The sequence below is a fragment of the Erpetoichthys calabaricus genome, chromosome 16 (genome assembly GCF_900747795.2).
Source record: "Erpetoichthys calabaricus chromosome 16, fErpCal1.3, whole genome shotgun sequence".
Classification (NCBI taxonomy): domain Eukaryota; kingdom Metazoa; phylum Chordata; class Cladistia; order Polypteriformes; family Polypteridae; genus Erpetoichthys; species Erpetoichthys calabaricus.
In genome coordinates, this window is record NC_041409.2 from 65,928,666 (window position 1) to 65,982,567 (window position 53,902).

At 38.8% G+C, this 53,902-nt stretch overlaps 1 protein-coding gene across 1 annotated transcript; it reads left to right on the plus strand.

The window, feature by feature from the left end:
• Nucleotides 1-7,613: 7,613 nt before the first annotated feature.
• Nucleotides 7,614-44,523, plus strand: angel1 (angel homolog 1 (Drosophila)). The gene is made up of 10 exons (XM_051919977.1): nt 7,614-7,706; nt 11,236-11,664; nt 12,081-12,292; nt 18,085-18,154; nt 18,609-19,060; nt 25,632-25,755; nt 34,001-34,111; nt 34,540-34,603; nt 35,075-35,238; nt 43,612-44,523. The coding sequence occupies exons 1-10, from the start codon at nt 7,643-7,645 to the stop codon at nt 43,770-43,772; spliced, it is 1,851 nt and encodes a 616-aa protein (XP_051775937.1). The 5' UTR covers nt 7,614-7,642; the 3' UTR covers nt 43,773-44,523.
• The last annotated feature ends 9,379 nt before the right edge of the window (nt 44,524-53,902 follow it).

The window sequence follows — 53,902 nt, forward strand, 5'->3', positions numbered from 1 at the left end:
CTTAGTGCCTATAATAAATGTAACAAAACTTCCCCAAGGTACCATTTGCCATCCCTTAGAGCAGTTTTCAAGTCCTGTCCTGGGGGCTCACTGCGGCTGCAGGTTTTTGTTCCAGCCATTTTTGCAATCATTCAGTCATTCTACCTTTAATTGATCTTATTGATTAATTAGCTGGCCTTTCTTCTTTTCATATTCTGTACTCTCAAAAGCACAATAATGTGAGAGTGGCATGGTGGCGCAGTGGTAGTCCTGCTGCCTTGCAATAAGGAGACCAGGGTTCATGTCCCTGGTCCTCCTTGCATGGAGTCTGCATGTTCTCCCCGTGTCTACACGTTTCCTCTGGGTGCTCTGGCTTGTTCCCAAGTTCAAAGACATGCAAGTTAGGTGAATTGGCAATGCTAAACTGGCCTTAGAGTCCATCTGGTGTGTGGATGTGTGTGAGTATGTATTCACCCTGCAATGGACGGGTGCCCTGTCCAGAGTTTGTCCCTGTCATGCACCCTATGGTCTGGCACCCCCCAAAGTTTACTCCTCTTCACACTGTATCCCAATAACAAATGACAAGTAAATTGGCAAAAGGGCAGATGACACTGGATGTTGAAAGGCTGCACTTAAGGCACTTCAGTATCATACATAGTAAATAACAGCATAACTGACCAGACGACCAGGACAAGAAAAATGAAATTATGAGGACAGTGATGGAAAATCTTAAAGACAATGATAAAAAACACTCATTATTCTCCATGTAATAGACATAAATGCTTTCTACTTTTCAATAAAAATTTAGTAAGCCCAGTTCTCTCAAAAATAGAAACTGGAATATTACATTTTGCTTAATTAACCCTAGGTAGCATACAATATTTATGATACAATTAGTTACATTTCTTTTGGTCTTATTGTTGGAGCACAGGCAGGTCAAGTATCTTGCTCAGGGGTCGCCAACTCCAGTCCTGGAGGACCACTGTGGCTGCAGGTTTTCATTCTAACCCTTTTCTTAATGAGTGACCTGTTTTTGCTGCTAATTAACTTCTTTTGAACTAATTTTAGTTGACTTGCTCTTGAAGACTCAGGCCCTTTAATTGTTTCTTTCCTTAATTAGCAGCCAAACAACAATGATATACAAAATGTGCCAAAACAACTGGTGTCCATCACTCAATATCTTAATACATAATTCACCTGCCTCCTCACTCACGTCCATCCGAAGCTGAATGCGCAGTTCCCCTTCCCTTCTGCGCACATCCGAAGCCGAATGCGCAGTCGCCTTCTGCGCAGCTGGCAGAGAAACCTTACGAGACCGACATCCAACCCCAACATCGCGGCAGGCGGCGGATTTACGGCCGCAGAAATTCAAAGAGAAAGGCGACTTCGATTAAAGCTCTAGAGGCCTGAAAGGCAATTTCGACTACAGCTCAAGGCCTAATTATGGATTCTCATTCAATTACGCATTCATCCAATACACCTATATCAGGTTTGTGGTGCTTATACTTATTACTATTCCATATTGTACTGGAACATTCATCATTCAATATTATACTATAGGCCTGGAAAATTCAACAACTAACAGTACAAACCTGTACAGTAATGAGTACAGTGGACTACAATCATTACAAAACAACTTCTTCGTTACTTATCATTTGTTCTTCATACACTGCTGACACAAACTCGTGCCCGTTTCATCTTACATTGTCGAAACGGGCTCTTTGTCTAGTCTGAAAATAAAGAAAGGTGAAGGTCTCAGGAATGTCGATCTGCTCAGGTCCACAAAACATTTTAACAATGCTCTTAGAAAAGAGAAAATCAATAGTTTCTGAAATGTATGCCATTGCACAATGAGAGCAGCAACAAGCCATGGAATTAAAGAACGGGTTTAATTAACAACAAGAATCAACACCTCATTAAGCAGCTGGTTGGAGTGAAATTGGTTGGAGTTTGAGGCCCTGACTTAGTTGGTCTTCTCTTGGCTCACTCATTTTACGTTTCATTTCTGTTTATGGAAAGAAATGAAGAAATTCAGAGGAACAATGAAATTCAGGGGAACAAATCTTAAAAGAGAAGTTAATTAAAATGAATTCACAAGAAGTTAAATAGCAGCAAAAACAGGGAACTCATTAAAAAAGGGTTAGTATGAAAACCTGCAGCCACAGAAGTCCTCCAGGACCACAGTTGGCAACCCCTGGATCTTGCTCATGGTCACACAGTGTCAGTAGTGGGATTTGAACTTACAGCCTCAGGGATTGAAGTCCAGGAGCCTCATGCCTAATGCCGTGCATAGAATTCACACTATAACATGGCATACAGACAAAAGCGGAAATGTTCGTATGCACAAAAAAATCCAGATGCATAAATCTGTGCGAACGCCAAGTTCCACGTTCTTCTGCTATATAAATCCCGTGAAGAGTAATGCACGTGCACGCGCCTGCTGTCCCACCCCAACTCCTCCCTGAATTATGCCTCTTTGAATATGCAAATCAATATAAATAGCCCTTAAGCTCAGCCTTCTGTGAAAAGACAATGTCAAAAACACGGGGGAAAATAGAAGAATTTCAGCGAATACCAAGTGGAGGCAAGGAAAAACATGCTATTTGTTGGTTTAAACAGTGATATAATCAACAAAAGGAAGTTGATCGAGTGACATAGAGTGTCGGAGAAACTCAAAAGTTCAAGTTCACAAAGTCGCACAGTGCCCGGAATAAAAAATAAGCGGTCAGATATCAAAGTCGCCGTGAAAAGGTGAGTTGTAGCCCACCGTCTGAGTGTCATATGAAAGCTTATTAGGGTACAGAGAAAAGAAAAAAAAAATTGGGATACAGTGAGAAAAAAGCTCAAAATGCTAACTTTAATCTTGAAATTTCCACTTCAATCACGTAGTTTATTTTGTCATTAAAGTAGAACATCATAAACTTCATCTTTAAATCGTTTAAATTTACTAGTTTCTCAAATACCATCGTAACTAAAGTAGCACGTTAAATGCATTTTTTTGTATGTGTTCTTCTACAGTATGTGCTCTATGTGTGTGAATCACTACATGCTTCTTAAACGGGCTTTCTCTTCCTCCATTAGGACACAGAATCCATTACATTCGTGATATTACAGCTCTCTGAATAATTAAAATACTGAGATGTATACTTGATATCATTTTCATGATGATAGGAATTAAAGCATGTTATTAAACAATGGAACATGGTGGCGCAGTGATAGTGATGAGCTGGCGCCTCGTCCATAGATTGTTCCTGCCTCCCGCAAGATGGTTACTGTGCTGTGCGCGACCTTCGATGAAATAATTTATTGCAGCAGTACTGTCTCTTTCAAACGTACTAACCCAAAATTCCTGTCCTGTCTTTTCTTTCTCCAAGTAACCAATCACCACACAATCTGCTCTGTAATAGATGATAAGCAAAATGCAGATTCTTCAAAATTTTTAAACAACATTGAAATATCTTCGTAGTACATGTTTAATTATTCTATCCATCTACTGTATCTTTCCAGTGTCGCGCCAGCCCCAGCAAGAATACAGTGCGAGGCAGGAATAATCAGGGCACCAGCTCGTTGCTACCGCTGCGACACCGTGTCCTCACATGTTTAATTATTGACAAGATAGATAGATAGATACTTTATTAATCCCAAGGGGAAATTCACATACTCCAGCTGCAGCATACTGATAAATAAACAATATTAAATTAAAGATTGATAACAAAAATGATGTTAATATTTTATCTGTATAATTTAATAAACATATTTTGCTGCATTTCATCTTAAAAATGATATCTTCATCATATGTAAATATGCACTTTATAAAGTGGCTCAGGTTGTGCAATATTATAACTGTATCACACGTTTACAGTGAGGGAATTGTACTTGTAAGTACAAACAGTTCTATAAGGAGCACTTGATGGATTGAGTGCGTTTATAGTTCTTGGGATGAAACTGTTTCTGAACCGTGAGGTCCGTACAGGAAAGGCTTTGAAGCATTTGTCGTATGAGAGCAGTTCAAATAGGCAGCATGGCTGAGGCAGCGTGTGCTTAATGCTGTATACCGATAATTCTCCTTCCGATCAGCTGCTCAGAGTGGTGCAGTGAGAGTAATATGGAAAAAGGTGATCTGCTGTGGCAACCCTTAACGGGAGCTGCTGAAAGTAGAAGAAGAAGGTGCAGTGAGAGTAACAACGCAAAAGCAGCTATGGTATTTGGAATAGTTTGGCCATTCCGTGGACCATTATATTGTTGCAGGTTAATTACAATTACATGCTTTAAACTAATAAACAATATGCGGTGTGAGCTCGGGTCCGAACACCATCAGGCTAACACCAGCACTTTACACAAAACACACGTTTATTATTACAAATAAGTCCCACACAGCACACAGTGCTCCCAGCCCCAATCACCCTCCTCACGGGCTTCTTGCTCAGTCTCCGTGGGCCGCCTTTCCTCTCCTCATGGGAGCTTTGTCCTGCTACTGCTCCCAACTCTAGCTCTCTGATGGGAGTGAGATGGCCCCTTTTATTCCCACCAGAATGTGCTCCAGGTGCCTGATGACACTCTTCCGGCAGCACTTCCTGGTGTGGCAGAAGTGCTGCACTTGCACCGGAAGCACTCCAGTTGTCCCTGGAAGGTCCTTTCTCCACCCTCCCAGGTGTGGCGGAAGTGTCGATGTCCCGGGCTCCACAACGCTCGGGGCACCCCCTGGCAGTGGCCACGGGCTCCATTGGGCTTGAGCCTCCTTGCTCCTTCCCCGTGGTCCCCTCAACATCCAGGGCGGTTGCTCCCTCGTGGATATTTTTGTGCATACGCACCGTTTATATATGAAGCCCCAGATCCTTAACCACTACACCACACTGCCTGCAGCAGTTGTTATTTGCAAAACCAGTGGCACTGGATAGAGAACTCATAAAGACTATTGTACTAATCATACAGTCATTCATTTATCCTTCAGTACAACCTCATTAGCTGCCTGAAGCTAAAGAACCCTTTGGTACATTATTTGCTGATTTTATTTCTTTACAGAGGTATGGCAGAGGATGGGAAGATATAGAAATAGATGATCTGCTGTGGCAACCCCTAACAGGAACAGCCCCAAGAAGAAGAAGAAGAAGATAGTGGTGTAGTCAACAAGAAATACTTTGGATATGACAGGTCAGATAACCTGTTAAGAATCGATGCAACAGCTTGGTAGACAAGTACAACAAATTATCGATACCAGTCTCTATCTATGACTCACTGGTCTAGATGCTTAATGTCGTCATGCTCCAAATTAAAAAAAGAAGAGGAACAATTGTATATTTTTCATCTGTCTATCCGTTTTCCTAACCCACTTATTCAGATCAGGCAGCTGCAGCCTATCCCAGCAATTATCGGGGTCAACACACAAATACTGTGCTGTAAAGAATTTACTGTGTTAATAACAGCCAACTTGTGACTTGTTTGGCTACAATATTGTACGTCTGGCCAGTACTTTACTCTAATACGTTGCAACCTGTACAAGTAATTTTCCTATCGAATAAAAAATGCAGTGTCTTACTACGTGAAAAATAACAATAATAAATGTTTTTCTGAAACACCCAAAAACACAGGGGGTATTTTTCGTACGTGGATTACTCGTTTTTCAAACGCAGCCATGTAGTAGATTAGTCTACCTGGATCTAATCATCCAAGATGAATGCACGCGCCCACGCTGATTGAAAAGCCCATATATATTGAGTCTAGAAAACATGATCAGCAAGTCTTTGATAGGCTGTAACAAAATGACGAAAAAACGGGCGCATTTTTTTTTCCCCACACACGCGGCGCAATACCTTTTATTCGAAGGACAAGAAGAATTTCAAGATTTAATATGCACAAGGGTTAACACTGCAAAAGCAGCCCAGACCAGAAAAGATGGCTGGCAAAAAGTGGCCGACAAATTAAACGCTAAGTGGTGTGCATTGTACTTACTGAATGCAGCGTTTCATTTCCGATGTGTCAGATTAATTATTATTTACTCTGTCATAATTCCAGATCAAACGTGAACACAAGGAGAACATGGGAACAGGTTAAAGTGAAGTACAAGAATATACTTCAAACTGGTAAATATTGGTATATAACTATTTAAAGAATTTTTAATATAATCATATATAATATAAAAAACATTCATTTTAAAGCTAATAAGAAGGCAGACAAGCAAAAAACAGCTGGAGGTCCACGCGGTCCAGACCTAACCCCTGCAGAAGAGTTGGCTCTCCAGCAAAATGCCCATCAACCTGTTTCTGAGGGCATTCCAGGGGGAAGCTCCTCCTCAGAACCATTGGCAGGATGCAGTGGTCACTTCATTTCAGGTAAAGGATGGTCATTGCATATATTTGTCCTCCATGTTAGCCATAGGTATGTTCCATATAGCCCTCTTTTTTATTGGGTCATTGCATGGAATGTCATATCCCTAGAAGCTGTGTCTGACCAACGAGATATTGACGAAGGTCAAATATTTGATGAAGACACTGTGTCTGATTATTCATCAGGAGGAGAGGTATATTTTCCAAATAATGTTTGATCAGACTCCACTCTGATCAGTCCCATGTGCCCCAATCACATTTGGAAATCCTGGTAATGAGAATGTTAGGCTGATTGAGATTCTTCATGGAACTGTGGGTGTTTTAGCTTGTGTATTACCTACCTGCAATGGCATGAAACGCCTCTTTTATTGTTTTCACACGCAGGTGTCCAGGAAACACTATGAAAACCCGAAGGAAATATTTCAGAGCCAAACAGACTTTACGAATTGCCTGGAAAATTGCACTTTTAGTTAGATTTTCCGCATCGCCTACAGTATATAAAAAAAGTGCCGCTTGTAAAAAACCTCAAAGCTATGCATACTGTCTGTCTGGTTGTGAGAGCCCGACTTCGCCTAGTTTGACTTTGAATGTAAAGTGCTAATAAATCTTTGAGGTACAATATTCCCCCTAGGCTAAAGCGGTATCTTTCGAAAAGAATTTCCTCCGGGAGCAATAAAGGATCTTGCCGATCACGCAAACCCCTCTCTATATGAAATTCTCGTCTTATAATTTGCGCACCAATATCAATTGGTCGCTCATTCATGAACAGCGAAGCCATGACTGAATGAATTCTACGTACGGACACTGATTACGTGTGTGAGCTAATCCTCACGTAGAACAAACCTGCTCCGAGCAGGTTTGAGGATTAGGATGTGTTGCTATGACAACATTTCCAGCAAGAGTTTCGAAAAACCGACAGATCCAGGACCATGCCAAATTGTCAACAATTACATCTGGCTAAACGACTAATCCGCGTACGAAAAATACCCCCCTGATCTCGGATGATTTAAGCGACGTACGAAAAATACCCCCAAAGTCTCAAACTATGCTATATTTTGATGCGTAAGCGATTTGTTTATACATAGCCTACTACGCACTATAATCTCAGGGCTCACACGATACCAGTCCTTCAAGCACACTAAACGTGTTACTTTGAATAAAAAATATAATTTGCGCGACAGATATTTCCCAAATGCATAAACGTTTGACTGAAAACTCAACAAGTCGCTTGCCCTTGCCGAGCTGCGTCTCCTTGACGTTATCTATGCGCATCTCCGCTATGCTCGCGGGAGCGTGTGCGCATGCGCGCGTGTACGACCGGAACCACGTGTAGTCTAGGGATGATCGCGAGTTTGCTGGCTTTTGTGCTGTTTCCTTTGTCGCAGTTTCTCCACAGTATAGCAGGTAAATGCGACGTAATAAGTGTCGAGCATGAGAGAGTCACTTCCGTAATGTAGTTTCGGCGGCAGGGTTTAAGGGAAAGACAGAGAGAGAGAGCTTTGTGATTCGCACTGGCCTATTGCAAACGCGTGCTGTTCTCGTTAAGTTTGCAACATCGACTTTGGGAAAGAAACTGCAGTTTTAATGTGGCAAAACGCCTATGCTTTCCCTATTTCCAGTAACACATCAGTGACCACACAACGTGGGCCTTGTGGAGTGGGAGAATTATTACAAGTGTAGCGAGCTCGTCCGCGTCTCACTTTACATGTCAGCAGGTGTTCTGCAGTTTGGGGGGTGGGGGTTGGCATTCTGTTTGGGTATTCTGTATTTACATGGGTATTCTGTGTTTACATCGTGTCCCTTATGATTTTGCAGTAAAAGCAGATGGGTGAGTTGTTTATAGTTATTAGCTCCAAACCTTACATCTTTATTTAAGTATAAGGTATGTGGTACGCGTGTGTTAACGTGTAGTAGCGAAACTGTTCTGTTAAAAACAGTTTTTATCTTAGAAACATTCGATTGATGTTCTATTCCTTTTTTGTTCGAATACCTCAGATGTTTTATACCTAACGGCATAGCTTTTATACAGGAAAGTGGGACACTGGCGGGGGCAATTAGAGCTTTACGACAATAACATAATATACAAAGCCCGAGATTTGCTGAAAACAAGCGTAAACTGTTGATCACAAGCCCAGTAAGTTTAAAGACTTTTGTGTCATAGGAGTCGGGAACAAGCTACAGCGTCATGAAGATGAAGCAGAAATCTTGACATATTCTAAAAGTATCTGGAATGAGGTAGCTAACTCCAAATGAGCTTGGGTTGCAATAGTGAAATCTCACATGCTCTTGCGTGTAGGAGGACCTAGGTTTCTCCCTTCAGCAGCAGAGTTAATGCTGTACAGCATACAAAAATAACCTTGAGTTTCCCATCTGAATGTTACATGACTACTGTTGGGCAGCTGAAACCCCCTCCCCAAACATTTAAAGGTTTAAATCAACCATATGTGCAGTTTTTGGAAAACTTGGATCAAATCTGGACCTCTGACATTTTGTGATGGATGCCAGTCTGTCACGATTATTGTATTACTGTCAACTTGGCAGCCTCTATATTTTTTAGTGGTTGTCCTTTTTTTTAGGGAATTTGCTAAAGGCCTCAGGGATCATCTTCAGTGATGCTGTGCACAGCTTAAAGGTTATAAATATACAAATAGATGCCTCATTTTGTTTCCAAAGGCTGAAGATGGCTTGTATTTTTGTAGTATAATGGAAATATTTTTTTTTTAATGACAGGAAAGCTGGATTAGAAGACAAATTGATAGAAGGAACAGTGCTGGATGCATACCCTCGTGTAGCCTCTTTGTACAATATACAAGTCAAATTAATATTGAGTTGGTCCCTTTCAGAAGACCCAGAGTTTATTCCAATATTCACCTAGGCAAAATGTCAAAAGTGCAACACAAAGATGCCAGCCAATGTGTACTTCAAATTTTCCCACAACACAAGAGATGCCTGTCAATGCCTACTTCACATTTTGTCACAGTTATTGCAGATTTGCTGGTGTTGGATCACAACTCATAATAGTTTATTCCATTTTATTATATAAATAGTTGTCTAAATTGAGATCTAGTGTATTTGAGTCCGTTTCAGGGTTCTAATAGCTATTTGAAATGAACAGAAAAAGGACATTGAAAGCTGAGTGTATAGTTATTAAAAAGGGTGCACCTCGTTGTGATGTTTTGATAGCCCATGATATTCAAATGTGTCATTACTCATATCGGGTGCCAGTGTGAGTGTCAAACGTATTCCCAACTTGATTATATTGCCATGCCAAGTCTGCATTATTGATACCTGCTGGGATGGAGCTTTCACCATATCCCACTGTGCTTGTGAACCAAATTTCTTCAGACTGTGCAGTGTATTGTAAAGTCTAAAATTGTTAGTGATTCTCAGCCTACTAGTGCAGGCTGTACGTTTTGCTTAACTGGGATATTGACTTAAATGCCCTGCGTAGGCTAAGGTATAAGAAGTTATTCGTTTTGATATACTTCCTCTGACATTGGAACTTTTACCTGATTGATTACTTTTGTTACTCTGCCCAAAGCATGTCGGCTTTCATCTTCTGCTTTGATAAATTGTTTCCAACCACAGGACCACTGTTGGCTGGATGTTTTAGTACTGTGGATTTGCTGTGTACGCCTGAGGTGCTATTGCATTAACTCTTAAGAAGAACTGTTGTTTCTACATTCTTACCTTTCATGTGACACTCACTATGTTGCTGCAATTAAAATATTTAAGGAAGTAAGTTTCGTTCTTCTATTTGAATTGCACACATGCACAATCCAATAGTACTGAGCTATGTCCCATTATGATGCTTTTCTTGATTGAGCAGTGGACACTTAATATGCTTGTGTACATTATGTATGCACTGCCCTCCTGAGTGTGTCATTATGTGGCTGGCACATTTTTGCTTCTGTTCTAAGATGTGCAGTAAAACATGGGCATAAGTATTGTTATTTAGTTAATATACTTTCCAGTGTTTCAAATTGTCCCGCACAGCAAATTGCTGTGATAATGCAGCTTATTAGGTTCCACTACAGCTCATTTATATAGAATTTTCAAATGACTGTCCTCTAAAGCTAGAAATATGCATGTCTGCAGTTTACTTATTTCCATGTTTCAAAACTGGGCTGGTCATAAAAGTCTCATCCATTCCGTATCCTATGATCCACTTTATCGGAGCTCTTGCAGTTGTCGAGTAGGCCAAACTGTAAAATCAAACAAATACTTACAAGAAATTGGAATACAAGTTAATTTAACTTCAGAGCTCTGTTCATAATTATTTTGTACAACAGTGTTTGGTGGAACTTTAAACACACAGGGAAAGCAAGTAATGTTTCAGTAATGCAAAAATAAAACATTTGTATTTTCATGGGAAATTATACAGTACCACTGGTTAGAAGTGCATCCATCCTGCTGCATTTTGTTTCCTTATGATTTTTAAACAGTCACTGACTTCAGTGATTTGTTGAAATGTTTATACATTCACTGACTGGGAATTTAAGTGTGTTAAATTATTTAACATAAAGTTGTAACTTCATTTAACCGAGGCCCTTGTGGTTGTACATTTCAGGAAATTAATAAGAAACAGTAAAGCTTTTTTGAAAAAAAGTTTTTAATTTGTAATTAACCACATTTTATGGTTGTTTGTGAATTTTCCCCTACTTGTAGTACTCTGACCCTCTCTGAGTTTAAAACAGTAACAATTTTCATATATACAGACTGTCTCTGAAACATTTTGGTAAACTGCTGAATTAAGATAATTTGTGAATAAAAACTGGAGTTCATGCAATAATGAATGAATATATAAAATAGCTGGTTTAAGCATGCATAATGTTATGACATCCATAGAAATACTGTTGCTGGTGTGAATAAACAAATACTGTTTTAATGAAAGAATACTGCCTATGCTAAATAAACGTTTTCTAATCAACAGATAAGACACGTGAGAATGACCACTCACAGGAGAGAAAGTCCATTGCTGTAGGAGGAAGCAGTGAGATGAGTGATGCCAACGAAGCCCACTCAGACAAAAATAATGAAAATGCTGGTAAAGAAGTTGTGTCACATAAGCCAGTGTATTTACAGTACACAATGAGTGGAGATGGATTTCATCTGCTGAGTGCTGATGTGCCCCAAGCCCTTGAGGGAAAAGATAAGGAAAAGAAGTCTAATACTACTGAACAGCAGAACGAGAGAGATCTGACGCAGAAGAGTCTGCAGCTATTTGAGAATTCTGCCGAGAACCTTCAAGATGATATGCCACTTGATTGGTCATTTGGCACCCAAAACAGAGAAGAGCTAGTTGACAGCTTGTTCTGGCAGATCCCCAGTTTGACATCTTTCCATCTCCCAGAGCAAGAGGGTAACTACATGTTTTACTGTCTACGCTTAAAGACACATTAAGGAATCACTAAAGTTGTGTAATGCTTCTACTGTAATTTTAATAGAATTATTCAGTATATAGGGGAAGTACTTCAAAATGCTTTAATTGTAAAAACAGAATGCAAAACTCTATATATACTGCTGTAAATGAATTAATAGAGCATAAACTGTTTTTAGCTACCTTGTGCAATCTATGGGTGTAGAGAGCTTTAGTTTAACCAGTGTGTAATCCTTCTGCAACATTTCCTTTATTCTGGAAACTTGTGTTCACATGGTGGTTGTTGGGATAGTTTCTGACTATGCAATATGCTTGTTACACTTTAGATATTTACTATTCATCATGTCACTTTACTGTATATTTAAAACAGATTTTTTTCTTTTCTTTTTTTATTGCAGTAAAGGAAAGGCAATGGGAAGATTTGACAAAAACCCAGAAGTCAAGTAACAATGGATGCCAGATTGAATTCACTGTCATGAGCTACAATATTTTGTCTCAGAATCTCCTAGAAGCAAACCCGACTCTTTATGCGCACTGCCCCACAGACGTCCTCTCTTGGAACATTCGTCTTCACAACCTTCTTCAGGAGTTCCGCATGTGGGACCCAGATGTGAGTCTGGACAACCTCTTTACTAGCAGTCACTAATTTCCCTTTTCTTTACCTTTAATCAGGGCAAGCAGCATAATTTGACTTCTTTCAAAAGCATGTATGGGCCGTTTAATAAGTCCTGGTAACAGGCAGATGCTACTGCAGATTTGAATTAAAAGTAGCTTGAGTTCTTTGTTCTTTTACATTGATTTATTGGTGAAAAGATTAAATCAAATTTTGCAATTAAAACTACATTGAAATTCTGGGTTTTACTTAATACAGTTAGCCATTTATGCATGACTGGCTGTCCCTAGCTGCTCCACTCGTGTACTAGTGAAACGGGACTAACTAAATTTAAAAATCAGCAAACAAACAGGTATCAGTAGCTAAGTGGAGGCAAGTTACTCTCCAAAATGCGTGAGCGAGGAGGGCCCTTCCCGGCTCCCTACTCCTGACGTCACGCTTCCCCCTCCTCTTGGCCTGCAGCCTCTGTCTTGGAATAGCGTGAATATTTCACTCCTGCAAGTGAACTATGATTCACAGTGTGATGAGAGAGGTTGCAAAATCAACTGGAATGTCCAAGCAAATTGTAGAAAACAAATTAGATCTAAATCTGTTAGTTAGTTCTCTCATTCGCTAGCTAAGTGGAGGTAAGGTGCACGCCCCGAGGCTGGAGCATGAGTGAGGAGGGCTCTGCCCCCCTCCCCTCAGTCTGCTGCGTGTCTCTAGGATTCCCACAAATAAATCAGTACTGCAAGTAAACTATGATACTTAGCGCGATGAGAGAAGTCGCAAAATAAACCGGAGTGTTCAAGCAAATTATAGAAAAAAACCTGATCTAAATCCATTAAGTAGTTCTCTCGTGAAAGTGAACTGACAGACTTTGGATTTTATATATAGAGATGGATATATAAAAATCTGGAAAGGGAGAAAATGTAAACCGTATCACAGACCTGCACTTACAGATGTATATATATTAATACAATTAAAACTTGAAATGCTTTTCAACAGTAAAACCAAGCACCAGATTAAAAAGCAAGAGTGGAACATAATAGTTTTGAATTAATTTTTATTTTCCCTCTTTATATTTTAACATATAACCAAACAAAACACTTGCAAGCATATACAGTAATCCCTCCTCCATCGTGGGGGTTGCGTTCCAGAGCCACCCCCGAAATAAGAAAATCCGCGAAGTAGAAACCATATGTTTATATGGTTATTTTTATATATTTTAAGCCCTTATAAACTCTCCCACACTATTTTAAACATTTCACGCACAATTATACAGCATAAACCCTTTGTATTCTCATAGATATTAGGTAAGATTCGTTGAAATTACATACAGTAAAACCTAAATATTATTTTAAAGATAGCGAGCGTCTCCGATATCACATATGTTACAGCCATTACGACAGACAGGCCACCAGCAATAAATACGTACAATGCAAGAAAAATTGTATAAGTAAAATGTGTGTACAGTGACACTAAACTATGTACATGTAATAAGTACTGTACGTAAATAATTAATTATGGTTACTCACCAACAATGACACGACGACTTGTCCGATAATGATGAGTTTAATTTTACTGCACTACAAAGGATAGCGTTACAGCTCTTCTAAAGGAGCCTCTTCAGGCGACTGTGTAGCACCGCCGTTGTACTTCTTCCATCACTCTTCAATCCAAATCCCTAAAGCAGATTCCATCCAGACTACTGCCTTATCACGTCCACTTGCAACTCGTTTTGCACCCTGGTTAAAGGACACTGCGGCCGTAGATCTTATATGCTTTTCCTCCTTTTTAAATAAAAAGAATCGTGGACTCATTGATGCTGTAATGGTGTCCTGCAGCGGTGTAGCTGTTTCCTTCCTTCAACATATCCAAAACTTTTACCTTTTCTGCAGTCATTTGCATCTTCTGTTGGCGCTTGGACACGGCTCCTGCAGCAGTAGCAGTAACGTGCGTTAATGATGAATGAGTGAGATTAGACTTCCTGGTTAATGCAGCATTCCGTCGCTGAGCCAATCAGCAGCACACAGGAACTTAACCGAAGGCTCTGATTGGGTAGCTTCTCAGTCATCCACCAATAGCGTCCCTTGTTTGAATTCAAAGGCGTCCCTTGTTTGAATTCAAATGGGCAAATCAACTGAGGAAGCACACGTACTGTAGACCGCAGACATCCGCGAAGCAGTGAAAAATCCGCGATATATATTCACATATGCTTACATTTAAAATCCGCGATGGAGTGAAGCCGCGAAAGACGAAGCGCGATATAGCGAGGGATCACTGTAATCGTAAAAATGAGAAAAAACAAGAAATGTAAAAATAACACATTACCATGACCTAAAAGTAATTTAAAAAATAATAATAATAATGATTTATTTGTATAGCACATTTTCTTTCAAAAAAGTAGCTCAAAGTGCTTTACATAATGAAGAACAGTAAAAAAAATAAATAAATAAAAAAAATGTATGTTTTTAATTAAAATATGAAGTTCTTAATCACAGGAGCTGATGATATTGTGAGGAGCTGACTGTTTCAGAGCCTAGGACTCACAATAGCAGAGGTATAGTCCCCCTAACCTCAAGTGTATCTGCAGAACAAACAGGAAATATTTGGTTAGAGGAACGGAGAAACTTGGAAAATGATTAAAGGCATACGTAGAGGATTAATAAGATAAGATGGAAATGTCGTGGAAAGCTTTAAAAACAGTAAAATACTAAAATCCAACCTGTAACTCACATGGAGCCAATAGAGAGAAGCCAACACAAGTGAAATGTGATCTCTTTTTTTTGATGCGATTCAAAACTCTGGTAGCAGCATTTTGGATTAACAGTATTCAAGGCAAAGATGAATGGCAAACACCAGCGTAGAAGAATAGACAGAAATGGCTTCATCTTAGTGATGATCCTGACCTGAAAAAAATATTTCAAGCCACAACATTTATTTCTTTATCAAATTTGAAATCCGAGTCAAAATTTATACCAAGGTTTCAGATGTGCAGTTTTAAGGAAATGTATGCTTAGTGCGAAGTGGCAACATATACAAAGATAAGAGAAGTGATCCCAAAACAAACACTTGCAATACCCTGCCGGTAAGAGGGGCTGTACAAGATGACAAGCTACCAATATTGACACTAAAGGTCTTGCAATTAAAATATTTTGTACACTTTAATTGCCAACCCATTGCTCAAGCTGATCAGTAACAATGCCACGATCAAGTAAAGCAGCACTCACATCCAACAGGATCAACATAGTACACCTCTCACAGCTGGCTGCTAGCAGCAGATCATGTGTCACTCTCGGGGGATCATTCAGTTCTATGAATTTTTCTGAATCCAAACTGAAACTTACCAAAAGAACTATCTTGATTTAAAGAGTGTTGCAGCTGGGACAAAGCAAAATTCTTGAGGATTTTGGGAAAAATTGATTTTTGGAGATAAGATGAAAACTATGATATGTGAGGGGTCAAGATCAGCCTGCTGAACTACTGCATCTTTAAAATAAAATTGAACAGAATTTGCCATTAAAAAACTATTTATAGTAAACAAAACACTAGTCCCAATTTCTTTAGACATCACCTTAAGGAATGGAGCAGGCAAAAATCAAGAGAGCAAGAAGTTGACTTTGTGTGAAAGACAAGTATGTGAGAGGTGCAGTCTGAAACTGAGTAAAGACAGCAATGTGTATGACAAAGACGTTAGTCATTAATTTATCAGCTTTAGTAACGGGAAAGAAATGTATCACCGATCAGAACAGACATAACACTGTTGAGGCTCAATGATTGATTGAATATAGCATTAACAATACTGATAGAACTCGAGGTCTTTGACAGTTAATTGGAAATAATGTCAAAAAAATATTTTGTTCTTGCTGTCTTGACAGCCTTCTGATATTTGGCCAGACATTCTCTTGGAATGTTTTAAAATAATCTGATGCCTGTCTTTCTTACACTTCCTCCCTGCCTTACGCTTGAGAGAATGCGTGTCATTGTTAAGCCATGGCTGTGTTTTTCTCCTTTTGAGGAGCTACTGAATTCACAATGTCTAGTTGAGGTTCAGTAAGCTGCAAGATGGTGGTGGAGTGTAAAGGAGGACAGCAGAAATAGCATCCATCAAAATTTAATTGAATGATCCACAGAAGTATTAATGTCAATAAGAGTGTGACTGTCAAAATGTACTATGTACGCATAATGGAAATCATCCCAAAAATATACACAAAGTAACAACATATAGTAGATGCAGATCTTTCCATTGCTTATTATAGTTGATAGTAAATGGCATTGTGACAAACATTGATCCTAGAAGGAACAAAACAATCATTGTTAAATGCCTTTGGGTGGACAAAGAATGTCCTTTAAATAGTGTGTGCAGCCTTATGGGTAGAATGCATTTACTGGCCACAGGGTGTTATCATTGGCTAGATTTCTGCCTCTCAAATCTCTATGAAATTTCATTGGTGAGAAATAGGGCTTGAGTTAAGGATGGAGAGTATTTGTGCTCAAATGCATAAGAACAAGCAGAGATTTTGTCCCACTTATTAATTAGGGTTCTCTTAAATATATGGAATGATGGAACAGTAGATCTTGCTGCTCCCTCATAGGACCAATGTTCTGTGTTCAAATTCCAAGTCCAGTCGTTGCTTGTATGAAGTTTGTGTGTTCTCACTATGTCTGTGCAGGCTTTCCTCAGGAGTGCTCTGGTGTTGCATCCCCTAAAACACTGGCAATTCCTAATTGTTACTTTGTGAATGTGTGTGTGTGTGTGTGTGTGTGTGAGTGAGTGTGCCGTGCAATTCAATGTTGCCCTGTCTATAACCGTTACTTGTTTTACATCCATTGACCTATTACTGTCGGGGTAGGCGGTGGCTCTATGATTCTGAGTTGGATTGGTTGGTTAAATTCCCTTTGGGTTAGTTATGTGTTACTTTTTTCTTGATGTTTCTCTTACCCCTCACTCATGATTTGAAATACAAATAAATTGTGGCCCTTGGCAGTCATTGTATGATGCTCTGTGTCATAGCACAGTGGATCCATTATTACTACTAACCCAGGACTTGTATATACATGTAATATGCCCAGTAAAACAAGACCTAAACTTAATTCTTATAGATGTTGTCACTGACAACTAGTAAAGCATTAATTTCTTGGGTAACTATTGTAAATCTTTTTTCCCCTGTCATCACTGGACAATTAATAGTAGTCACATTTTTTACACACATCTAAAAAAATGCAGAAGTATAAAATGTGTAAAGGATCAGCAGCAGGAGTATCATTTGAAATGTTCAATAATTATAGTAAGTTTTGCAATGCACAAACATGAAAATTTCGAAATACTACTTTTCCTTCAAAACACATGCATACTGTGTTTTAAAAAGTACAAGATGATCAGTCTTTCGAAAGATTTATTTAATAAAATACATTCATCAAAGGAAAAATGTGAACCTGATGGCCTGGCTGAGTAAAAATATCACACAGTATTAACCTTTTGAAGATGTAACCGTATTAGTTAAAAAAATGCCTGAATAAGAATGAACACAGCCAAAAGCAAGAACTCGTGCATTGGGATTATTCACTACCGCTATAAAATGTCATCATTATATTTGTGAGGCACTGAAAACTTGAAATGTGAATATTTTTACCAAACATTTAATATTAGTATAAGGGTGGTTGGTGGCTTTTAGACTGGATCTAACATTCATAATTGTATGTTATTTTTCTTTTGTTTTTATTAATTCAAGTAATTGTGATCGCAGGCAGGTGTATATATAATTATTATTTTATGCTTATAACACATTTACCTTCTGTTATGACAGATTCTTTGTCTTCAAGAAGCTCAAGAAGACCATTACCAGGAACAGATAGAGCCAACCCTAGTGCAGATGGGTATGAACAATCATCTTCCTGAACTGTCAGTTACAGTTGTAAAATATATTAAATACAGTATACTGTAAAAGGCTGTAGTGATGAAAGCATACAAATTATCTCTGTTAATTAATCTTTTGAGATGTGTTACTTTTTTTTTTAACACTGTTTCATAGTAATAAGTAATAGCGTAATGCCAGATGAATCAAGCCTGCATTTGAAACTGCTAATTACATTAATTTAATGCTACTTAGAGTGAGGTGGAACAACTCCCAATGGATAATGGGCTCAGGGATTAGATCACAGCTGGTGACAGGGTATTTACATATTTAGGTCATTGGACAGAGAAGTTTATCATACGACAGATTGATGCATTAGATCTACTGTATGTGTTTAGTAGAAAATAAGAAAACGATTGCCTACTATAAGAAAACTCAATTATTCTAAAAGTATGCACTCTTTTCTCTTTCTAAAGGCTACAAGTGCATGTATAAACGACGGACGGGTAACAAGAAGGATGGCTGTGCTTTGTGTTATAAGACTTCAAAGTTTGATCTCATTTCATTTGAGCTGGTGGAATTTCTTCAGCCCAGTGTGGAGGTGTTGGATAGAGACAATGTAGGAATAGTGGCTCTTTTTCTGGGTGTTATACCTTCTGATCTGAAACCAGAGGGAAGGCCCTCAAAAGCATCACCAATTTGTGTTGCAAACACTCACCTCCTTTTCAGTCCAAGAAGGGGAGATATCAAACTTGCTCAAGTGGCACTGCTGATGGCTGAAATTGACTTGATGATAAGGCCTTGGCGAGAGAAGGGAGCATCCTGTCCAGTGATAGTTTGTGGAGACTTCAACTGTATTCCCCGCATGCCACTATACCAGTTCATTGTGACAGGGCAGCTGTATTACCATGGATTGCCAGCATGGATGGTAAAGTTCTGTTACTCTTTTAATGTGCTACTCTGTCTTTCCAGTGAAAAACAAATATTTTGGAAAAAGCGATTTTAGGTATCATTGGCAAAGAATCCATATGTCTTTATTTAAATACACACTGTTTTTCTCCTATTGTTTAAGTATATGGGAGACATTACCCGTTTCAAATGGGTGTGTTGTTCTGTTTATGCATTATTTACTAGTAATTCAAATGTACTTGATTTAAAATGGGTGTAAAATAGGAAAAGCTTCCAGAAAATGAGTTATTGAATATGAGAACTAGAACTTGAGCAACTATGAAAACAGTCAATCTTTGGAATATTTTTTTGTAAAAACAATCTTAAAAAAGATTGATATGTGTCCTACTGTAAGATATTGGCAAGTCAATTTCAGGTTGCACATATACGTTTTGATACAAAGTAGATTTCATAGAGTGGAATGTCAGTGTACCCAATCTCATCCCAATGCAATAGATCTCTCAGTTAACTAAACGACACAGTCTTTCTTAGTACTGACTGGGAAGTGAGTATAGTGACTTTTATGTAAATAGTGCCAAAAAAGTAAGTTTGAATCTTTTCATGTAATCTGTGGAATGATTGCTAGTATGTTTTTTTGTCATGCATATAGACAGTATTATACTGGTACTGAGTATTTTATACATACCAGTAACCGCACACTGTACGATAACGTGCAGTGAATACACTTGACTTGAGTGTTCCTAGTTTTCATCCACTTTCTCTGTATGTTCAGCATTCGTTTGCTCAGAGGTTGATGCGCTTGCTGCTTTCTGAGCAGCTCTTCTGTTCTCCACCCTAGCGGCATCTTTTCGCGTTAATACTGATTAAGTTGGTGCTTGTGTTGCAATTACTTAGTATGTTTTTCTTAATTTATTACTTAAGCTGACACTTAAGTCTTCAATATGTCTCAATAATGATTTAAGATATGAAGAGGTTGGGGAGGTGACGACGAAGGTGGTAGGGATGAAAACGGCGCCCGTATGCATACACCGTACGGCCATCCTGCTGCCGAGAGTTGATTCTACAATAACATAAAAATATAAAGAGGAATAACCTTGGAGGTCAATTATCACCCCGTAAGCGGATAGTAGACATTACGTAATATGTGTGTACCAAATTTCAGTTCAATAGGCCAAACTGTTTGTGAGCTACAGGTGATTTAAAATCCTGGACAGACAAACGAACAGCCATGGTAACGTATTATATATAAAGATATATAAATGACTTACATAATGTTTAAAAACACTTAGTGTTTGTCAAGTTTTACCAAGTTTTACTAAAATTGTGCTTCCTGTTCATGTGGTGAGCCGTGTGCTTATAAACAAAAATACAATTGTTTCCAAAAAAAGTTGGGACAATGTGTAAAATGAAAAACTTAATATGATAATTTGAAAATCATGTAAACCCTATATTTAATTGAAAATAGTACAAAGACAACATGTAAAATGTTCAAACTGAGAAATATTATTGTTTTCTGAAAAATATAAGTGCATTTTGGATTTGATGCCAGAAATGTTTCAGAAAAGTTGGGACAGGGCATGTTTACCACTGCATTGCATCACCTCTTCTTTTAACACTCTGCACACATTTGGGAATTAAGGAGATCGGTTGGTGTAGTTCTGAAACTGAAATGTCTCGTTCTTGCCTGATACAGGATTTCAGGTCCTGAACAGTTCAGGGCCTCCTTTGTAACATCTTTCCTTTCATCATTTCCCAAGTGTTTTCATTGAGCAGGCCACTTTAGCACCTGGACTATTTTACTACAGATTCATGCTGTTGTAATGCGTGCAGAATGTGGTTTGGCATGTTATTGCTGAAACATACAAGGGTATTTTCCAAAAAAGACATCTGGATGGCAGCATATGTTGCTGCAAAACCTGTATATATTGTTTAGCATTAATGGTGCCTTCCCAGATATACAAGCTAAGCTATCAATACTGTAACATTGAGGAGATCGTTCCTCCCCCAAACTATGCGACTCTTCAATTCCACCTGGGGGGGTTAAACGTTAACATTATTCAAAGTTATTGTCTGTTTTTACCTGCATTTTTATTACTCTTTAATTTAATATTGTTTTTTGTATCAGTATGCTGCTGCTGGAGTATGTGAATTTCCCCTTGGGATTAATAAAGTGTGTGTGTGTGTGTGTGTGTGTGTGTGTGTGTGTGTCTGTCTGCCTATCTACATACCCTGGCTTTTAAACTGTCCGCTAATAACAAGTCAGGTGGACCCCTCTACTGTTTAGCCGGGGGGATGTAGCATACATGATTTCTAAAAACAATTTAAAATTTTGATTCATCACACCACAGAATACTTTTTGCACTTCACCACAGTCCGTCTTAAATGGGTTGGGCCCAGAGAAGACAGTTTTGTTTTCTGGATCATGTTTTTATATATAGTATAGTTTAAACTTGTATTTGTGAATGCAGCAACAAACTGTATTCACAGTGTTTTCTTAAGTGTGTTCCTCAGCCCATGCAGTGATTTCTCATGATTCTCTGAATCTTTTAAATGGTATTATGTACTGTAGATGAAATGCTTTGCCATTTTATGTTGAGAAATGTTATTCTTAAATTTTCACACTATTTGCCCATGCATTCTATCACAGCCCCTCCTCTTTCTGAGAGACTCTACCTCTTTCGCATCACACAATCGATTTCACAATCACGTTACTTGTTGTCAGATATTCCAGCAGGTGTTTTTTTTTTGGCAGTGAACAGCTTTTTCCAATGTTTGATTACCTCTATTCTAACTTTTTTGAAAATTGTTGCTGGCATCAAATTCAAAATTAGCATATATTTTTCATTAAACAATAACATTTGCCAGTTTCAACATTTGGTATATTGTCTTTGTTATATTTTTTAGTTAAATATGGGTTTAAATGATACGCAAATCATTGCATTCTATTTTTATTTACATTTTACATAGCATCCCAACTTTCCTCGAAACAGGCTTGCATGTGAGACAGCAGTACCATGTCCTGAATGCAGGTAACATTATTAAAATCATTGAAATATTAGAGCATTATTTTATCATTATTTATCATTTAATCGTCGTGTATTTTATTTTAAGGCACATGTTAAGGGTTGTGTAGTAAAACAAGGGTGCTTTCAGTATGCTTCTGCAAAAGTTAGTTAATTTCAAAAACACAACTGTTTGATTGTTTGCATTCTTCCCTGATTTTAACTACCCTTTATCTCTGCTTAGAATTAGGTAATTTTTTTCCTATTTTCCTAGTATTGTATTGCAAATGCAATATTCATAATTGTATGTTGGTTTTAATCTTGGTTTAAAATGAAAGGTCTGTTGCATCATGTTTAGGTTATGCTGACTGCCGCCTATCTCCAAACATGTAATTTTTTTTTTTATTGTTGTATATCGTGATTTCCATAAGAAAAGAAACATGTCCTGCTTATTGTAAAAAATTACATTTTAGATGTTAAAATTCATCTGTAGTAAATAGGAGAGTAGTATCACAGTGGTTAGTGCTGCCTCTTTATGAGTTCACACTTTTTGGCTACCTGTATGGACTTTGCACAGTCTCCATGTGTCTGTTTAGAGTTTTCTACAGATAATTTTTTCTGGCAAATCCAAAACATATGCTTGTCAGGTTAATTGCTGATTCTAAATTGGTCTTGTGTGAGTATAAATGTGTCGGTCTAGCCATGGGCTGGCACCTTGTCCAGGATGGGATTTTGCATTGTGGCCAAGGCAATCATGATTGCATTATTTGGGTCAAGAATGTAAGCTTGGAAATTAAGTTACACTTTGTTCTTCCAATTTAATATTGGAGTTAGTTTGACTACTGTTCATCCTTTAAATTTAAATGAATGAATGCAAGTCTTAGATACCTGGTTTAAAAAGAAAGGGTTTGTTTATTTATGTTTAGTTTGTTGGTGATGCAAAAATGTTTATTTTTATTTCCGTTATTTCTTTAAGGATTAAGATTTTTAAAAATGAAAATGTAAACTGAATTAATGACATAATGTTTCATGCAGTGATATTGTTGGATATTTTGTCTGTTTGTTTTTTCAATTTTCCCTTGTCTTTTCAGTATGAATTTGCATTCAGTTTGGAGGTTTTCCACCCCAGGGATTTTGGTGATCACATTAGTTTATTTGTGTGCTTTATGGCTTAGGTTTGTTTTGAAATATATTGGAGTGTTTCTGTCACCATTTTGTGAGCCCCCATTATTAGGTGCATATCCTCTGAAGTTGTGAATTATCAACCATGACAAATAGGTTAAAAGTTCACCATAAGGTTATATCTGTATTCGAGTTCATAGATTAAAAGTTCACCATAAGGTTATATCTGTATTCGATTTCATAGATTAAAAAAAAAAGTTCTTACTATTTCCTTTGTTTAATGATCTACTGCCTAATATCTTTGATTTTGATATTTTCGTCTCTGATTTTTGTCTCATGTATTGGTTGCAGTAATTCTTGATCTCCTGGTAATCGTCCTGTTTCTGTGTTTTGACTACCATTAGATACTCGCGTATTAGTCGATCTCGCAGATAAGGCGAGTGTATTTTTAAGCCGAAAATTACGAAATTTGTTATGACCCGTGTATAAGTTGAGGGTAAAACTTGACAGCTTGCGACCGTTAACACTATGTACCGGCCGACAGGCACGTGCGATTGCAGCCTCTAGATGCCGGCTTGCTCCGGCGACCTTTTAACACTATGTACCAGCCGACAGGCACGCGCGATCGTATCCGCTATATGCCGGCTTGCTCCGGCGACCTTTAACACTATGTACTGGCCGACAGGCACGTGCGATTGCAGCCGCTAGATGCCAGCTTGCTCCGGCGACCTTTAACACTATGTACCGGCAGTCCAGCCAGCGCGATTGCAGCTGCTATATGCCAGCTTGCTCCTGCGACCTTTAACACTATGTACCGGCAGTCCAGCCAGCGCGATTGCAGCTGCTATATGCCGGCTTGCTCCCGCGACCTTTAACACTATGTACTGGCCGACAGGCACGTGCGATTGCAGCCGCTAGATGCCGGCTTGCTCCGGCGACCTTTAACACTATGTACCGGCAGTCCAGCCAGCGCGATTGCAGCTGCTATATGCCGGCTTGCTCCTGCGACCTTTAACACTATGTACTAGCCGACAGGCACGCGTGATGGCAGCCGCTAGATGGCACGTGGCAGCTAATGGTATGTTTGTTATCCAAAACCTGCAAAAGCTAATGCTCAAATTCAAGTATTTCACAGTTTAAAGAATTATTTAATGAAATTAGAAAAAAACTAGCTAATTAGCAATAGTATTGCTGGCTTATAATTATTTCAAAGACCATGGGAAACGGCAGATGACCGGTGACTTAACATCGTGAAGCGTTGAGTGTACAATGTCATTACCCAAATTCTGTGGACAATTGTGTTGCCCCGTGGATAAGTCGACCCTGTTTTTTTGAATGAATTTTAAGGCATACATTTTTCGACTTATACGCGAGTATCCACGGTATGTCTTTTCTCCAGATTACCTTATAAAATCCTTCGCTCTTTCCTGCAAAGCATGTCTGATATCCAGTTACTTCCGAGAGTAAAAAGAGTTTAGTATTTTTTAAAAAATAAATGGATGTGAGAATAGAGCATTTTGTGTATCAAGAACAATATAGTTTCATTGCCTTCCTTTCAAAACAGATATATTTAATGAAGGGTGGAGCATGACACCATAGCCAATTTGTAAAGCAGTTGAGGGCATTCAGCAAGCATGGAGCTCAGATGGACAAAAGAACAAAGTTTCCTGTGTGTGATTGTGCACTGTTTTCCGCCTGTGCGTTAAAACATTCAAAATCTTGGCTAAGTGTAAGACCATTAAAATGGGTTACTTGTAAGATAGTAATGAAAAGTCTGATTTCGTTCAGAACTAGCTTTGATAAAGGCAGCTGTCTGCCGCATTTGATAAAAATGTCAAATGGTTAACTTAGTGCATTTGAGATATTAGGCTTATATAAAGTATTAAATAGCTTTAAACTTCCAAAACTAGACATAATGTTCAATGTGCATTATTAAGTGTTGTTTATATTTAATGGTTGTGATAGTTTTAAGTCATTTTTATCTACTAAATGAGTTTGATCATTTGCAATGAGTTTGTTGGTAGATGGTTTCCTAACTTGAGTTCTGATATTTTGGAGAAATCCACATTTCACTCAGGGGTTTCTATTATGTACGTGAAAAAGAGTTAATAGTGAAAAGGTGCTTGCAAATCTTGAAAGTGTCTGCTGATAGTGAGGTTACTCATTCCAGAAACCCACTGTAAATGCAGCCCTACATGCACATTGTTGTAGCTTTTCATTACCACTAAATTATATCTGCTTTGATGCTGCAAACTTAATGTCGTTATCTTCTTGAAATAAAATGAAAACATGGAAAATGTAGAGTTTATGTGCATGTATTTTGAACATATGCCTGAAAATTGCATCTATTACGTCTTAAGATAAATTGTAATTCAATACACAAGTCTTTAGAAAAGTAGATATTTAATTCATGCTTTTTATGCCTTCTGTGTGTTCATTTATGTTTTGCACCTTACTTTGCTTCAGATTTCGGGGCAGGAGGATTTGTCACACAAATTTTACCAGAGGAAACTGTATACCCCCTTGTGGCCACAGAATCTTGGAATAACTGATAGATGTCAGTATGTAACTTCCACTGAGAACAAATCAGGTATTGCAGAAAAGGTGTTGAATTACATGGTGTTATTTTCATTTTTAGTCAATTGTCTGAATGGATTTGATGCAAGACAACTAAGCAAATAAAGGAAAGACTTAGAAGGTGATAGTTTCTGTATAGCTGTGCATTTAAGCCTGTGGTTCAAACCCCTTGGTGGTTATTAAAACAAAACATGTAGTAGGATACAGTCTAACAACCAATATGTTAATATGAATAGGTTTTACCTCATGCGTATGTTTATAATGGAGGTAATATATATAGCTGATAGATGAAATTAGGTAATAAGTTGGGACCTTAGTAAAAGCTACATTAGTTACTACAAACTAAGACTGTCAGATTATTCAAAAAAGTAGGGGTTAAATGCTCGTATTAAAAATAAGTAAATATCCGAATATATTCAAATGTAGATTAAAAGTACTAAGTGGTAATATATGTACATTTGTACTTAATGTACCTTTGCATTCTTCATTGTTATTAATATTTTTGCTCATGGTGCCTCTGCAAAGCATACAGCGCTTATAACTCGTGCACTGACACAGCCTTCACTTGAAAAACCCAGCCGTTCACAAAAACGGGTTTTTCTGTGCATGAAGAGATATGGTCAAAGAGAAGAATGGAAATGGGATACCTCACATGGCTGTAATGCATATATGAAACCCTTACAAAATTGCTCACTATTACTTAAATATGTTAAACATGTGCATTACTTTGGTCACCACACTCTGTCTCTACTCCAGCACTCTGCTCCACTCTCTGTCTTTCTGGTTCTTGGGTGCAAAATAATTTTATGTAAGTGGTGGCACAGTGAGTCTACTTTGCAAAAGAAGTAACTTTTTGTAATGTACAAGAAGCGTAGGTTATAGTAATAAAAAATGGCAGGGTCACTTTCGGGTTTGTAGAGCAGTGTTGGGGATCCAGTTGTCAAAGAATAACATGTTGGGAGCATGCAGTGTGTTGCCGCACCCACCACATGATGAACCACCTCAGGATCCCAAATTAAGACCCAAGTGCAGCCGTGCAATGGGTGACACCTCAGCACCACACTAGTTTGAATGGATGAAGGTCCAAGTCTTTAGAGTTCTGGTGCTTCTTGTTTTGCTATATGGTTTTTAGACATGGACGCTATCCAGTGACCTGAGACAAAGATTGAACTTCTTTTGTACTGTGTCACTTCTGAGAATCCTTGGGTACTGCTGGTTTGACTTTGTGTCGAATGAGCGGTTGCTCATGGAGTCCCGAATGAGGCACATTACCTGCATTGTGAGGGAGCGTCAGTTACAGCACTACGGCCATGTGGCACAATTCCCTGAGGGTGATCCATCTTGCAGGATCCTCATTGTTGAGGACACAAGTGGCTGGACCAGGCCAAGGGGACACCCACGTAACACCTGGCTCTGGCAGATAGATGGTCATTTCTCAGAGTGTGTGACTGGACTGTTTGTCTGCCTGGGGGTTTGCCAGCTAGGATCCCGAGCTGTTTCATTGTGTGGTGGGTGTAGCAACGAGCTGTATCAGTGCATGCTATATATGTGTGTATGTATATAAATAAATATATATATATATATATATGCATGGGCGGCACGGTGGCGCAGTGGGTAGCGCTGCTGCCTCGCAGTTGGGAGACCTGGGGACCTGGTTTCGATTCCCGGGTCCTCCCTGCGTGGAGTTTGCATATTCTCCCCGTGTCTGCGTGCGTTTCCTCCGGGCGCTCCGGTTTCCTCCCACAATCCAAAGACATGCAGGTTAGGTGGATTGGCGATTCTAAATTGGCCCTAGTGTGTGCTTGGTGTGTGGGTGTGTTTGTGTGTGTCCTGCGGTGGGTTGGCACCCTGCCTGGGATTGGTTCCCTGCCTTGTGCCCTGTGTTGGCTGGGATTGGCTCCAGCAGACTCCCGTGACCCTGTTTGGATTCAGCGGGTTGGAAAATGGATGGATGGATGGATATATATGCATGTATGTGTATATAGCAACAACAGCATTTATTTATATAGCAAATTTTCATACAAATAATGCAGCTCAAAGTGCTTTACATGATGAAGAAAGGGTAAAAAGACAAAATAAATCAGAATTAAAATAAGGGAACACTAATTAACATAGAATAAAAGTAAGGTCCGATGGCCAGGGAGGATAGAAAAAACAAAAAAAATTCCAGACGGCTGGAGAAAAAAAATAAAATCTGCAGGGGTTCCAGGCCACGAGACCGCCCAGCCCCCTCTAGGCATTCTACCTAACATAAATGATCAGTCCTCATTGTATTCAGGGTTCTCATGTATATACTAGGGGGCTTGTGGCGATACGGTTTCTACTCCATGCTCCCATACAGCTTCTGGGAGCCCTTGAACCCAACACTGTCGGTAATGTCACCGATGAGCTAGGCAGTGAGCAAGGGGATGGTGCAAAAGTGCCAAGTGTTTTTATTTAAAAACCAGCAATCAAAAACAAAGTGTCCAAATTAAAGTGCAGTGCATCATAGTTAATAAATAAATAATCCATTAAAATGGGTGGAAGGTGGAGGTTAAAATCCAATAGAAAAAAATCTTTTAAAAACAATGAGGTTAAAACAATGGCTGGAAGCAGTCTCTTAAAATCCAAAGCACGGTGCCTTCTTCTTTCTATCTGGTGGCTCTCCTGCTTCTCCCATCGTGCTTTGCAACAGGGGAGTCGCCGTACCTGCAGGTGCAGCTGCCTTCCACACAGGTCTGGTAGCCCTCCAATCCCTGGCTATTTCGGGCTCCATCTGGACTGAGACTTGGGTTCTTTCCCCAGCGGCCAGGGCCCTCACAGTAGGGCTAACCCAGCCCAAAGCCTCCACGACTGCCGCTGCCTTTCGACGGCCGGTTGTCTTCATCACCGATCACTCCAGCTCCTTGATCGCTCAGCTGGAGCAACCGCTTTCTTCAGCCCCACCAAGTGTTAGCCAAACACTCTTTCTTGGGGCTCTCCTTCCAGCTACTTCTGCTCCATCGAGCCTGCTCTCGCTCGCTCTCTCTCTCTCGCACTGGCTATCCTCTCCCTACTTCCTGCCGCTTTCTTCCCTGCAACCTCCGTCTCTTTCTTTCTTTATCTCTTTTTCCTCCCTACTAGCCGCCTCGCCCTTCTATATATCACGGGAATGTGGATTAGCTATGGCAATCAGCAGCTTCCGGGGACAATTACGGATGTGGACAACTCCTCACCTGTGCACCTAAGTGAGAACCGCCCGCATCACGAAATCCCCGGGAACCACTCGGCCATACACACACCATGCCCCCTCACTAAGCCGTGAGTATGGAGATTATTTATTTTAAAAGTGGCCTTTTGACATGAGCTGTGGACCCGTTACACCACAGGGCTCTGCATCCTGCTTGCATCACTCGCTAATCCCCGTGCGGGCCCTACACGCTAGTCATTTCCCGGATCTGCTGCTTGCGACGCATCATGCTATGCTTTTGGATAAACACGAATATTAACTGTCTTTTGATATCTCCGTTTTTTTGAAACTGTTATCACTGCCAATTCGTCACAAGTGTGTTTAAATATATATGCAAGCGTGATCTTTCGGATTCATATAGATATCCAAGAAAACTTCTTTGTCTGTGATTTTCAGATAAATTTCGTGTAAAGTGTGATACTTTTGGAAGTATGGATTTATATCCATTATTGGCTGTAGAATATCTAATACATCCAATCGTTTAACTCTCAATTCTATATTGCATCGCTTCTCCGTGATCACAAATATAAACCTGATCAAATTGTGGTTTCTTTGAAATTAAATTCATAGTAGCTTTAACTGTTGCAGATTCTCATAGAGTATGGTCCTGAATCATGTAAATCAATGTTTTCAGCATTGAGTGATGCGAATGTGAACAGATTATTGTAGATTCGGATATTTTGCCTGTAGTGTTTGTGGATTTCAGTTTCACCTCTTTGTTGGGGAGAAACACTACTTTTCCTTGATGGCAACACGAATTAGACGATTTACAAATCTCCAACTTAAACTTTAAAGACAAACAATATCTACATACTTCTGTCATATCACCTATGTCCATATATTCGATTTCTTTTCGCTGTTCCGTTATTTCACTGAGTAATAATTTCCGTTTGTTAGCGCTAATGCAATGTTTATTATCAGTTGAGACTTTCAAATTTTAGTACAGTGGAACCTCGAGATGCGATCACCTCTGTATACGAGAAATTCAAAATACGAGGAAAGTATGAGCGAAAAATTCAGATCTAAATACGAGCATTGGCTCACGTAACAAGCCACGAGCCAGGCTGTGGGTATAGCTCGCGGCTTAGCGAGGGGGCGTGGTAGCTGTAGCGAGCCGCAGGGCGATCTGCGGTGTCTGCCTTTCTCACCTAAGTGCACAGGTGGGAAACTGCCCACATCCATGATTTGTCCTGTGGCTGATGGGCTGGGCAGGGTTGCCACCCGTCCTTTAAAATACGGAATCGTCCAGTATTTGAGAATGAAATTGCGCGTCCCGTTTTGAATCAATACGTATGCGTCCCTTATTTTTTTGTATTAAAAGTGGTAACCCTAGCAGCTGCCATGTCTTCCCCGCATATATAGAGAAGCGCGAGCCGGTTAAGGGGGAGAAGAAGTAAAAGAAAAGAGAGGAGAGGAGAGAGAACGGAGGTTGCAGTAGGAGGCAGGAATCCGCAGCAGTAGGAAGTCGGTGCAAGAGAGCGAGCGAGCGAGTACAGGCTCGCGTGTAGCCGAACAGGCGAGCCAAACAGCTGAAGCAGGACGGTGTAGAGAAGGTCAGCTGCATTAAGTGTCTCGCCTGTTGCAGAGCCCGCATGGGAGAAGCAGGTGAGACGCTAACAGAGAAGAAGCACCGGGGATTGTCATCAGTTTTTTGAAGACTGCTTCCTGTTGACGTTTTAACCTCGTGTTAAAGGATTGTTATTCTTATGTACTTTAAACCTCCACTTCACAACTGTTTTAAGGATTAAAGATTTATTGAATGCTCTACTGCACTTTGGACACCTGTTTTGATTCTTTTAATAATCAGTTATATTATTTACCAGTGTTATTTATTAAAGGTAGACTACAGTATATATAATTTATCAGTGTTATTTGTTAGGAAAATTGATTTTTATGTTAATATATTTGGGATGCGGAACGGATTAACTGGATTTCCATTATTTTCAATGGGGACGTTTGTTCTAGATACAAGAAATTCGCTATACAAGCTCAGTGCTGGAACGAATTAAACTCGTATCTAGAGGTTCCACTGTACTTTCATAAGCATTTTCATTCGCACCAACGTTTTTGCACCTCTTTACGACATACTACTTTGTTTTTTGTTTCTGCCCCCACTTGGGCCTGTTAGGTTTTTAATTCCACTTGGTCCGGGCTGATTATAACTTTCCTTATTTTCCGAATTTGCACTTAGATTATTATTGTTCTTTTTTGAATTCTTTTGTCTCCCAACGCTTTTGGGCCTCTTTTTGACGCGCTGCTTCTTCTTTGCCCTTTCTTCTTCGCTTAGTCGTTTCATCTAGAAAATATAAAATTATTGTCCCGAAAAGCACTGCATCGAAGGAAACAAATAGATTGTATGTCTTGTATTAAAATGAGGAAAACGTAAAAATTTATAAGAGCTGAGAGCACAGGAACCGTGTCTGACAATAGCATTCACACAAATGAGAGGTGAGTGGACCATGGACGTGGTTAATCTCTTGGCACAAAGTCTTGTCTTGCGGGACTTGAAATTATCTCTCTGAACAAGCCTTGTCTCGTCCCAGGATTTTTTTATATATATTTCAATAATGGTATTTAATCTGACAGTCCTATTATAAACAGAATGAAATGCCCTGTGAGTACAGAGAAATGTCATGTGCAGAGAACATACTAAACAGCTCTATGTTACGCTGTGCAGTATTTAGATATCAAGAGTTTTCTGAGTATAAAGAGTTACTGAACATTGTTACAGTAATATGATAACTAAGATTCAAATGTTTAAAATGGATCAAACTAAAAAATTGTATTTATTAAAATATATTCAAATACTGTATAGGCTACCACTTGTGACACTAACAATAAGAGTTGTAATGTGCAAATTTCAGAATAAATTTTTCATTAAACTTTTACATAGATCAAACACTGTTTGAATCTTAGTAACAATAAAAGTTGCATGTTAATTATCATAAAACAATAACACAATCCTGTGTTATTCCACATCTAAGCAATATTCTATCACCAACATTCCTGTTAGTAATTTAATTTTTTTCTTTTGCTTCCGTGGCTTCATTGCATCTCAAGCTGCATTTGTTTCATTATTATGGTATATTTGGCTGACTTACAAAATCAAGATATGTTTTAACTGTTTACAGATTTTTTTTTACATTTGGAGCACAGAGAAGTTAAAAAACTTTCTCAGGGTCACACAGTGAGGGAGGAATGAAACCTTAGCCACTATTCGATACTTGCAGGGTTGAGTAAAGCTTCAGAAAAGTATAAATTGCTTATAGTTGACCAAGTCACTTGAAAGTTTCTTGTACATGGCTATTCAAAAAGCATCTTGGAACTGTTCAGGTTCCAACCCCTTCTCTGTTCTACTGGATCTGCAACTGTGCTGAGCGTGTTTAACTGTGTTAAGTTAGCTGTATATTTAATAGACTGCTGACTTTCATCTATCTTTGGGACTATCTGTACTACCAAGATTTTTGTATGGAACTTTAAAATCCAACTTTTTACCATTTTGCTGATCACTCCAGAGATATAAATAAAGACATATCCTAAATAAAAATAATAATGAACCTACCACTAATCATTACAGTCCGACACTTAATCCATTAACGTGTTTAGTTTATGAAATCGAGTTAAGATTAACAGTGTCCCAGTTTATGTAAAACAGTGACTGGAAGTGACTTTACATGTTCTGATATCTGCCAGCACCCAGAGCTGCATATAATGTGTTTCATCTATCACACGCAATTTCACCAAGGCTTCTTCACCACAAAATTTTCATAGCCCCATCGCGACAGGTAGGACAAGACACACAATACCAAGTGCATTCAGTTGCTTTGCTTTCTTTTCAGATCTTCTTGTGTTTATGAATAGTTAGATGCTGCAGTTGTTCTTTTCCAGTTCGGAGATGCATGAAAAAGTTGATATTTTTTAGATTGACCTATAATTCATCATTTAAATATTAGTTTATTCAGCCGCAACAAAACAGTTACACTTAAACAGTGTGAAAGTAAAGTTTAAAGAAATAAAATGGAGAGGCCTTTGATAGAAGAGTAGTTAACAAATGGAAAAGACTATCATTTGAATATTTATAGAATAATATTTAATTCTAAAAGCAAAAAGGGATAGCTTCCAGTATCCTCATGAGAGATGCCAGGGACGAATTGTTTCCAATTGCAACTTTTTCCAGTATACAAATGGCAAGTTCATGTAAGGTAATGCAAATGTTTTTATATATTCTGGTAAATAATGTTTATGCAAGGTAAATAATAACAAGTGGTTTCTTCACTAGATCGTCTAAACACAGTGTAAATTTCTTCAGGATGGGTCCATTTGCTAGCATGCACCGTTGGGCAAACTAGGCCACTTTATTCCCATCAGCACGTACTTCTGTTGTGTTGGTGTGTACTTAGGTCATCCTCAGCCTTACTCAATACCCAAAGCTTCTTGACTTTTAACTTTTGATCTTGAATAGCAGAGAATCTTCTGTGAGGTTTTTGTGTATATTGCTGGTCTGCTGAGCGTATTATGTGGAATGGGTCTACCAAACCAGTACAAAAACCTAATTTTGGCAGTTTATATTTGTTATCTCACTTTTTACAATTCTTAATTTAATCTACTAGAATCTCTACTGAGACCCACTCCTAGAAGAGAGAGGAGAGTTTAGAGGTTTGGTTGCCTTCAGGGGCTTTGTGGATGGTTGACCCACATATCCCTGGCAGACATAGCCTGAAGTAGCTGCATGTAACCACCATTTGAATTATCTGATGGCAAGATGGAATGGTTTGGGTGTCATACTAGTTAAGTGACAGGCATTGGTGGGGTAGATCCAGATATATTAGGCTATGGCAATGGTAAATGATATTGAATATGAGTACTTGATATAGCATGTAAACTTTAGACCTGTAACTCAAAAACATCTTGAAATTATGTCCAACTGTGAATGAGTGAAAAGGGGATTTGAGAAAACACTTTGATGGTTGAGCGAAAGGGGGATTTGAGAAAACAGTGTTGTTTTTTTATTAAATTGCCTCCTTTTGACCCTGCTTTTTGCCTTCAACAGATAACCGCATTTACAGTCACTGCTTTATGCGGGGTTTACGCTACAGTCCTCCTGCTTGTATTAGGCCAGAGGCCCTCGAATTCATACCAGGTGTGACAGATGCTAGGCCAGGTGAGTTGCAGCCCTTCCTTCATTCTTTTTTAACAATCTGAATAGACAATTAGTAGATTTTCTAAGATCTCATGACGTTCACAGACTGTTGCAATCTCATTGGTGAGTCAAAAATAAATAAATGAGCATCTTCCTTTGTTTGCCACAGTCTCTCTGTGTTAATAGGCATTTATTATTACAAAACGTATTTGATAAGTCTGAAAAATTGTGAGTTTTTCTCCTAAAATGAAATCCATGAGTGAATATTTAAATTAGTTACTGTATTTTTATGGTATTTAAAGCTGGTTTATTTATATTTTACATAAACCTTACTCAATGAATATAGTCAGTTATTTGTTGTCTAGAAAGGTGTCTTTGTTTATTCTTGGAATATGTGCCTCAAATTGTGTGGGTTTATTGTTTAAAGGTATCTTTCTGTGTTTTTTTAGTGCCTCCTGAGAACTGGTTCTATGATAAAAGTGCTAATGTTGAGTCAAAGGTTTTCTTTCCAAGGTAAAGAGAAACAAAATTAATTTTATGGGTTTGAGAAGGAAAATATCTGCCAATATATTTACCAATATAAAATGAAGAACAAATAACAACACTTTGTCTCCAGGTTGTAACGCAAGATTAACCAACAAAACAAAGTGAATTGGAGGAATCCATTTTTCCCCAAATATAATTATGTGATTAGAATTACTAGTGGAGAAAAATGTTTATCAAGGGATCCCTTTAAATAACCTTTTAGACTAATACAGTGTTGGGGTGAAGTATAAGTCACGAATAACATTCGAAATATGTTAATGTAATGTTAATAACAACGAAAAAAAATTGTGTAGTACAAGACTGAATGTTAGCACATCTCATTGTTTTTTTGACTGTTTTATCTGTATGATACTAATTTAAAAAGAAATGTTCAGTCAGTTCTCACATAGCAATAAATGTGTTAAACAATTTTAATTTGTATTATCATTTTATTTTCAGGATTGGTGGTACGCTTTATCATAATCTAAATCTGAAGTCTGTGCATAGCCATTATGATTTAGAAACAGGTAAGCCTGAGGTGACTTCCCTTCACACTGGGTTAGGAGCAACTGTTGACTACATCTTCTACTCAGCTGAGCCAGTCAATGATCCAAAACATGGAGGTGAGATAACTGTAGCATATCCTACTATTATTTTGTCTCTGAAGTTTATTCATTTCTTCTATATAAATGTAATGAATTATTATTATTATTATTATGAGTGCTCCATTGAGGTTGTCACTGGATAAAATGGGATACTTTTATGAAGAAAGATTCTGAAACATGACTTTAAGAAATGAAAACAGGTGTGCAGTATGTTTACAATTTAAGCTAATGCAGTTGTTCTTTGCCTCTTACCATATTTTCTTGATCTGGGGTACCTGCAACAAAGCTGTTGCTTACCCTAGACCTGGCTCCTGGGCTTGGCCACAATTGAACCAATGTTTGGGTTTATAGTTGCCTCACTGGTAGAGGCTAGTTGACTGCAAAGTTTGGCATTGTGGTGGACAGGGGTGCAAAATGGATATGATAGGTTCAAAGAAGGGGCTGCAGGTAATGATCCTTTTTTGTCTGTGTAATTAACTTAACCTTTTAAGAATAAAGAGTTCAGTCAGTCATAAAGAAATGTTGAAGCATCAGCTTGAGCAAGATACTCTACTGCATGCTTTGGATCACATCTTGCTTTCAGAGGTGTAAGATGTTAAATAGGCAAAGTAAATAGTTTGTGGTAATTGTGAAAAAAATAACCTGTCCTATGGGAGCATTTGTCCAGTGGTTTATAGGCAGAGGTGGGTAGAGTAGCCAAAAATTGTACTCAAGTAAGAGTAGCATTACTTCAAAATAATATTACTCAAGTAGAAGTAAAAAGTAGTCATCCAAAAAATTACTCAAGTAAGAGTAAAAAAATATTTGGTGAAAACACTACTCAAGTACTGAGTAACTGAACATAATAAATGATTTATTTTTTAGAAATGTTGTAATAAGAGACAAAAATATAAAATAATGTGCAAATTCTGCTATTTCCAAATAATAAAATAAAAAATGAGTACAAATAAATAACATCTTTACAAAATAAAGATGCACAAATAACACAAAGTTCGAATTCTGTTTTTCAGTGCAAACTACTTACAGTGACAAGATATACTGTACACTGACAGTATAATACTGTATATTCACTTTATGGTGAGGCGGGTCCGCAGCTTCAAAAAAAAAAGGCCAGTTTCAAATCCATAAAGCCATGTTACTCTCCACAGGCGCAATTGTATGACCACAGAGAGTTAATGAGGTAGTTGGAGCGAGTCACACCTGCACGTGCGGGTGCAGTCATTCTCAATTGCTTCATTGGCTTTCTGCGGCATGTGATTAACGGAGACGGGAGTGTATATATACAGGTCAGCACAAAAAAAAGGGGGAATCAAAGAAAAGGAGAAAAGAAAAGAGTCTGTAGGGGACTAGCATCGTCACACACTTGCCCTCCAAATAGCACAGCTGATAGAAAATAACATTAGAACAAGGCAGCTTGTGCACGGACAAGAAGTCTCACTTTACCATGACTGTCTGTGTCTGTCCATGTTTGGTTAAAACATTCTTGTTCTTTACTCAGTGAAGTGATGGTTAGGCTTCAGTAGGAGTTGGCTCTCAAGGTTCTTGCAGTAAAGCTGTGACCATTTAGCAGTGAACAGGATCCCCGCATGACTAAAAGTCTCTCACAGGCTGCAGATGCAGGAAGTTTGTGTGTGGTTGTGTGACTTCATGGCTACGTCTGATTGGTGAAACGGAGTCATGTGATTATTGTTGCTACGTCTGATTGGTGAAACATAGTCATGTGATTATTGTTGCTACGTCTGATTGGTGAAACGTAGTCATGCGATTATTGTTGCTACGTCTGATTGGTGAAACAGTCATGCAGTAGATCCACTGGCGACTTCTCTCTGGCAAAAATATAGCATATATAATGGAAAAAAAGTAATGATTCAAGTGTTGCCCAATGTAGCGGAGTAAGAGTAGTGTTTCTTCTTTACAAATGTACTCAGGTAAAAGTAAAAAGCATGGTGCAGTAAAAATACTCTTAGAAGTACAATTTTTTTAAAAAGTTACTCAGGTAAATGTAATGGAGTAAATGTAACTCATTACTACCCCCCTCTGTTTATAGGCTTTGTGTAATTAGGTAAAACATATACTCTTAGGTTTTTGTCATTTTCATTAGAGCTGTTTTTAGCCCAGATGCCTCCTTGCTAAGAGTCAGGCTTAACCTCAGTATCCAACACTTCCCTCTTTCCATAAAAAACATAGATGTGCAATGATTATTTCTGAAGGAAGAATGCAAACTCATTGTTTCTTTAACTATGGAAATATTTGGATTTTAATGAGTCTGTGACTCTTTTATTTACAGTTATCATACTGTATGAAATTTCAGGATTTATTTGCAGTGCAGGAAGGATAATATTAAGAACCAAAAAATCTTAGACATCTCGTTAATTTTTTTTTGTCATTGGTAAATTTTATTATTTATATATTCTGAATATTAAACATTTTATTATATTTTATTATACAGCATTATCATATGTATGTTTTAGATAAATTCTTTAGTTTGAGAAGTATTGTTTGTATTTAATATTGTGTATCACACTGTTTTTTTGTAACCTCAGTATTTTGTTGGTAAGATTATAGCATGTACACAACTGTTGCTAAGAAATGCTGCCCAAGAAGGCACTACATGTCATGTTACAAAGGCTCTGCTATAAAACTCAATACAATTCTTCAGCTCACTGTTTGAGATTACAGTTAAACATTAAATAGTGTTAACTTTCCCTGGCCTCCTCAAAACTAACACATTCATTTTTGTAATTAATGTGGCCTGTTTAATGCATTAAAAAATATTGTCGCATCCAGGGCCAGCAGTGCTTTGGTCAGGGCAGCAATTTTATGTAATTTTTATTTATTTAATTTTAACATTACAAAACAATAACTCATTGTATACCTAAAGAAGTACATACACATCCAGTGCTGTATTTACAGTGCATCCGGAAAGTATTCACAGCGCATCACTTTTTCCACATTTTGTTATGTTACAGCCTTATTCCAAAATGGATTAAGTTAATTTTTTTCCTTAGAATTCTACACACAACACCCCATAATGACAACGTGAAAAAAAGTTTACTTGAGATTTATGCAAATTTATTAAAAATAAAGAAGTTGTGAAAGCACATGTACATAAGTATTCACAGCCTTTGCCATAAAGCTCGAAATTGAGCTCAGGTGCATCCTGTTTCGCCTGATCACCCTTGAGATGTTTCTGCAGCTTAATTGGAGTCCACCTGTGGTAAATTCAGTTGATTGGACATGATTTGGAAAGGCACACACCTGTCTATATAAGGTCCCACAGTTGACAGTTCATGTCAGAGCACAAACCAAGCATGAAGTCAAAGGAATTGTCTGTAGACCTCCAAGACAGGATTGTCTCGAGGCACAAATCTGGGGAAGGTTACAGAAAAATTTCTGCTGCTTTGAAGGTCCCAATGAGCACAGTGACCTCCATCATCCGTAAGTGGAAGAAGTTCAAAACCACCAGGACTCTTCCTAGAGCTGGCCGGCCATCTAAACTGAGCGATCGGGGGAGAAGGGCCTTAGTCAGGGAGGTGACCAAGAACCCGATGGTCACTCTGTCAGAGCTTCAGAGGTCCTCTGTGGAGACAGGAGAACCTTCCAGAAGGACAACCTTCTCTGCAGCAATCCACCAATCGGGCCTGTATGGTAGAGTGGCCAGACGGAAGCCACTCCTTAGTAAAAGGCACATGGCAGCCCGCCTGGAGTTTGTCAAAAGGCACCTGAATGACTCTCAGGCCATGAGAAAGAAAATTTTCTGGTCTGATGAGACAAAGATTGAACTCTTCGGTGTGAATGCCAGGCGTCACGTTTGGAGGAAACCAGGCACTGCTCATCACCAGGCCAATACCATCCGTACAGTGAAGCATGGTGGTGGCAGCATCATGCTGTGGGGATGTTTTTCAGCGGCAGAGACTGGGAAACTAGTCAGGATAAAGGGGAAGATGACTGCAGCAATGTACAGAGACATCCTGGATGAAAACCTGCTCCAGAGCGCTCTTGACCTCAGACCGGGGCGACGGTTCATTTTTCAGCAGGACAACGACCCTAAGCACACAGCCAAGATATCAAAGGAGTGGCTTCAGGACAACTCTGTGAATGTCCTTGAGTGGCCCAGCCAGAGCCCAGACTTGAATCCGATTGAACATCTCTGGAGAGATCTTAAAATGGCTGTGCACCGACACTTCCCATCCAACCTGATGGAGCTTGAGAGGTGCTGCAAAGAGGAATGGGCGAAACTGGCCAAGGATAGGTGTGCCAAGCTTGTGGCATCATATTCAAAAAGACGTGAGGCTGTAATTGCTGCCAAAGGTGCATCGACAAAGTATTGAGCAAAGGCTGTGAATACTTATGTACATGTGATTTCTCAGTTTTTTTATTTTTAATAAATTTGCAAAAACCTCAAGTAAACTTTTTTCACGTTGTCATTATGGGGTGTTGTGTGTAGAATTCTGAGGAAAAAAATGAATTTAATCCATTTTGGAATAAGGCTGTAACATAACAAAATGTGGAAAAGGTGATGCGCTGTGAATACTTTCCGAATGCACTATATATACTACCTTTAAAAATTTTATGAAATAAGAATGAAAATATGTTCATTTAAAAGTTTTAAAATTTTGCATTATGTCGTTCACAACAGTACACTACATCTCAATACATAGCACTGGTGTTCATTTTCCTGATTTATACATACTGACGTAAGTGTAGGGGGGTGGGGAGGGGAGTCTTAAGACAACGCTAGAGAAAAGCTGAGAAGGTTTTTTTTTTTTTTTTTTTTTTTTTATAAACATGTCATGTTTCTTTAAGAAGATCAATTTCAATTCATATCACTTAAGTGCTAAATAAGTTCTCTTTGAGTGGCACTAAAACCAAATAACTCACCGGCCTGCCAGGTAGCTTACAGTGCTGACTGCTCTAATATAATGACATCCAACCCATTGTTCCACTTTGCAGTATCTTCACTAATTTATGCAAAGAGCACAACATAACCATCCAAGTAGTGCACTGTGTTAGTTTTTAAGTGAGATAGCAGCTACAAAGATCTTTTTTAATGTGCCTGGAGCAAAGGTGTAGGTAGAGCAGTGTTTTCCACCTGTTTTTTCTGTGTTGGCACATTTTTCTGACCCAAAAAAAATCCCAAGGCACACAATGATTGTCCTCTCTTTATGTTCTTCTCAAGTTCCAGTCATTATTGGTAATTTATCAAAATAGAAAACATTTTAATAAAAAGAAACTGCTGTCTGATGTTGTATTACAGGAGAACTTTGCATCTGAGCCCTCCTTCAACTATGCAGTATTTTAAGACTTGGAAGACAATAGGTATCTCTACCTTCAGTGATCTTTATATTGATAATGTGTTTGCCCCTTTTGATCAGCTTTGCTTGTAAATATTGAATTCCTTTAACACATCCACAGTTAGAAACTTTGTAAAAAGTAATTTGTCTAAATTCCCTAATGCAGCACCAATTCTCTCACTCGGGTATGTTAACTAGAAGTGTTTCTATTGACAGTGTTTCCAGACTTTATCAACTATTGTCAAAGTGCCCGATGTTAGACCACATTCAACATTGCTGAGAAAGAGACCCCATCTCTCAGTTTCACAGGCAAAGAGTAAAATTCGATAATTCACAACATTTATTCTTTATCAGTTTGTGCAACGCATGTTGTAATTCAACTGGAAATTGTACACCAGACACACCTATCCAAATTGAAATTATCTAAAATATATCAGGGACTGGACTGTCCGTACATGTGAGAAATGCTAGGTAGCACAGACATATGATTTGGGACTGTTTAAAATTAAAACCTTTAAGATTTTAATCTATCTGATAGTGTGGGATTTACAATGATTGCAAACTTCTTTCAGCAATGTTTGGAGTTATTTCAAATAAGCTTAAACTATCTGGTGATAAATTGAAATTTCCTACAGTACATTGTTAGTGCATTGACTGATTTTGCTCAGTTGAAAGAATCCTAATGCACAGCTCAATGGGAAGCTCACATATTATCTAAAACTAGAAAAAAGTCAATTTTTTTGTGTGGAACTGTACCGAACGTCTTCAGAATTTGGCATTAATCCATTAAAGCTATTCTAAAGTAAGTCTGCTCAGCTGTTGTCAGTGTCTCTGCTAAACTATCGGTTTAATTAATAAGAGGTTGTATAACACAGTGTGCCTCTTTTTATTTCTAACTAGCTAACATAGCTGAAATACCTGGTGTTGCCTGGGAGGAAAATAAAGTTTTTTTTTTTTTTAATTGTTTGAGAAAAATATTATTAAAAAAAAAACACAACTTTAAAAAATAAAAATAAATTAACAAACAATGAAGACTCACTAATGTGCTTGTCTTGCGGTCTTGTATGTAAGTTATCATCCAGTTGTCGCTCGGAACTGGCCAACTCAATTTAATTTCAAAAGCAACAGGGGCGCGGTGGTGCTCAAATATAAACAATGCTGGTAGTCACCTCCAGTTCGCCCTCTGGTGGTCGTTCTGAGTGTCAACTAGATGATAACATGCATACATGACTGCAAGATCACCCCCCACCCTACCCAGAAGGGGGTGGGTTAGGGTTGATTTCACCCTACAGTATTTTAAGATGACCAATGAGAGACATGTGTACCAAGTTTCATGAAAATCGCTCCAGCCGTTCAGAAGTGATGCTCATACATACATACATACATACATACACACACTCACATACATTTATTTTTATATATATAGATTTCTTCTTCCTTCTCCTCACACGTTCTTTCTGTTTGGAAAACAGCAATATCACTGTTGATCTGCTGTGTGATGTTTGCAAAAAGTTGCTCTTATTTTTGTGTAAAAGTAAAAAATCAAAGGAAACAAATGGAGCAGTATTATGTCACCCTAAATACCAATGTGACAGCAGATGGTGATCACTTCCGTTCGGAAGTGATGCTGGAACATACATACACACACACACACACACATACGTTGACTTTTATTTATACAGTATATAGATTAATTCACTGTATTGGATGAAGTTGGGGGTTTTAGTGTGAGGTATTATTTCAAATCTTAATTGTTTCTAGAATATATGGGATTGATTATATTTCTGAATGAACAGTCTTCGAAGTCTGTTAATTTTATTTCACTGAAACTTATGTTTGATTGTTATAACACTTTGTCTATAATGCATATTTTTGGAACAAATTAAAATGATTGCACGTCAAACCAGCCCATCATAAGAACACGGGGCTGCTGTCTGTTGTGGAGTTTCTGGTTCTTTGGCCCTCTCCAGGAGGCTTGGTTAGGAGATAAGGTCCAAACCGTGTATAGCTTCGTGAATTCTAAAAGACAGCATATAGATAAAGTATTGAAATAAATGGAGCTGTGCTTTTTTTATCATCATATTTAAATATTGTTTACCAAAATGAATAATAATTGGTGCAGTAATCCTCAATACCCCTTCTCCAGTTTTTCTTTGTATCCAGAGAATCTCTGGATTCTTAGTTATATGAAAGATGGTCAGCTTGACTTTCCGTTTTACCTTGGTGTATAGTTTGCCTTTGTATGTTTCTGTTTGGAAGTGGTTTGTCTTACAGGTCATTCTTCATAGTGTCTAGGTTTTCACAGTACAATGTAAACACTTTTATTTGTGTATACAGTATACCTACAGGCTAAATCTATGCGTGAATATGTAAATGCGACAAGAACAGAGTGTATAATTGTGTTTAAAACCACTTTAAACCTAAATCAGTGACTTTTTTTATTATGGGTTATATTTACTGTGGTATATTAATTAAGATATATTAATTCTCTATCAATTCAAATCTATATTTGCATATGGATATAAAGTATACCTGTTTATGCTTAGGCTGCAGCATTTTGCATATTGTAAATACATTTTTTAATTGTTTATCTGTTATCTGCTTTATCCATTACAGAGTCTTTGTTTGTTATTTAAGTAAATTAGCTACTCTAATTCTATTTTCCAAAATTAATTTTAAAATAATTAAATTAAAACTTGTTTTGTTATGGGATACCTTATCATGGCAGATTATTTCATTAAATCTAATACTCAATTTTTTTGTAGTTTATTATTCTATTCTCTTTTTATGCAGTATGAAGGCATAAACAGCAAATAATATTTAAACATGTTCTGGGTTTTTATAAAATATTTAAATATGACAAATTGTAACACAACTTAATGCTTAATTTAGTTCTTAAACAACATGAACGCTGTTGCAGATTTGCATGCAGAAATCTCTTATTACACTTGCATACAGTATAAATGCACAGCCAAAGGTGTAGGCAGGAATGGCAGAGTTTCTGGAACTGAGCTAAATATCTAGACACTTTATTTAGTGGGCAGCTGTAATGCCAAGGAACACTGTGGTCATTTTCATGTATTTTCACTCAAAGTAGGACGAAGACACCTGCAAGATGGGCCTCTCAAGTTGCTTGGACGTCTCACCTTGTTCAGTGAAGAAGATCTATGGGCAATGAATGGATTACCAAACAAAATGTACTCTTCTGATCACCTGTGTCTTCTAGCCAAATTTTGTTGGGACACTATTTATTTTTAAAAAAGAAACACTCAGGAGAACATCTGTGTGCCACTGGAGTTGTTTGTTGGTGACCCTCTTTCAGATGCTCACTACAGTACATACTAATCATGCACCTCACAAAATGAAGTGTAGTCTTTATTCACTGCAACTTGTAACGGGTACTTTCACGTAAAACCCAGTAAATTGCAAATTTTGAATACCTATTTCATGTTACAAAAATTTTACCAGATATAAGTTTGGCATATTTGATTTGTTTGGTCAAAATTTAGTATTTAAATGTTAGTTTGCTTTCCTTTATTGAGCCTTTTTAAAAAGTAAGTTGTCTGCCTGCTGATTGACACTGGGCCATCTACAGTATATGTGTACGAGAGCACAGAATTGGAATTTCTAAGATACTTAAATGCAGTGATTTTGTTAAGGATAATATACTTATTTTAATTAATTTGCAGTTGGTTCCTTGGAACTGAATTTTGTTATGGTGTTGACCAAGACACAGTTGACAAAAAAAAATCTTCCTTGTTCTGAAACTTTTATAGCAATTTCTTTAGTCTGGTTCTTTAACTTATTGGTAATGTTCGGACAATTTCTGACATGATTTTGCAGGTGTGACTCTTTTATTGACAGTTGCATGTTTTTCTTTATCATTGCTGAAAAGATCCACTGTGCTCTTATGTCACTGTGTGACTGGAATGTGCCAAGTTGAAATGTTTATATTGTATATACTAATGTACAAATAAACTAGAAATTCAACAGTTTGGTTATTTATTTATTTTTCTTAACTCAATAGGCAGTATGAATACAAATTTCCATACCGGATCAGTCGAGCCCCGGGTTAACAATGACCGCCACTAGTACTGTTGGCCAACAGGGTGCTGGCAGAAATTGGGTTACTGTTGGCCGAAGAAGAAGAAGAGGAGGGAGACATGTCAGGAAGCAGGAGGAGAGGAGGAAGGTAAAGAGAGTGGAACTGAGGGTAGGGACTTTGAATGTTGGCAGTATGACTGGTAAGGGGAGAGAGTTAGCAGATATGATGGAGAGAAGGAAGATTGATATATTGTGCATGCAAGAGACTAAATGGAAGGGGAGTAAGGCCAGGTGGATCGGAGGTGGATTCAAATTGTTCTATTATGGTGTGGATAGGAGGAGAAATGGGGTAGGAGTTATTCTTAAGGAACAGTATGTCAAGAGTGATTTGGAGGTGAAAAGAGTGTCAGACAAAGTAATGATTATGAAGCTGGAAACTGGAGGTGTGATGATGAATGTTGTTAGTGCATATGCCCCACAAGTTGGGTGTGCAAAGGATGAGAAAGAAGATTTTTGGAATGAGTTGGATGAAGTGATGAACAGTGTACCCAAGGGACAGAAAGTGGTGATTGGAGCGGATTTCAGTGGGCATGTTGGTGAAGGGAACAGTGGAGACGAGGAGGTGATGGGTAGGTATGGTGTCAAGGAGAGGAATGAAGAAGGTCCAAAGATAGTGGATTTTGCCAAAAGCATGGACATGGCTGTGGTGAATACATATTTTAAGAAGAGGGAGGAACATAGGGTTACATAGAAGAGTGGAGGAAGATCCACACAGCCAATAGATTACATCCTCTGCAGAAAAGTCAATCTGAAGGAGATTGAAGACTGCAAAGTGGTGGCAGGAGAAAGTGTAGTGTGATGGATGGCCGGCTAAATATTCCGGCCCACACCTCCAGGCCGCCAGGTGGAGCTCTCCCAACAGCATAGAGGTTCCCCGAATTCCAGCAGAGCCTTATGGACCTTGTAGTTTGTATGCGCAGCCCTGCTGGATACCATGGGGGCCACCGGGAGCTGCTGTCTGGGAGAGGAGGATTGGTTATTATAGTGATTATTGTAGTGTATTGTATGAGTAGTGTGGAGTGGAGGGTGCTTAGTGCACAGTATTATTATAAAATAAATAATAATTGTACATTTACCTGGTGTTTGGCGTGGTACCTGAGGGTTCGAGAGGTCGATAACTACCTCTACTGCTACAGTAGTTAAGAAGCATAGGATGGTGGTCTGTAGGATGAAGTTGGAGATCAAGAAGAGGAAGAGAGTGAGGGCAGAGCGAAGGATCAAACGGTGGAAGTTGAAAAAGGAAGACTGCAAGGTTGAGTTTAGGGAGGAGGTGAGACAGGCACTGGGTGGCAATGAAGAGTTACCAGACAGTTGGGAAACTATAGCAGATGTACTAAGGGTGACAGCAAGAAGGATACTTGGCGTGACATCTGGACAGAGGAAGGAGGAAAAGGAAACCTGGTGGTGGAATGGAGAAGTACAAGAGAGTATACAGTGGAAGAGAATGGCAAAGAAGAAGTGGGATAGTCAGATGCAGAAAGTAGACAAGAGTACAAGGAGATAAGGCACAAGGTGAAGAGAGAGGTGGCGAAGGCTAAAGAAAAGGCGTATGATGAGTTGTATGAGAGGTTGGACACTAAGGAGGGAGAAAAGGACCTGTACCGATTGGCTAGACAGAGGGACCAAGCTGGGAAAGATTTGCAGTAGATTAGGATAATAAAGGATAAAGATGGAAACATACTTACAAGCGAGGAGAGGGTGTTGAGCAGATGGAAAGAGTACTTTGAGAGGCTGATGAATGAAGAAAACAAGAGCGAGAAGAGGTTGGATGATGTGGAGATAGTGAATCAGGAAGTGCAACGGATTAGCAAGGAGGAAGGAAGGACAGCTATGAAGAGGATGAAGAATGGAAAAGCCGTTGGTCCAGATGGCATACCTGTGGAAGCATGGAGGTGTTTAAGAGAGATGGCAGTGGAGTTTTTAACCAGATTGTTTAATGAAATCTTGGAAAGTGAGAGGATGCCTGAAAGTGAGAGGATGCCTGAGGAGTGGAGAAGAAGTGTATTGGTGCTGATATTTAAGAATAAGGGGGATGTGCTGGACTGTAGTAATTACAGGGTAATAAAATTGATGAGTCACAGCATGAAGTTATGGGAAAGGGTAGTGGAATCTAGGTTAAGAAGTGAGGTGATGATTAGTGAGCAGCAGTATGATTTCATGCCAAGAAAGAGCACCACAGATGCGATGTTTGCTCTGAGGGTGTTGATGGAGAAGTTTAGAGAAGGCCAGAAGGAGTTGCATTGTGTCTTTGTGGACGTGGAAAAAGCATATGACAGGGTGCCTCGAGAGGACTGTGGTATTGTATGAGGAAGTCGGGAGTGGCAGAGAAGTATGTAAGAGTGGTACAGGATATGTACAAGGGAAGTGTGACCATGGTGAGGTCTGCGGTAGGAGTTATGGATGTATTGAAATTGGAGGTGGGATTACATCAAGGATTGGATACGAGCCCTTTCTTATTTGCAGTGGTGATAGACAGGTTGACAGACGAGATTAGACAGGAGTCCCAGTGGACTGTGATGTTTGCTGATGACATTGTGATCTGTAGCGATAGTAGGGAGCAGGTTGAGGAGACCCTGGGGAGGTGGAGATATGCTCTAGAGAGGAGAGGAATGAAGGTCAGTAGGAACAAGACAGAATACATGTGTGTAAATGAGAGGGAGGTCAGTAGAATGGTGAGGATGCAGGGAGTAGAGTTGACGAAGGTGGATGAGTTTAAATACTTGGGATCAACAGTACAGAGTAATGGGGATTGTGGAAGAGAGGTGAAAAAGAGAGGGCAGGTAGGGTGGAATGGGTGGAGAAGAGTGTCAGGAGTAATTTGTGACAGACGGGTATTAGCAAGAGTGAAAGGGAAGGTCTACAGGACGGTAGTGAGACCAGCTCTGTTATATGGGTTGGAGACGGTGGCACTGACCAGAAAGCAGGAGACAGAGCTGGAGGTAGCAGAGTTAAAGATGCTAAGATTTGCGCTGGGTGTGACGAGGATGGATAGGATTAGAAATTAGGACATTAGAGGATCAGCTCAAGTTGGACGGTTGGGAGACAAAGTCAGAGAGGCGAGATTACTTTGTTTTGGACATGTGCAGAGGAGAGATGCTGGGTATATTGGGAGAAGGATGCTAAGGATAGAGCTGCCAGGGAAGAGGAAAAAAGGAAGGCCTAAGCGAAGGTTTATGGATGTGGTGAGAGAGGACATGCAGGTGATGGGTGAAACAGAACAAGATGCAGAGGACAGGAAGATATGGAAGAAGATGATGATGGGAGCAGCTGAAAGAAGAAGAAGAAGAAGGCAGTATATGATTGAGCTCATGCTGAAAAAAGAAAAAAAAATCTGGCTTGGCAGTTGCTCAGCTTTCTGCACACTGCAAAATACAATGGGAAATGTTGCATTAATTATTGAATTTGCCAAAACTAAAGTCAGCAATTATTTGATTGGTTAGTTAACATTAATGCATTATTAATTTCTTCTCCCCATAATATATACAGACCGATACCCTGATGTCACAATGGAAATGATCAAATCATGATCAAGAATTCCTCAGATGTGTAAATCTTTTTAAAGTTGAAATGTTTGACCCCATTCTGACTTTCTAATGTACTATAAATAGAAAAGGTAAATCAATGACCCTTGATAATTTAGTAAGTTATTTTCTTAGAAGTTCTTTAGTTACATTCCATATTAAGATTGACATTGCTTCTGTTGTTTACCTGTTTGTTATAATTTATTATTTTTAATTACTAGAATTTGGACCTTGAAAATACAGAGTAATATTGATTATATGAAAATGGTAGCATTATTATTATGGAGCGTTGGTTAATTGGAAAGTTGGAATTCAAGGTACGGTGTGTAAGTGAGTACAAAATTGACTCAAACACCAGAAGCAAATGGTTATGGTAAGGGGAAGTTTTTCAGAATAGGTGATGTTAAAAGTGGGGTCCCTCAAATGTTAGCGCCAGGGCTGCTATCCTTTTCAGTATATATGGTAGTGAGAAGTCAAGCAAAATTACACCTTTTATTGGCTAACTCCGGCCGCTTCTTCAAGCAAGGTGTCATTTTACTTCACTTCTCACTACGTCTATAATGGCCAAAACGGTACAACACCCTAGTACTACAATATATACCAGGGGTGGGCAAAGTCATTCCTGGAGGGCCACAGTGCCTGCAGGTTTTTGTTCCAACCCAGTGGCCTAATAAGAAGCACTTATTGCTCAAGTAACACTTCTGCTTCATTTTAGTTACCTCGCTTGTTAAGATTTTGAACCCTTATTGCTTATTTTAGTCTTAAAACAGCTGTATTCTCGGTTTTTAATTGCTCCTTACTAGCAATAAAATTAGCAAATGACTAAACAAAGCAGCAGTGCTCCATTTAGCTTGTTACCATTTCCACCTGTGTGTATTTATTGTGCACTATTTGGTTTAATTAAATACTTGGAAGAAAAGTGAAGAGAAAAAAGTGAAGGACTGAGAATTACTCCTCCGTTTTAAAAATGACCTGACAAGGCAGAGTTAAAGCACTAACGAGCCATGAAATTTAATTATTGGCAAGAATTGTTTTCCAATTAAGAAAGTGCCATACGACTTTTCAATAAGAAATATCGGAGATAATGTTTAAGGTTTTGATATATATCCTGTAACCTTTTTTTTTGGTGTAAATGTGTATTATCTAACTGCCTTACCTTAACCTTTCTTATTTCTATTTGTCTGTTTTATTTCATTCTGTCTGTTATTAGATGCAACTGAGAAGGCATATTTCGTGTTTTCTTGTGTAAACATGACTAAATAAAGAAACCTAAACCTAAACTGGGTTGGATCAGAAACCTGCAGCCACTGCGGCCCTCCAGGACTGATTTTGCCCACCCCTGATATAAACAGTATAAAAACAATCTAGGCAAGAATATAAACAGCAAGCTGATTAAGTCTGCAGATGATACAAAACTGGGTGGTGCAGCAGATATCAGGTGTCCATTCAGTTAGATATGTTTACACAGCATACAGGCATGGGCAGATTTGTGGCAGATGACATGTAATGTATGTAAATGTAAAAGATTACGCATAGAAGTAATAATGTTAGGTTTGAATACACAATGGGAGGTCTGAAAATCGAAAATGCATGCTGTGAGAAGGACTGGGGAGTTGTAGTGGACTCGGCAGTATTAATTGCCAGACAGTTCAGAAGCAATTGGATTTCAGGTGATATATCATGGTGTGTGGAGCACAAGTCAAGAGAGGCTATGTTTAACTTCTATAACACACTAGTGGATCCTCTCCTGGAATACTGTCCACAATTTTGGTCTTGTTGCTGAAATTCTCTAAATGACATTAAAGGTCACCATTCTAATGTTTCCTAGATGTACATCAGTTATTACATCAAGTCTCAGGGAGTCCCCCAGAAGAACAGGTCAGTCACCAGTGCCAGATTACAAAGTCAGGATAATTCACATAATGCAATTAAGAAATACATTAGTTTGCACCAATCAACATGCAGATAAATAATATACTCCACAAAACACCCTGTATCTTTGTAGTTGTAAAGGTCCCAAAAATACTTGGGCAGATTAAACGTCTTCGGCCAACATCTTATCATTGAATGGAAACATCTGTGTATATACAATGCTAAGATCTGTATGTCTGTTACGCAATTACTTTCAAACTATTGGGGTTTGAACCTTGATCTTAGTCTTGATCAAAATCCTGTGACTGTGGAATTGAGGTGGTGCCACCCTCAGAAACTAACCTAAGCTTGTGTATTTATTATGGCACAGTGGTTGGCAAGTGAGCTGGCATGGTGAAAAGAAAACAAAAGACCATCTACATTTGCAGAGTGTCAGGCAAGTTGACAGGGCTGGTGACATGACATGACGAAGAACACCACAACAGGAAGAAAAAGAAGCGCAGCACCTTCTGCTGAACGTGAAGTGTGGAATACAGAATGCAGGAATGATAAAGAGAGAAATACATACAATCGGATTCATGAGGTGTGGGATGCAGAATGCGAGAATGACAGATGGAGAAATGTTTGTAGCGGTCACATACATGTTGAGAATCCCGAATGAAATGTGAGTTCTCGCATGTGTAAACAACTGGCGGAGAGTTTACCGTTTACTGTATATCTAGCCTTTTGTTGTTCAGAAGAAAAAGAAGATGCGCAGCACCATCTACTGAACATCAAGTGAGGGATACAGAATATAAGAATGACAAAGGTGGAGAAATGCATGCATGTTGAGCACATCACAGAAGACCATTAAGTGACAAAGAAAGAAAGAGCAGACAAGAAGCTGACACAAATGTTCCAGAAATTCTGGTGTAGTGGTTAGGACTTCAAACCCTGAAGTTGCTGTTTTCAAATCCTGCGACCGACAATATGTGACCACGAGCAGGTCACTTCACCTGCCTGTGCTCCAATGGGAAAAGCAAAAGCAATGTAACTAACTGTATCTTAGATGTTGTCAGTTCCCTTGGATAAAGGTGTCCGTCAAATAAATATATGTAAATTCAAAAAAATTCTGGTTGCCATTTTACTTGTGGCCAAAAACGTTTTATTGTAATAAAAGCACAGTCCCTGCAAGCCTGTCTTCTATTGAGAATCCTCCAGGACACAGTACTGTACAAACATATTCAGAATTCATAGTCAAGTGTAGGTGTTCCATTTATTGATCATTGATTGTGACAAGGAACTCTGCTGAGTGTTGGCAAATCACAGAATCACATGATACAAAAAACAACGCAGCAGCACTAGAGACAGTCCAGAGTGACCAGACCGATTCAGTGAATTAAGAGGTATGAGGAGAGATGGAAGGAGTTGAACTTTTCATTTTCAACAAATGAAGATTAAGAGAGTGTTTAAAATTATGAAGGGAATTAGTTCAGTGAATCCAAGTTGCTCTTTAGAATGAGTTCAACAAGAACACAGGGACATGGCTAGAAACTTGTTAAGGGCTGATTTTGCATAAAAGTTTACAAAGAACCATAGACACATGGAATAGATGACCAAGTAATGTGGTGGAGAGAAGAACTTTAGAGACCTTCAGATCTCAACTTGGTATTATTTTGGACAGTTTAGGTAAACAGGATGGACGAGCTGAATGCAGTGTTCTGGTCAGAACTGTTCTAATGTTTGAAAGTGGGAAATGGTTAAGCACAAGCAACATAAATGAGAAGACGGCTTGTGCCATAGCATTAGGACGTTGGTTTTACAAGAAAATGTTGCAAAAGGGCACCTTAATAGTTTTCACAAAGATTCTCTTGTCATTTTGCTCCCTTCCGTGAACATGTCTTTCAGGTTGTGAAGGATAGTTTCCCATTAATTGATAACATGAAGTGAACAGTACTAAGTCTCAAGAAGAAACCTTTGACAAATCCGGCTTATGTAGTATTTGCCTAAGTCAGTAGTCACAGATAATTCCTGCGTTTATTATTTTTGACTTAGAATTGTTAAATCAGAGATTCTCATTCACCAACCCTTTTCTTTTTAATCTTCTTATTCCTTTTCAGATTGCAAGGACCTGGTGCTTCTAATGACAGCATCAGATGGAGAACAGGAGTGGACCTTGGCTGCAATGCTAGTTTGTCACAGGGCACACTCACGCGCACCACCACTTATTCTGTCCGAAGTTTGAGACAAGAATTAATGTAAAGTAGCCAACCATACGCCGCATAATTATTTATTGATGGGTGAACACTTCCTGAACGACACAGTTGTCCAAAGTGGTGGGTTTGAGGATACGACTGTGAGTGAATGAAAAGATGGACCTCTGGAGAGAGCAACATACAATTGTCCATAACTGAAAACTGGTTTTGGCAGATTCAGTCATAGCGTTTTGAAAGTTTGGCCCTGTGCCTTATTAATTGTCATTGCAAAGGCCAATCTAACAGGAAATTGTCTGCGTGTAAAAGTAAAAGGCATTTTGAATCTGATGGGGTCAGGGATATCCGGGGAATATGGACAGTTTGTGAGGTAGCAACTGCGATTGTTTTACACTCCAGTACTTTGCGGTGAATGCTGGTAACAGTCAGTCTAGTGCCATCACAGAGACTTCTTGCTGGCATGAGGTTTCTGAGAAGCATGACGACTGAACCAATTTTAATTTTGAGTTTATGCGGAGGCATGTGAGTGGGAGTAAGACTGTTAAGAAATTCTTCGGGGAATGAAAGTTGATGTGCGGGATCGTCTGTGATGATGGAGTCAACGCTGGTGAAAGTTACTTCGTCGGTAGGGATAAGTTTCAGTACCTGTTCATTAAGGTGTAGCGAGTCTTTATTGGTGACGCTTAATATAGCTCGCGTACTGAGTTGTTCCGGATTCACAGTTGAGAAGTCGATGTCGCCACATAGTTGTTGAACAGGATCAGAAATAAAAGGAAAACAATGTGAAGGTAATGGACGTGGGAGGAGTGTTAGAGTTGGTGGGCGGGGCTCTGTCGTGCCATGGTCAGCTGCTTAGTGAATTGTTGGTGGGTGGAGCTCTGTGAGTTGGGGGCGTGGCTGTCTTGCGTGCGTCTTGCTTGCAATGGACTCAGTGAATTATATATATAGATGCTGCACCTTTAAGATTTAGGAGAAACTGGATTGTCTGGGGAAGCATCTGGGAGAGCATGCCAACTGAACAAAGATGGTGTCCAGGCTTGGAAATAATCTTTTAATTCAATGGATGGCACTGTCAACCTGTCCTACTTAGAATTATCTGCTTTGTAGGATGGATCAATGATTATGTATGCCAAAGCAGTGGAATAACACCTCATCTTGAAAAATTCTCCTAAAATGCATTTGTATCCTGGAGCTTGTAGTGTGAAAAAAGAAGCCATGAAAGGTAAGTCTGTTCCCAGATAATAAAATGGTTGTAATGAACACCAGTAGCCCCTCTTTATGAGCACTGTCCTTTTTCACAATATGCATGGTTGCATTTTAGGCCTACTAAGTATGTATTTTTATCCTATTACAGTATTTAGAGGGAGGACATGGCAGTGCATGATTTACACCTCTCCCCTTCATTCATTGGTCAAGCGTCCTGTCTTCAATTCCAAAAGTCTCTCCCCTGAGTCTTAATATGTACACACGGATAATTCTGGAAGTATTTGTTTAACAATATTTTAGTAAAAAGCATGTGTTTTGCAGGTTTTGAGCAAGAGACTTGGTAATAGAAATGTGGATTATCCAACATGAGTAACGTGAGATTCTGTTTTTCTTTTTTTCCCATATTTCACTTTGTATGCCGTTGTACTGCACTAACAACCATTGAGTTCTGTTATGTCATAAACTTCTTTGTCTCCATTCTTCAGGAAAACAT

Bases quoted from the DNA above. Each gene is read 5' to 3' on its own strand.
- angel1 (XM_051919977.1), top strand. From the start codon at position 7,643: ATGATCGCGAGTTTGCTGGCTTTTGTGCTGTTTCCTTTGTCGCAGTTT. The intron at 11,665-12,080 runs GTAACTACATGT...TTTTTATTGCAG, and splicing joins CCATCTCCCAGAGCAAGAGG to TAAAGGAAAGGCAATGGGAA. The intron at 12,293-18,084 runs GTGAGTCTGGAC...CTGTTATGACAG, and splicing joins TCCGCATGTGGGACCCAGAT to ATTCTTTGTCTTCAAGAAGC.